This window comes from Sinocyclocheilus grahami, unplaced genomic scaffold (genome assembly GCF_001515645.1).
Source record: "Sinocyclocheilus grahami isolate Dianchi unplaced genomic scaffold, SAMN03320097.WGS_v1.1 scaffold168.1, whole genome shotgun sequence".
Lineage (NCBI taxonomy): Eukaryota > Metazoa > Chordata > Actinopteri > Cypriniformes > Cyprinidae > Sinocyclocheilus > Sinocyclocheilus grahami.
The window spans coordinates 301305-373393 of NW_015505347.1; the positions used below are offsets into that span (position 1 = coordinate 301305).

A 72089-nucleotide genomic window follows, 5' to 3' on the forward strand; every position below is an offset into this window, starting at 1 on the left:
ATGGCACCAGTCAGTGTCGATCAGTTTGAGCCCAACTCTACCATGCGCTTCAGAGAATGAGTAATGTCATGCCATACCAACCAATTAGCATGACTCTTCTTGTTCGGACATCATCTGGAAGTAGTGTTTATGTTGAAATTGTAATCCAAGTACAATATGCAATTCAAGTACATAAATCTTAACTTTAGGCCAGGGTTCCTCAAATCTTGCCCTGGAGGGCCAATGCACTGCAGAGTTTAGCTCCAACCCTGATCAAACTCACCTACCTGTGATTTTCTAATGATCCTGAAGACATTGATTAGCATGCTCAGGTGTGTTTGATTAGGGTTAGAGCTAAACTCTGCAGGAAAGTGGATCACGTGGGCCAGATTTGAGGATCCCTGCTTTAGGCCTAAATATTTGTTTGAGTGCAATTTCAGAGTTTTTAATGCATGCCATCTCCTTCCTCAGCTTAAGCTCTTAAAACTTTTGTATGCAACTGCCTCTTACATTACATGTGGCTGCGATGAGGTAGACTTAACCGTGTGTGTGTGTGTGTGTGTGCAGAAGAGATGGATTGCCTTCTGCCTGCCTCACCTCAGCTCACTTCCTGTGAGTCACTTCCTGTCCCAGGCCCAGAATCCTGCTGTCCTCTGGCTGATGTCATGGCAGTTTTCCACTCCAGCCTATGGAACATAAACATCTGGCCATAAGATCATAAAGCGGAGACGAGTGCCAGCACTCCGCTTCAGCCCACCCCATCAGTGACTGCATCCTAGCACATTATAGTCAAAAACTGATTTATTACCAAGAGTAAAGCTCCTTTCGTGTGCAACATTTAATGCTTTCACTCTTTTCATGCTTTTTCGTTTTAAAAGTCACTCTTAAAAATAAAGGTTCTTTATTGGCATTGCTGATTCCAAAAAGAACTTTTAACATCCAAGGAACCAAAAAAGGTTATTTATACTGAAAAATGGTTCTTCTGATTATTAAAATGTTCTTCACACTAAGAAAAAGTGGTTCTTTTAAGATCTGTTCACTGAAAAGTTCTATGAGGAACCAAAAAGTCAATTTTGGAACCTTTATTTTTAAGGTTCTTTCTAGCACTTGGTTCTTCTCGGCATACCTTCCTGATAAAGACTGTATAATTCATTCCAACGCATGCTGCTAAGGCTCAAAGTCTCCAAGTCGACACCTCTATGTTCACAAGGAGGGCAGGAAATGCCGGAGAACGGTCGTCAGGCAAAGAGAAGGAAAGTATCAGGGGGTCAAAGGTCGGAGGTGAAAGCAAAAGGGCAATGGGCATATTTCATCATTCATTTCCCCCCTAATTCATCCTTTCGGTGCATCGCTTTTTTCGTATCTCCTCTTTCATTCAGTTCCGCCCCATTTGTCCCCGCCAGCCGCCTGTTGACAGCAGCGCAGCACTAATAGTCTGCTGTGGGAAAGTTAGTGCGGGGCATTACGAACACCAGAATCTATTCGACAGAATGGTTGAAAGATCACATATCCGTACAGATGTGTGAGAGAAAGGGACGGGAATGTTTGGCCAAGCGCTGACTCTCTCTTTTTTTCTGTCGCTCTCTGGCTTAAAACACATTCTTAAGCTCTTCTTGAGCCATCTTGTTTTTGGCTGTTTTGAAATCTACATGTTGAAGGCAGGTTTTTAAAGGAAAAAAATGAATTCTGTAAAATGTGCACCACAAGTAGAGCAAGATGGGGAAGATGCCATGTGCATTTACTGTTCAACTGTAACAAATTTAGAGATGATTAGCACAACATGAAAATGCATCAATGGGAACATTTGCTAATTTAGTTGAAATGGGGTAGAAACAAGCTCCCCAGAATAAACATATCCCAACTGTCAACTCATTTTTGCGTAATACATAAAACATATCTAAAAAAAATTTCTACTAAAGCAATTAAGTAAATTTACGCATTTTGACAATTCATTGAATGATTAAATAATGACACAAACTGACAAAAATGTAATAATGAATTGCATTAGATAATTCCATTGAACCAGTATATAGTATATATTGTTTTTATTTCCTTTTTTAATGTTTTGAATTAGATTTTATTTACATTATTTTCCATTTTCATTGTCATTTTAGTTAAAGTTTAGTAGTTTTTGTTGTAAATATTTGATTTAAATACTGAATTTAATTGTATTTTAAATTATTAAACAATTATTAAACAAAAAACTTTCAATTTTCACAAACAAACAATAAATAAATAGTGGAATAGACTTTGGAGAATGGATGGATGGATAAATAAATAAATTCATGAATAAATAAATAAATTGTTACACAAACATATATGTTCAGATAAAATGTCACAAAATGTGATCTTCAGGTAAAAATTCAAGATTAATGACAGCATAATCATTCGATAAATGCTCCGAGATGAGATCTGGCTCGTTTTCAACGTTTAAAAATTAAAAGCGGGGAACATCTTAGCCCATCTTACCCTACCCACCCCTTAAGGGCCTCTTCATAGATGGCATGAGATAAGGATTGGCTAAACAAAAAGCTGAAAATGCCTCCTTTTAGTCATTATTTCTAGGCAGGACACGTCAGTACCCTTTCTAGCCGAGCGTAACAGAACGTACCAGGACATCCCATAACTCTTTCAGTAAAAAAGTTGTGCAACATTCTCCAAGACAATTTTACTAACACTTCCCCAAATATTTAGATCGGAGCAAAAGGGCTGCGCATGGCACAGGAGAGCATTAATCATATAGCTCAACTGAAGCGCTCTGTAAGAGTGCAGAGTATTTGCAGAGTTTGTAAACATCGCCGACCGTCTCTGCAAAAGCCAAAGCGTGTTTGTTGACTGTGATATAAAATAGTGCTGTGGGGTTTTGGGTTTCCAGAGAGGGAGCAGGGCTCGAGTATATTGAGTCCATGTGGAGAAGACGGTTTTAATCGGAGCGTTACCCACATTTCTTCCTGTTTCTAATTTGGAGCTGTGGTGGTTTTTGTCCCCTGGCCAGCAGCCTCTCATCCAGCGAGTGTCCATTTCCTCTGAAGTGAATAGTAGCAGGTGTGTTGGCACGGCTCGAGGAGAACAAACTCCTTCTTTTTCTCCGTCTGCCCTCCATTTGTCTTCCTTTCAAAGTTAGAACATCCTGTAACAACATTGTTTAGTTTAAAACTAAATAGGGAAACAAGCACGCAGATGCAAGATGTCATAAAAGCGTCCCCTGTGTCGCATCTACGCCCATCTCCTCCACCTCTTCCTCGCATGACTTCAGAGTTGGAGAGTTGAACCCACCCACTGTGATGCACCACGAAAAACAAGCGGGAATGTCATCTCCAGGGAAAAGAGGAGACCTGTGATTGCCAGAGAGGGGAAGAGAAAGTCAAAATCTGTTCGAGCTCATTAGGTCCAGTGAAAGCAAACGCATGACCTTGTTCAATCACAGGAGATGTGCTGTCAGGACGCTTGGATCGGCATTAACCTCGGCGACCCCGCCTGTAACTTCCGCCGCTCGTCGTTTTGGGCCTAATGAAGGTTTGCTTTTAAGGGGAATCGTCGCTTCCCTTGATCTCCGCTCGCAGCCGGCGCAGATTAAACAAATCTGATATGGCTGTTGAGGCATGACTTTATCCTGAGGATGTAAACAGAAAGTATGTTAACATGTTACATTTCGACAATCGGAATGAATCCAATCTGTTTTCAGATTCTGAAAGTTCTCTTATATGTTCGTAAATATATTTGAATATTTGTTTGCATGCATTCCAAACAAAACTCACCATGTTCAGAACTGGTGAAAGCCACTGCGATAATGTCACCAAAGTCACATAATTGCTGTTTTTGCCTTGATGACATATTCAAAAAGAAAGCAAACATATGTTTTTTGAGCAAATATTTTGTATATTTTCAGTCTCATCCACTGATCAATTCACAGTGATAGGTGCTTTTGAAGCACTGTTTCATGAAACTAGTCATTTGGCGGTCGCCATGATTTTGACAAGTAAGACATGTTCCTGGATCAACACCTTTTGTTTACGTTACATTACTGTCCAAAATACAGATTTCACCCAATCCCTACCCCTAAACCCAACCTTACCCATAATTTATTCCTAAAATCAGAGGGAAATGATAGCTGATTAACAAGGGTGTAGAAGCACCTAATCCTGATTGTAAGCCTAAAACTGACATTTCCTGAAAAGTTATCTCTCAATTCTGATTGGTTGATTGGAATGATGTTCCTGGATCAACAAGGATGTCAAATCACACTCACCTCATTTGGAGCACATACAAAACTTCCAAGGTCATGTGATTTTAGTAAACGAGGCTTCTTTACATCATACATAGTTCAAAGCATTTTGAAATTTCAATGGTTTGCTGCTAGTGCTAGGATCTCTGTGAACCCATGAACCAGTGGTTTTTCCCTGATATCGGATCACATTTTATAAATTTTTTAGACATTTTTTCAATGATTTTGTATAATGAAGTGGAAGAGTTGTAGTTAATGGTCTGGTATTGGCCTGATTAACCATGTTTTTCATAAAACAAATAAAACAAGCTGTACAATTTAATCCTTGTAGGACATATTATTCAGACACTTCATATTTAATGTTATTAGATGATTAAATGCATTAAATAGATTACACTTTCAAAACATTTGCAATTGGTTTGTAAAGCTGTTTTTATGCATGTTTTCATTGCATTTACACCATTCTGGCCAGCAGGTGTAACCAAAGTGTGGCAATTCGAGAGCTTCAAATCAGTGATTGATTTTGTGAAGAAATTAGTATGACTCAAATTTTTAAAAATCTTGGTTTCTCCCATTACTACCAGTTCATAAGACGCAAGACTTCAATAAACATACGCATGTTTGCATGACATAAAACGTATGCAAACACGCATAGTGGCGCTGCACATGTGAGCACAGTATTTCTGAATCTGATTCAGAAAAATCATGTGTTACATTCCTAATTTTTTTAGGTCGCTTTCAATCTGATTGTAAATCCATTCATATCAGCTCAATCGGATCAACTGAGGTATTTACATGAAGGCTTTTTAGTCCCATTGAGCCATCATTCTGATCATTTGGGTGCATGTAAATGTAGAGAAAGTAATAACTTCTTCCAAGCCTGTATTTATGGTCCGTATGATCCATGATTTCCTATTTGCTCAGGGCTTGAGTAGGACATACACATTGCCTCGATGATGAATCACAAAGGTTAGTATGCCCACCCGTGCAACAGAAACAACAACAACAAAACGGTTGTTTCCTATGAACCGTGACTTACCTCCACACTTGGACCAGAAGTGATTTAATCTCATTGTGATTAGTGGGCTGTGTTATTCAAAAATCTGATAAAGCGTTCATTTTGCATGTGAAAACCGCATCCAGTCGGGCTGTAAACATCAGCCAGAAATCTTTTCATCTCTGAGAGGTTCCAGGTTTTTCCTGAATATGGTAGAGCTTATATCAATAGAGGATACAGTCCCACATTAATCGTCACGCTGTGAGTTTCACAGCTTTGAAATACGAGCCACAACCATGAAGGGAACATTGTTGTGAGCTGTGTTTCAGGTGCATCCTAAGTCGGGCAGCTTAAACGCATTTTCTAGACTTTCGATGAATGTTTTTTATTTCACTTTGGCCTAATTCACTTCCTCCGTATGTGAACTCGCACAACTGTGCCGGAGCGTGTATTGCCTTGAGGTCTCTTTAAATGACTCCCTGCTGTTAAATGAAAAAAAAATCACGCTTAATCACGCCATAAGTCATAATATTGAAATAAAAGTCAAAATTATGAGATAAAAAGTTTTAAAGATTTAAAAGTAAAAATTGACAATTCCATTTAAAGAACTGTAATCAAGTTGAAAAAGAAAACATCTCCAACAATATTTCCCCCTGGACACCCCTTTCTCCTTTCTCCTTTCTCAGTTCAGCCACTCGATTGAAACATATATTATGAAGACAAAGTCTCCAAATAAAACACTGTCAAAATGCTTGCCATCGAATTGACGTGAACTTTACGGTCTGTTCAAATGACTCCCTGCTGTTAGATGTTCGCTACACCCGATCGGACAGGCATGTCCCAACTCGTTGTCGGCTTTGATCTGGGATCAAATCGGAGCGAGTAGCTGTCCGCCTAATTGTATCACATTATCTCGTCATTGTTCTCTGCATCCTTCTGCAAGGAAAGCTCATCATAGGGCCTCTATTAACCTCTGACCCCCATTCCCTGTGTACAGACCCAGTTGCTCCTCACACCCAACCCTGGGCCCATTAACACGTCGATGCGGCCCAGAAAAAAAACTATTTTGACGGGCTGTAATTGCTGCTAAGTGACAGTAGACAAAGGCTGCCTTTGTGCGGATTGAGATTTCCTTCGGATGGGATGCGAGACCCCCGACGGGCCCATCTCCACGCCCACCTTGCGGCGGGACCCGTTTGAAAGTGTGAGATAATGAGGGGTGGTTTTTGTTGGAGTACGGCACCCAATTACATGCTCCAAATCGAGAGTGGCGAGTGCTGATTAGGTGATGCGTTCCCTTTCTCTGAGCCTTCAAAGTGACCTCCCTCAGGCTCGGGGTGCATAATGAGTTTACGTTAGCTACAAAAGGTCAGGGGCCATTAAAGGTCATAACATTTCCTTTAAGGTAGCGCACTGTGCAACAGGTGCTGCCATGAGGTCATTGTGACTCGGGCTGCCAGTGAGGAGAAAACCGCAGGGCCCAGCCCGTTTGCAGACTTCCAGAAACAAGGTTGTGTTTGTTATGATGGCGTGTCGAGCCAAACTGATTTCGTGTTACTTTCCTCCAGGACACTTCTTGAGAAACCGGCGGGAATGGAGCAGATCTGTTCAAACAGATCTAAATATATACGTGTGTATATAATCGCCTGTGTTGGTTTTGTTTTGTGGCTTGGGCTAAATTAAATTCTGAGGTAGAGATCTGTTCCCTGAGGCTCCGAAGGTATGGGATACAGGATATATTCAGTTAAAAAAATATATTTCTAGGCTTATTTTTGTCTCATCTCACAGAATTCATTGTGTTACTTGTGAAAATTGTACTGTACGTGCCAACTGTATTTTCTAATCTGTGCAAATAGGTAAATGATAAACTGAGAAAAAGTGCATGGCCTTAAGATAAAAATCACAAATGATATTTCTCAATTATGGCTCCTAGATGCATTACATGGAGATTAAATCATTTAAAAATATTGCACGTTCTAGAGTTTCAGAAGAGATCTCAATAATGTTTCAAGCTATGCTCAGATTTATCTTAATATGAACTTAATAGTCCAAAGACCAAATGATCAGATCCAATGCTATCTGCATTAATTTTACAACTTATGTTATGGAAGCCCATTTCTGCATATTAAAAAACATCTTGCATCTGCGTGCTTGTTTCCCTATATGTTTTATACTAAACAATGTTCTTACAGAAGTTAAAATTATGACATACTAGTCATTATTAGATAAAGTTATAATCATGACATAAAAAATTATGGTACTCATAATTATGAGATGAAAAGCCAAAAACCTTTTATCTCATTTTTTTTATGTCATAATGTTTATATGTCTTATGTCATAATTAAGTCATAGTCAATATTATGTGTCATAATTATGCGATAAAAAGTTAACATTATGGCAAAGTCATAATTATTATGACATATACTGTAGGTCATAACTGCCATTATGAAAATCCAATCTCATGATTTTGACATTTTATGTTAATGCTATTTTTTAGCATTAACATAAAAGCATATGTTTTATGCTATTATGTCATAATTATGATCATTATTTTCCGTATGTGGCGGAAATATACCTCCATAGTATGTTACTCATTTGTTTCTATTTTTATTTCTTAGGAGAAACATCTTAGACAACTGAGACATAACTGAGAACTCTAAGTTTCCTGAGTAATGAAAAAATCTCACCAATAATTTTCCACTGGGCAGCCCTTACTCCTCAGTTTAGCCACTCATTGGAAATGTACATTATGAGGACGGAGTCTCCCAATAAAGTGCTGTCATGCATGTATTTTTAAGTCTGACGTAAGTCAAAGAGTCGAAGAGGCATGGGAGACTTTTAATACAAGTCTCTCAGTCTGTCATTATGAAACTGGAAACCACCTATCAGAGACCGCTCGTTTCCTTTTGCCAGTCATTTTCAAAACTACACACAGTTATAGCAATGGGTGGCCATGACGGCGTCATCACACTTTCTAGACCTATCAGAGATGGAAATAGTGTGTGTAAAAAGCATTCGTGTAAATAACAAATTCATGCATTTTTTGCAGGCTGGCACAGTGTTTTCTTAAAATAAAGGTATTGTAGATAATGAATTGTGAAGCTTACCTGAATTATGAAAAACATTAGTAATCTTCCTTCACCAGCTGACAGTGATAAATCTGGGGTGTTTGGCATATACATCATTGATCAATTTTTCATCAGGTTAACAATACAGAAATGTGAGGTACTACTTTTAACGCCCACTAAGTGGCAGTCTGAATCAGTGACTCTAATCACTATACATTTACATGTATGTATAGGCAGACACTTTTATCCAAAGCGACTTACAGTGCATTCAAGGCATGCATTTTTTATTTATTTTTTATCAGTGCATGCATTCCTTGGGAATCAAACCCATTACATTGGCGCTGCTAGTGCCATGCTTTACTGTTTGTGCAACAGAAATGCCTGAAAGTTATATAAAAAGTTTCTGCACTATATAAATAATAGAATATAAATGTTTTTGCACTTCTTCAATAATAAACAAAGTGAAGGCAGTGAGTTTGCAGATTAAAAAAAACTGTGCAGATGTGCAACTCAAAAGGGTAACATTCATTAAGAAATGTCTCTATATGTAACATAGGCTTTATTCAAGCTGTGAAAACTAGCCTATTCAAGCTGCCTATACAAAATGTATCTTCTAGTTTATGCTTTTAGGAAGGTTTTGTTTCAGATTGAATCTAATAAAAAAAACATGCAAGTGGTGATCATTTGCATGAAAGAACTGCAAGCAGCTGCTTAAGTCGTAGCTGGACATCGCTGTGTGCGCATTCGTAGAAAACTATGGTTTATGGGGGGGGACAGTATAGTTGCTTAGTTGACTACCACAAAAGAACATCTCAGCCTGCGTTCAAAAACTATTTTTAACAGACTAAAAGTGCAGCCACCTTTATTTTGTGGTCAAAAACTGTCCATTGTCTATTAGTTCAGCAATGCATAAAGCACAGCTCCCAGGAGTCACTTTCAAAGCAAACTGTTCTGTGCAAATTTGTGTGATGAACTTGAATTAGTTGTGAAATCTGCATGGGGAAATCTTTGCTCTCATGCGAAATTCCAGATTCCTATTGAAATAACGGCTTTCCCCTGTGAAAATTCACAGAACAATGTTAAATTAAATGAATGCATCCTTAAATTATTTTTCTGTGCTCTTATTGTATCTTTCTGTCTTTCTACTGAAAAAAATGGTGTTGGATTTACTTTGAAACAATGATCATTTAGAAACTGTTAGTAAATTTCATAAATAATTACAAAGAAATGACAAGTAACACATTGAATTAAATGTGAAACTTACTCCTATAATCGTTTTATTTACAACTTCAAAAATCATATTGACCTTTTTTTTCCCCAGAGGAATCTAAAGAGGAAACATCTGAGACAGTTGAAGCCTCCATTCATTTTGCATAATGGTTCCCAAGGTTGCTCTTTTTTATTTCTTGGATTTCCGTGCCAGTATAACTCAATTTCTCAATCCAAGCCAAATATTTGCAGTGTGGCCAACATTTCCACACTGAGCTGCGTGCAGGTTGGCGGCATGGGCACTTCTGCATTCCTCTGACACACAGAGTTATGGGCCGAAGAGATGACTGACAGCTGAGCTTTGCCATACGTCCTTGCCATGATACCGTGCTGTTGTAACCTTCTTGTAAGACTTTGCTCTTGTCTTTCATGAATGACTTGTGTTTCACTCTCTAAATTTTACAGGAAAATGCTTTTAATGAGATAGTACACTTAAAAATATACATTTTGCCAACTTTACTCACCCTCATGTTGCTGCAAATGCTATATTTTTTCTTTCTTCCAGCAGCTATAAATTTCTGCAAAAAGATGGAAAGATGGATGTTTTTGAACAAATAAGTTGTGGAAATGACTCAATGATTCTTTCATAATAACAGTCACTTTTTAACTAATTGGTTAAGTGAATGACTCAGTGACTCACTCATAAAATAATAAATGAATCAGTGTTGTTCAATGACTCACTCATAAAAACAGTCACTTCTCACCAATTACTGGTATAACAATGAAACCTGGAGAAAGAATAACAAAAGTTTTATTGTGTATATATAAAAGTTTAATATAAGTTTGAATGACTTGCTCATAAAGTAATGAATGAATCAGTGTTGTTGAATGAATCAGTTGAAATGCATTATAATATTTGAAGGTTTGTTTGCCAAGTATTTTAATGCATTATACTTTCTAAAAGTGTAACAATAAAAAATATTATAACTGTAGTTACAATTATTCACAAGATCATACAATGCATTATCATGTATCTTACAAAGCATAATTCATGCATTAAAACTTCTTTCATAATATTTTAAGGCTTTAAGTGTTACCAGTTTTCTAAGAGAATTTTAATGAGAATAATAACAATCCACAAATAAAACTTTAAAGGGGTCCTATTATGCTTTTTCACTTTTTGAATTTTAGTCAGTGTGTAGTGTGTATGTTTGGGCATAAAAAAAGATTAAGAAGAAACTTACAAATCTTAAAGTCCACCCCAAAGGGAGATATTTTGTTTTTAAAAAATCACTTTTCAAGAACTACAACGAACGGCTCGTTTGGACTACAGCGTTTGTTTTCCAGGCTTTGTGATATCACAAAGCGGCCCATTAGAATATCATTAAAATAATTCCCGCCTATGGAAATTCGAATGGTTGGGGCATGGGGAGGAGCGAGGTCGTGGTTAGAACGCTTGGTTGAGTGCATCAGACAAGACGACGACGAAGAAGTGCTGCTGTAGCCTTAAGTTTTCGCAAGTTATTACACATGCACCTGAATAATTATGTATGTAAATATGTATGTTACAATTATGAAAACGTTATAATAAATTGCTGACCGTACAATACTGAAACGTGATTTAGACAAAAAAAAACAACAACAACAATGTTACTACTCTAATATGTCTTGCAATATCTGTGCGTGCAAAGGTTCTGCGCGATCCTTTTGTTCAATATTCTCTGGGTCTAAATCCGGCTCAAATTGATATGGCAATATTGACGCCATCCTTAACTAAACTGGAGCAGACGGAAATTGCTGCTTTGGCAAGGGGCGGGGCAGTACTGAAACACCGTCTAAGCTGTTCGCCAATCACAACGCACTGGGACAAGCTAGCCAATCACATCACATTTCATTTTTCGGAAGGCGGGCCTTCATCAAACCCAGAGCTAATCGAGCTGTTTGTGCCAGGATGGGGAGAAAGGTATTGTAATAATGTAAATTATGTAAAAAAAAGAATGCATTTTTCGAACCAGCAAGCATAAGAGCATGTTCTAGTACACCCCCAAAACAAATTCAAGACATTGTAAAAGAGCATAATAGGACCCCTTTAAATACATAAAAAATATACAACCAGACACATTGTGATAATGAAAAAAGTTGCAAAAGCACATTTCTTTATTCAATACACACACACACACACTCACATATGCATATGTGTGTGTGTGTATAGATAGATACTATAGATACTACAGATTTAGATTTTAGATTGTATCCACAAAGAACTGATTTCTTTCAGAGCTAAAAGTCTTTGTTGGCCTTCACAGGTGCTTGAATAGTTCTTCTTTCCTTGAAGAAAACCTTAAAGCAGATGCCTTCAAATAGTATGATAGGCCAAGAGAAGATGGGCCTCAAAGGCCTGTACATATGACAGTTTTCTGCATATCTAAGATACAGTGTTCTTTAAGTTCCTAATTGTACAACCAAAATAAACCATCTTCGGTCCATAAAATAAGGTGCTTTATAGCAACCCAGCGGTATTTTCCATCATGAAGTAGGTCATGCGACAGGTGAGAGGGACTCTGTTTGTTTGCTGGCGGTCGGTGGCCATCTTTTCCACGTAATTAGATGACTTCTATTCCAGACATACAGCTGGCCTTCACAGAGGCCGCCTGTGTCTCTGTGTTGATGTGGACCTACTGCATCTTCACCGCGACCCAAAACGGGACTCAGAGCTTCCTGTGTTGAGAGACTTGTCTGGTCTCCTGGAGAGAGAGAGAGAACGAGCGAGCAAGAGAGAGAGTGCTGTAAATCTGGAAATGTTGAGGATAGTTTGGGAAACACCTCAGTCGACGCCCTGCAAGTTTGATTCACACAGCTGTGTCATAAATGTGGCATGAAAAGCATCACGCCACTTCATGTCACCTCTCGACATGTGCATGCCATTTCGTAGCAGTAAAAACAGCTCGGCTGAAATCACATCAATGCATATCATCTTCGAAATATTCGTAAACCATGTCTGAGGTTATTTCCTTTACGCATGTGATGTTTATACACCCTGTTTTGTAAAAGCCAATGTGTGTTGCCCAATTATATCTGAGGAAATGAAAAAACACATCTGCAATTCAACAGGTGCCTCTTGGCATCCAGCATGTTCCATGTCTGGAAAACATCTGCATAGGTGGTCTCTTTCTCTCTCTTTCGTTCCCCAAACTCTTGCTTTTTCTTCTTCTCTCTAGGGTCCGAGTGAAGGGAAGGCTGATTGTAAATACGGTGAGGACCTCAGAGCCAGAGACACAGCCGTATATTTTGGGAGAAGAGAGGCTGGCTTTTACCAGAGCATATTTTTAATCGCACAACGCCAGCATGGATAGGCCAGAGTTGCACAGCTGCTCCTCTAATTTGTTTAAGCATGTACAAATAGGCTGTCCCACACAAGCCAAAAAAAAAAAAAAGGGGGAGAGGAGGTTTTGCTCAACATGGCATTTTTGTCTGACCAGAAGAGAAAACAAAATCAACAGCGATACAGACGGACTGGTCATTTTGAGTGATTTTACAGCAGGTTCCCATCGGATTCATCATATAAAAAATCTTATAGCAGCTTATAACTCGATCTAGAACGATCAAGTGGTGCGCTCCAAATTTGTCAGCGTTAAAAAAGAAATACCATTTGGGAGACCTTGCATGTTTTGAAGCATACCAAAAGGATCGTCTCGATTTCAGCAGATCTTTGGAAGGAACGCAGAGGTCCTGTTGAATGATTCAAGTCATGGAAAAGATATTTATAACAAAGCCGTTCTATGTTCTTTATACTGGGAAGGATTAGAGGACAAATCTGATTTGGCCTATGACTATGAAACTTTATGGGTAGCAGCATCTAACCCTGTAACAGGGTTTCTCTCGTTAACTAAACTAAAACCATTCAAACAATTACTTGAAATAAAACACTTTAACTGAAATTAAAAATAAATAGATTTAAAAAAAAAAAATTATTTTATGTCAGCTAATTGCCAAAAAACATTTAAAATCAATTACAATAAAATTTATATTTCTACTTTTTTAAACTGACAAAAAAAAATACACACATACAAGAACCATATAGAACCAGACAATTTACAATAAACCAGAACATTTATTACATTAAATGTATTAATCTAAAAATAATTTAAAAGAAATATAAATCTTATGGGTAAAAGTCTTGGCCCATCATGTTACTCTTAATGCAAATCATCAATACCCATCCTGTTCTGTAATTCCCATTTCAAACAATCTGTCTCAGATTTGCTATTTCTAAGAAGCTTGAAAACCTCCAATTTAAGGTTTAAGGTTCAAAGTATTGGCCTCCACAGCGCCATTCGTAAGCGTTCAGGAGACCCGATGCATCGTGATACCTGCCCACATGACAGTTGATGTCCAAGAATTATTGGTTTTGGAAACTTACACCCAGTGAGCGAGCTCTCATACACATAATTACGCTCGTTTTAAAAGCAGATTATAGGATTGACGCGTAAATACGAGGTTGCCTGTGACGGCTCTCCAATCCAACATCGAGTAAAGTTAGAAACACGCAATGTAAATGAATAAGCGAATGGAAAAGTCAAAGTGGAAACTCTAAACATTTGCTCTTCTGAAGTCGGAAAACAGGTGCAAACAAGCTTCCCTTTAATCTGACCATCTCTCATTCACTCCGTCATCCCAAACAGAGCGTTCTTTTTTTCCAGTTGTGGGTAACAGAGGGGTATCCCTTGTTCGGGACACTTTTGATTTACTGTTGTATAAAACAGAGAGAGGAAACTATGCGTGTTTGCAAAGGGAAAAGGGGGGGGGGCGGATATAAAAGTCATGTCATGTCATGGGAAAAGCTTAACACTCGCTAAACATGAAGTTTCACCCACTGATAACTCTCTAAACGTCCATTGAGAGTTTTGTACACTCTGGAACAATTTGCACTGGAAATCCCCTGTATGGTCTGGACATTCATGAACATATACAGTGGGGCAAAAAAGTATTTAGTCAGCCACCAATTGTGCAAGTTCTCCCACTTAAAAAGATGAGAGAGGCCTGTAATTTTCATCATAGGTATACCTCAACTATGAGAGACGAAAACCTTGTGAAGACTTACAGAAAACGTTTGACCTCTGTCATTGCCAACAAAGGGTATATAACAAAGTATTGAGATGAAATTTTGTTATTGACCAAATACTTATTTTCCACCATAATTTGCAAATAAATTCTTTAAAAATCCTACAATGTGATTTTCTGGATTTTTTTTCTCATTTTGTCTCTCATAGTTGAGGTATACCTAGGAGGAAAATTACAGGCCTCTCTCATCTTTTTAAGTGGGAGAACTTGCACAATTGGTGGCTGACTAAATACTTTTTTTCCCCACTGTACGTGTATATGCTCAAGCGGGGTTTCCCCCGCAAGCCCCGTCAAAAACGACACGCTTCAAACATAAAACTAGGTGCTAATGAACTGGGTCCTGACAAAGTTTACTTTCCTGGGTTGAGTCCCACCGTACAATGCTCCCATTCAGCGGCTCTCAACCGTGGAAAGTGTCTGTAAGGTAATCCCGTAAGAGTTTTGCAAGACCTTTTAGAAATTTTCAATGTCTCTCCTCCTGCAGGCGTGCCAACTATAACACTAATATGCCTCAGCTGATACTAACGAATGGCGCGGACATTTGCACGAAGCAAAATGACATCCTTTCACAAGTCGCTGGCATAAACGTCTAGCCTTTTCTGCCCTATTACTCACCTGGTGCTCTTACAGCCTAAATATCCAAGCTTGCAGCGCTGCCAGGGCTCCTCACCGGGCACAGGGCCTGAAACTGAACCAAGCAGCCTTTTAGTGGACCTAAATGCACTGGGCCTTATTACAGGTGCAACTAAACGTAAATGGCAGGGCTGTTCGGTTAAAAGATGGTGGCTATTTTACATGGGGACTCCAACTTAGTGTTTATTTTCACTGTTTGTGCATGTAATGAGACTATCTGGATGAAGTCTGGTCTGGCTAAGAACTGCGTACTGATGAGACTGTCTAGCTGACGTAAAAAAACAAACCAGTTTTATGTTGCTTTTACATGTTTTTAAGGACTGAGTTGATCTGAAATAGTTGATTCCACAATACTAACATGAAAAACTGAAATATTAAACAAAAAAACCTCAATATTACATTCAAGATGGCAAAAGCGTATAATATCGTATGACTTGGATTGTACAAAAAATGTCCTGCTTTTTATAGGTTTTTTCCTACAATAATCATAGCTGGGTTTGGTGTTGGCCTTTATGGTTAGGTTAACATTTGGACCATAGGTTTTTGTATAAATTAACTTGTACGATTTCGCCATCTCGTACAACATAGTGACATCTTGTGAGACCAATCTGATTTCATGGGGTGTTTAAATGTCAAGCGGCTGACGTTTACTGTGTATTATTCAAACCCACCCGGCACATTGTGTTTTTTGCGGCCAGAGTACATCGTCGCTGACCAAATGGCAGAGTGCGGCATCTCAGGTGCAAAACCAGGGTGGACTGTACCAGCGCCAAGCGTTAAACCTCTCCAAACCCCAAGCCTGACTCATAAAGCCGGCCTAAGCTGCGTGCGAGAGAAAGGTCAAGATCTAGATGCATTCATAAAAAAGGAAAGAATGAAAGAAAGAACGAGGGGGGAAAAGGCAGCAGCAGGGGCTTTCATGAATGGACCATTGTGATGCACGGCAGTCTCGTCAGTGAATGTTTTCAATTCCATTTGATCCTGTAGTAAGGCTGCTAATTGGTGAAGTGTGTTTCACAGGTCAGCGTAAGGTTTCTCTTTCCACAAACGCACACTGCACCCTCTGTGGATGGCAAAAAGAGTGAACAGGGCCTGCAAACAGCCACGGGTGACCATTTGGACGGTCGCAGTAATTTACAGTCTCGCATCGGTCAGAAATAGCTGTAAATCTGGTTGGAGGACGGTGACTTTCGCAATGGAATCATTTGTGGTTTGCACACCACGTGTCATGAATGATGCTTATGGGAAACGACAAGGACTTGACTGTACTCTGCACACATTCCTCCGTCCAGATGATGTCCTTTTTCGTAACTGAGTGTTTCGCAAGCCTCAACCTGCACCGCCATCAAGGTGCATGTGCACTGCTTTGTTTGCCTTGAATAACAAACAATTAGATTGCGATCTGGTCTTTAAGCAAAAACACACTTCCACCAAATATGCGCCTGGCCCACAGTGTTTGCATCACTCACCCTTTCACCTCTATCTCTCCTCTGCTTCCTTAAGAGGGACTGGAGTTGGATTACCACTCTAATAAAAAACAGGTGCTTTCTTAAGCGTCAGTTGCACGCACATGGGGAGTAAATGCAGAGATGCTACAGTCACTAGAGCGTGCATGAAACAGCTGTGAATAAGAATCTGACTCACACACAGGTTTACACTGCTGCCTTGTGGTTACTTCATGAACCAGCACTTCAAAACTGGTTTCTCTGTTTTTCTAGTGGGACCTAGTTCAGGTGACAATCAATCAATCAATAACAATAAATCACAATTACAATAACCAAATCACAGTAACAGGATACAGAATTTCCTAAATTGCAGTTCAAGATAGTCACACAACAGATACATTTCAACTTTTTTGACAAAACATACATATTAAGGTGCGTTCACGCCATATTGGAATTCCCGTAATTATGAGATTCCAACTTCTAAAAAGCGTTCACGTCCTTGTAGAACTCGTAATTACAACTTGTGAACTGGGAGTTTTCTGAGTGCTACGACTTGTACCACCTGATAGTGATAGTGTTGCCATAGAAAAGCATAATTCCGAATCCGAAGACGTCAACAGCTCCGAGTAGAACTAGTAGTGCTGTCATCTCGAAATTACTGTAATTACGATATGGTGTGAAAACAGCATTACATTATTAATTTAGCCTAATTATTCCCTGATATGCACATTTCTTAACTGGTTAGAAATATAAACAAAACAAATCAACAAAGTCATCAAAATAATATGATAAGACACACCAATCTGCAATATCAAGCAGCAAAACGAGCTGTACAGCGAAAAATAGCTGGATGCGGATGAGACTGGAAGCCAGACCCATAATTTACTAATGGCCGAGCCCGTTCTTATGGGGAAAAAGGTGGATACAGGCTAATATTGTTTAAGACTATAATTAGGGAACTGAAAATTATCTTCAACTAGAAAATAAGATTGAATATATTAAATATAATGAAATATATGCAAATAACATAGGTAAATTTGCTGACAGATACTAGAGAATGAACTTTATTAAAAACAGCACATTCGGAAGTTTTAGTCAATTTAAGAGACTTGCAAAAAGCAAAAACAATTTGTCATTTAAGTATTCAAAATGACTCGGCTCCATACACACACACACTAGGGTGACCAGACGTCCCGTGTTTCAGCTTTATTTTTAGTGTCCCGACTTATTTTGAAAAAAAAAATCATATTTTGTCCCGTATTTCAAGATTTCTTTACGACTGGGTGAGCAGGGCGAGTAGTTACCTTTGATTAGGCTGTTCTGTTCTCGCGTGATAGAACACTAAAAAGCTTGTCGTAGAACAACATAACCATCCAATCACAATTCGTTATCGCCTAACTTGCAGTAAGTGAAGCAGTGTTGCCAACTTAGCAATTTTGTTGCTAAATTTAGCAACTTTTCAGACTACCCTAGCAACCTTTTCTTCCAAAAGCACCTAGCAACAAATTTAGCAATTTTAAACATTTATTTGGCAACTTTTAGTAACTTTTGATAAGGACTCAGACAATAAAAAGGCACACATTGTCCATCCAAATTACACAAAAAGAGGAAACCACAGATTTCTAGCAGTACACACATTACGAGAATTGAGTTAGCTGCTATTTGAAATAATAATAATTGAATAATTTGATAATTGAATAATTGTTCATTTATGATACACTTTGTTAGTAGCTTGTACCTGCGATTGTTGATCAGTTAGTACACTGTAAGAAAAATGGAAAATCTTTCAGGACATTATCCATTATCCTCCATCCTTTGTAACCCTGTAACCCGAAAACACAATGCGTAATTTAAAATACAGGTTAAAAAAAACATTACGGAAAATTCTTTCATATTAACAGTAGATTGTGCCTTATTTTTACAGACTTTTCTTAGAGTGTAGCATACTAACTAACTACTAATACACTGCTTAAAGCATAATTGTTGAGAATGTGTAGCGTTTACTAGCTACTAAAAAAACTTAAATTGTAATCATTTAAAAATGTGTAAGTTTTCAATAATTCAATGTATTTAAAAATACAGTTATTTATATTTTAATATTATATCTTGCATATTATTTTAAAAACAAATCTAAATTAACATATCTAAAATATATTTTTTGCTGAGGTTTGATGATGTGACAATTTTGCGTCGTGATTACGCAATGACGTCATTGAGCAATGACATCACAACGTCATTTAGCAACTTTTAGCAACAAATCGACCTTCTTTTAGCAACTTTCTCTGAAAATTAGTTGGCAACACTGAAGTGAAGGCGGGATAGGTGGAATCACACTGAATGACCCACAACAGAAACGTTCTCTCGCCCGCGCGATCCCAGTTCTGCGATCAGTTCTCCTTGTGCCTTAATTGTCTTAATTGTCAAATACACACACACTTCAAATTTAGATATCATGAAATAAAATTTCTCATATCGTGGTAATATTTCACGCTTTGAACCATAAGAAATCTGGTCACCCAACACACACACACACACACACACACACACACAGTCGTACCTGGCAATACTTCCGGTGTAGCTGCACTGGTCTAATGAAATGATAGCCACGTTTCATACAGATGTCTTTTTGCTGTTTATTTGTCTCTCTGTCTCTCTCTCTTGTCAGCAGACACCATGGAAACTACAAGAAATAAAGCATATAATGTTCAAAATATGCATTTAGCCGAGTCCTTTTCAAGTCTCATGTAAATGTCCGCTGATATGCAGTGAACACATGCGACAAATCCGAATCCAATGACATTATTATTTACACATAACATCGTTTAAGTAAACTGATATAAAACAACATTATACACAAAATGCAACAGATTTATCGTCAAAATTCTCGTGTGGGCCCTCTTAGACCATGCAGATAAAGGTACTCTTTTTCAGGCTCTGCATACCATTAATGTTTCTCTGCATCCATGTTAGTTCAACCCATAATGCAATGGTCCCGGCATTCAACTCAACCTGGTCATATGACCTGTTACACGTCAATTAGGGTTGGATACCGTTCACATTTGAACCGGTACGGTACCGGTACCCAACGGTACCTTTTTGGGTACTTTACTCTCTGTGTAATTACAAAAACATTTCAGTGAAAAAATAAGTCCAAAAGTCTCAATTTCAACATTTTGAACAATAGGGCCCTTTTGCTTTTTTTTCTGCCAGAAATTCTTGTGTTATTTTTTCTGAAAATCAAATGAAGGCATTAAACATTTATTTTAAATCAAATGAAAATTAAACCCTTTTATTTTTTGGCAAACAAACTGAGGTTTACTGTTGAAATTAATACATGGAAGAAAAATTGTGTGAATATTCCTTTAAAACATTTTTTAATAGGCTAATAATTGTATTATTATTTTTTCTACAATTAAGTGATTAATCTGGTTGTAATATTTATTTTTATCATTTAATTGTTTTATTTACATTTGATAGAAAATGTAATATTTAAAAATGTACATTATACTTTACAAAAGTAATACAAGAGTAATATATTTCTGTTACATGTTAAACCGTACTTTTATTTTGACAGGTTGCCATGATGTTTCTGTGTATATACAGTATGATGATGCTAGTTTTCTCAAATGAAACGGTTAAATTCTCCTGAAGTGACTCTCACAGCAGCTCTGGAGATTAAAGGGGTCATATGATGTTGCTAAAAATAACATTATTTGGTGTAATGCAATGTGTTTATGTGGTTTAAGGTTAAAAAAATACATTATTTTCCATATAATGTACATTATTGTTTCTCCTCTATGCCCCGCCTTTCTGAAAAGCGTCGTTTTTACAAAGCTCATCGTTCTGAAAAGCGAGGTGTGCTCTGATTGGCCAGCTATCCAGTGTGTTGTGATTGGCTGAATATCTCAAGCGTGTGACAGAAATGTTACACCCCTTACCGTGTCCTGGCGCGATGAGACAAAACCAATAAAACCCATTACAAACGAGGCATTTGTTGCATCCAGTGGGCACTTAATTACTGATTATAATGACTTATACTGTGTTTTTACGCTTTGCGTTGCGTATTGTGCTGCGTAAACATAAAACCATGTCTGCAGTTGTGATCAGAGAAATGACAAACAATAAGCGCTACTCTATATTGCTCAAACTCGCGTTTGAATCATCAGTGGCAAATTCTTTAAATATAAAAAACGTATTTACAGGCTGTGAGCCAGAAGCGCCAGACTGTCCTTGCAAAGTTGGAACTGCCCCACTTTATAGAAACATTATGTCCTCTTTTGGAAGGCCAAACAAAGTAGTTTCGCTTTCACAACGAAACACACAGTGGCTTGAGTGAGCGGCGCCTGGGGTATTCAACGAAGGAGGCTTGCGCAACCACATGGGCTGGACTCCGCTTCGTTCACGGTGAAAGCCGATCCGGCGATCCACAGCGCAAAGTTGAAAGAAAAGCGGAACATGCAGGATTCATATTTAAATCGTCTTTTTTTTTGCATTTTAATATTCACAGACACTAGTTCATATCGCGATTCGAATTAAGTGGCAGTGGCTACTTTTGATTTATTCGTCCAAAATTGACAAATTCCGTGGCATTCCACGCTATAGAGTAAATTACATTTTTATGAATGGACTCCACGATCCCGTCCGTGTTTTCGCAGAAACCATATGGCCCTAGAAATGTAACCACACTTCAGGACATTTCGGCTTGCCCTGTGTGTTGTTTGAATGAGTTGCAGGGGTGACCTCACGTCACAGGGTTTCTCTTTCTCTCTCTGTAGCGTATGTGCCCAGATGCATTCTCAGGTACCAAAATTTGGCACCGATTGATTTAACGTGAATCGGTACTCGGTAGTACCGACACAATTCAGTCGGTACCCTTAAAAGTACAGAGTTCGGTACCCAACCCTAGCTTCAATAGTAACTCTTTCTTAAAGAACCCCTAACTTTAAACATTTTAAGGGAGCACATTCTCTACTTATTACCTTGAATATCACATTCATACATTTTTTAACAATAAATTAACTTAAATTTATATTAATTTTGATCAGAAACATAAATATGCACATCTCTTTGAAAACATGTCTTTGACAGTTACACACCCACCAAATTACTATAATTTATGATGAACTTTATGTAAATGTTTGAATTAATTTAGTAATTTCACAAACCAAATATTAGAATCATACTGTATATATCTGACTCTTGGTTCAAGACTACCAGATGAACTTGTGACACTTCAAGTCTCAAGATTAGACAATACATCAGATTTAATTGTTCTCTACAAATACCACTAATTTATGAATAGGACATTCAAGAATTGATGGATTAGTCAGTTGTTGACCCTTTTTCCCTAACTTCCTATTTCCTATTTGAATTTTGGCCTTTCGCACCAGTCCGTCTTCATCTGCACAAATTGATTCATTGTGGGGAAACTCTTCCTCCTTGACAATGACAATATCTCCAATCTTTACATTTCGTCTTGGAGAGTGCCACCGTTGTCTAAGGGTGATGTTTGCCAGATATTCCTTCCTCCATCTACTCCAAAATTGCTGTGTCAGATAATGTACTCTGCGCCACCTTTTCCTCGCATACAGGTCCTCTGGTGCAAATTTTCCAGGTGGAGGCAGAGGGACAGAGGATTTCATGGTGAGTAAATGGTTTGGAGTAAGTGGCTCTAGCCCCTATCATTGATGTTATCTGTGGTGAGTGGGCGACTATTTATGATTGACATGGCTTCATAGAAGAAAATTCTCAAGGAGGCATCATCCAATCTTCCTGCACTCTGAGAAAGGACCCAACTTAGAACACTTCTAATTGTTCTGATCTGCCTTTCCCAAACCCCTCCCATGTGACTGGCATCAGGTACGTTCAAAATGAAGTCACATTTCTTCTGGGATAGGTAAGCAGTTATTCTCTCCTTGTCCAATTCTTCCAAAGCCTTTATCAGCTCGTTTTTCTCCCCAACAAAATTTGTCCCTTGATCAGATCTGATTTATCTTACAGCTCCCCGAATTGCTATAAAACATTGCAAGGCATTTATGAAGGCATCAGTAGTGAGATCTTCTAGCATCTCTATGTGGATTGCTCTTGAGGAGAAGCAGGTGAATATAAGACCATATCTCTTATGCTCTTGCCGTCCTTGCTTACAGAGAAATGTCCCAAAGCAAATCATCCCACAGTATTAGAATGATGGAGAGGGGTCAACACTCACAGGTGTCTCTGTTGGCCTGCGAGCTCTCCTGCATGTAACACACTGCTTAATGTCGTTTGCCACAACTTTGCTGCCACCGACTACCCAGTAACCATTTGCTCTCAATTCATTAAGAGTCTGTCCTCTGCCTTGGTGCAGAGTCTTTTCATGGCAGTAATCCACGATGAGACAGGTGACCACACCATCTCTTGGAAGGACAGCTGGGTCCCTCGAGTCAAGAGGTAAGGAAGCTTTCTTCAATCGCCCTCCCACCCTGAGAACAGTACCATCTTGCATTACTGGGTCAAGTTGGAACAACGGATGACTATGTGGCAATTTGCCATGTCTCAGTATTTGTATCTCATCTTTGAAGGCATCCCTTTGTGCCAATTTTACAAGCCTGATGCTGGCATTTCTCATGTCTTCGACATTTATGGGTTTAACTGCCTTGTCTCTCACTAATTGCTGGATTCGAGCGACAACTTTCAATGCAGTGTGCCATTTCGAAAACCGATTAAATCTCTCCAAAAAATTGTCATCATGTGCTACCTTTGTTTGTAGCACGTGCGTTGCCCTGATTTCAGGATCGCCAACCAGAAGCTCTGGGGTTGTCTTTGATGTGACAATTTTTCTTTCCCAGAGAAACTTGGGTCCAGTGAGTCAATTCGAACTGATCAACTCTGACACCTTGAGGCCCCTGGAAGCGTGATCTACAGGATTTTGTTCAGTGTCTATATAATGCCACTGTGCAGGGTCAGTCGTTTCTCTGATTCTTTGAACTCGATTCGCTACGAAAACGTGAAACCTACGGGCTTCATTGTTAATGTAGCCTAAGACTACCTTTGAATCGGTCCAAAAATATTCTTGGTCAATTTTGAGCTCCGGCTCCTCCTTTAACATGCTACTGACCACTGAAGAGATCACCGCAGCTGTTAACTCAAGCCTAGGTATAGTTACAATTTTGGTGGGTGCAACCCTTGCCTTGCCAATGACAAAGGAGCAGTGCACTTTGTCTTCACTCAACACTTGAATATATGAGCACTGACCATAGCCATGGCTACTCGCATCTGAAAAGTAATGGAGTTCGATTCTCTGAACAGTCCCTAGATAGTCAGGAGCAAAACATCTTGCAATCTGGAGATGTGCAGATTCTTCGATTCATTTAGCCAGCTAGTCCATTGTGGCATTAACTCTTTGGGGAGTGGGTCATCCCATTCAATGCCCCTTTGGCACATCTCCAGTAGTACTTTCTTTCCTACTAGGAGGAAGGGAGCCATGAAGCCTAATGGATCGAACACAGATGCTACGGTTGAGAGGACCCGTAGGAAAGAACAATCAAAAGTGAGATCGCTTTAACATCTCAAATATTTCTCCTAGACAGAAATGAGGTTAATTTAAGATCGAATTTTGATTTTTGCTTGAGTCTCCTGCTTCTCAAACTTGTCTCCTGAGACAAAAACTCTTAACACTCTCACAATGGTCTCCTTTAAAGCTTTAAAAGAGATCTCAACAACATCACACACTGCTCAAATATTTCTCCTTGTCTAAAGACACTGGATATCTCACATTTGTCTCTTTTAAAGCTTTAGAAGAGATCTCAACAACATCACACAGTGTGCTCAGATATTTCTCCTTAGGTAAAGACTCTGGTGGTCTCACATTTGTCTCCTTTAAAGCTTTAGAAGATATCTCAACAACATAAAACACTGTGCTCAGATTTGTATCATTAGCTAGAGACTCTGGATCTCTCACATTTGTCTCCTAAAATGTTTATATTAGAGATCTCAACAACTGTGCTTAGGTTTTTCTCTTTAGCTAAATAATCTGAGGGTCTCATATTTGTCTCCTGTAATGCTTTAGAAGAGATCTCAACAACTTTACAAAGTGTGCATCAAGTGAAATAATTGAAAGGCACCAAATAAAGGGGGGGAAATCATAAATTCAGAGTTAAAGGCTATATTGAGAGAGAAATTATGCAGAAATAAGGATAATGTCACTTTTTACAAGACAATGTTTATGTACTTAGGCACATAATTTGTTGTTGGAAATAGTAATGTACCGGATGCCTTAATCAAAACTGATCAACAGAAAATGTAACCCTGGAGCTTTCTTTGCTGAAAGGCACATAAATGGTTTATGCCTCAGTCTTGATTATTAATTGACTAATTTGATTATTAATACATATTATATGGTAGACATGTTTGAGCTCATATTGAGGCATTTGACTTTGGTGCACACTTTGTAAAGTTATTGAGATCACTTCTGAAATTTAGAGGAGACAAATGTGAGAGCTCCCGAGTCTTTAGTGTAGGAAAAAAATCTGAGCACAATGTGTGATGTTGTAAAGATCTCTTCTAAACTTTTGAGAAGACACATGTGAGAGTTCCAGAGCCTCTAGCAAAGGAGAAATATCTGAGCACTGTGTGTGATGTTGTTGAGATTTTGTTTGAAACATTGGAGGAGACAAATATGAGACCACCAGAGTCTTTAGACTAGAAGAAATATCTGAGCACATTGTGTGATGTTGTTGAGATCCCTTCTAAAGCTTTAAAGGAGACCATTGTGACAGTGTTAGAGTTTTTGTCGCAGGAGACAAGTTTGAGAAGCAGGAAATTCAAGCAAAAGTTTCCATTCAATCTTAAAGTAACCTAATTTCTGTCTAGGAGAAATATTTGAAATGTTAAAGAGATCTCTTTTTTATTTTATTTTTCTTCATTCTGGTTAACTTCAATGTCATTTATCCACACCATTTCAATCAAAGACAATACATGCATTGTCATATTTGAAGTTGTTTTATGTAGACAGTGTTTTATTGCACAATGATTTAACAGAGGAAACCAAAACCTATATTTACATACATGCAAAAATGGGCTGTACAAGACAAAATTGTTAACCCTTGATATTCAAAAAAAACACTGGTACACTGGTATAGTTTTACATTTGTTTAAAAAAGGTATTGCTCATATTCTAAACATCTTGCACTTGAAAGTCCTTTCTAGTGTGTTTGGAAGATGTGGTGTTTATACAATGCTGGACATTGAAGATAAATGTAAACATTTAAACTAGTAACCCTTGATATTCTGAAATGTTTAATGCTATTTAAATGATAGTTTTAGTATTTACAATATTAGTAAAAATGTAACGTTTTTCCTAAAATAAAACTGAAGACATCTTAAGACAAAGCTGATATCGCAATGAGACATATAAGAGAATCACTCCTGAGCATAGAGTAACCTCTGTCAGAGCCATAGCCTTGTGGGCAGCACATCAGCGTGAAAGCACAATTGCACTTCAGACAATATGGGTTCAAATCCCAGCTAAAGGTACTTTCCTGCTCCTGTTCAATTCTCACATGTCTAATTGTTTCCAGTTTCTACTCCTACTGTCCTGACCATTAAAGCTGAAAAACCCCATTGCAATAGCAACCTCTGAGCAGTAATGGAGTATGTAATGGAGTCTTGCAATAGATTACAGCAAGACAATAAAGAGATCTCCCATGTTTCTCTCCCGTTGTCATTTTGGATTCCTTTCTTTCAGAACGTTCTCATTTCTCAGTTGTGTCTACTTTTATTTCTCCTAAGGATTTTTAGAAGAGACATCTGAGACACTGTTGAGACTAAAATGAGAAATACATGAGAATCACCACTACGTCTCCCGAGGTTAGAATGAGCACCACTGAGCAATAAAATATTCCTATGATGGAGTCTTGATAGAGATTGCAGCGAGACAATAAAGATTCTATGTTTCTTCCACCACATTCTCAATTTTGACTCTATTTTTTCTCAAATATTTATCATGTCTCAAACATGTTTGTAATGGAGTCTTGCAATAGATTACAGCAAGACAATAAAGAGATCTCCCATGTTTCTCACACGTTTCTCTCCCATTGTCATTTTGGATTCCTTTTTTTCTGAACTTTCTCATGTCTCAGTTGTGCCTATTTTTATTTCTGCTGGACATCTAAGTCTCCTGAGCTTAGGAAAAGCAACCACTGAGCAAAAATTGTTCCTATGGGGATTCCTTGCCACGTTGCTGGTTTCTCATCCAGGGCTACTTTAAAGAAAAAGGTGTCACTATTTACACTCCATTTAACTCCCAACACCGTCTGGACTGGGAGTTCATCAGAACCAAGCTCCACATCCTGAACACCACTGGCTCGCTCACTGACAGGGATAGACTCCATGACCTTTCTGTCATTTGAGATGAACTTGTGTAGATGCAATTTCCCTTTTGTACACACATTTCGGGCTTCTTGTACTAGTTTGATAGCTGCGTCCACATTTTCCATACTAATGAGCCCATCATCAACGTAGAAATTACTTTTGATTAAACTGGCTGCTGCAGGATACTCTCTTTCGTTTTGACATGCAAGATACGTCATTCCATAATTTGCACAGCCAGGAGAGGATGCTGCTCTGAAAAGATGAACTTTCATGCAATACTCCTTTGGCTCTGAGTTTGTATCTCCATTTTCCCACTACAGGAACCGTAAGTAATCTCTGTCTTCCTGGCTTACATGGAACCTGTGGAACATCCTTTCTACATCACAGATAACTGTGATTGGATATTTTCGAAACCTGCAGAGTACCCCTGTTAGCCCGTTAGTGAGATCGGGTCCAGTTAACAAGTGATCATTTAATGCGGTGCCATCATATTTGGCAGAGCAATCAAATACAACTCTAATCTTCTCTGGCTTTCTAGGGTGATACACCCCCTGGTGAGGAATATACCAGACATTTCCTGCTTTGGGTTGGTGTTCAGCTCTCTCCGCATCACCATCCTTGAAGACGCCTTCCATACATTTAACATAATCATCTTTGAATTTTGGGTATTTCTCAAATTTCAACCGCACCAGAGCCAGCTGCTTATTTTCAGGTAACTGTGGGCGTGTCTTAAAGGGGAGGGGCATCTCGAGGTGTCCCTCTGAGATCTGGTGAATTTTCTCATTCAGAAGTTGCGTGAACTGTATATCATCTTGTGATATGCTCCTTTCCCTTGGACTTGTATCTCTAAAGTCTGATTCAAGGGCTCTGATGACAGAGGTAGGTGTCAGTATTGGGATTTCCTTAACAGATACACGATGGCACAGGCCTGTAACTTCAGTTGACTTTGCAATCCGAGGTGAACAGCCAACTATGCTCCAACCCAAGTCTGTCCTGACGGCATACGGTTCGTCATCACCTCCTGTGATGACTTGGCATGGTGCTAAAGTTCTTGAGCAATCGTAACCTATCAGGAGTCCGACTTTACAATCCAGCAGCATTGGAATTTCCTGAACAATTTAATTCAGATGATTCCACCTTCTAGTGGTTTCAGGAGTAGGAATGTGGGAACGTTCAAGTGGAATGAAGCCTCTGGTATAGGCATGTGGCAAGCTGATTAAGCCATGAGAGGTAAACCCCCTAACTCTGAGCCCACTAACTCTTTCACTTTGAACAACTGAATCCTTTCCCATCATTGTGGTAAGCTTTAACTTGACTTGGTCTGAAATTGCCCCCATCCTCTCACATACTTCTTGATCCACGAAGGTGTTGCTGCTCTGTGTATCCAGAAGGGCATAAACTAAGGTCTCTCTTTCAGGGGTGGAAGTTGAAGAAATCCATATAGGCACTATCCGACCATCGCCACTGTCTACGCAACAGGAATGTGAAGATGTGTTTTGTTCTGCTTGCATAGCATGAGAAAACGTGACTGCTGCAGAAGAAGGGCGGCCTTCATGAAGTGGCGTTGGATGATGTTTCTTGAATATACTAAAACGTTACAGGGTTGCATGTTATTTCTGCTTCTTGTGCCACGAAATCAGCAAACTCCTTGAAAGTAGGGTATTCCTCTAATTGTCTCAGCTGCATTGTTACACGCCGATTCCAACGAGATGTCAGCCAATCAGGGAGTTTTTGTAGCATTTTCTGATTCTCCTCACAGTCGTTTAACACCTGAAGCCCTTTGATGTGTGGCATAGCATTGCTGCAGGCTGTCAGAAAATCACTGAATTGACTCAGTTTAACTGACTCTCTCGAGCCTATGTTTGGCCAGTTATTCAGTTTTTCTCTGAACGCACTCTGGATTACAAATGGATGGCCATACCGAGTATTCAGTGCTTCCCATGCTTGATCATAGGCTTCATCTTCCTTTCTGTAGAAGCTTCCTTCCAATACAGACTGTGCCTCACCGCTGACATATTTTTGTAGGTAGAACAACTTATCAGTTGGATTTGTGCGTCGCCGCTCTATTAATGCCTTGAAACTTGTTCTCCACTCTAAGAACTTAAGTGGGTCCCCTGTGAAAACTGAGGGCTCAGATGCAGGAAGTCTGCTGAGAAATGCTGAATGCTGTATCGATTTTGATTGTTTTCGTGCAACAAGGAGAATTTTTTGATAAATGCTGACAGCAATTATTGCGGGAAGGCCAAAAGCAAGAAATGAGGAAATGGTGCTGGCTGCTGCGGTTTGAAAGATGATACAGGCTCCTTTACAGTTTACCTTATCGAAATAAAACTCCTCATCACCCAAAATGTTGAGTTGTAGAAACACCATAGAAAATCCAACAAAGGCAGCCAGATCCCAGCTTAGGGAAATCATAATGAGGAAAATGGGAGGTGCGGATGACATACGGCATAATAGCGATCGATTGAGATGAAAGATATGTGCAAAAGGGATGTGATGCATAACATAATATCAACACTGCTGTGTATTTTACAGAACACATCTCCCAAGTACCAGCAAGTCTCAATCAGTCAGCATGCTGGGAGGCATCACAAAACCTCAGATGAGCAGATCGGCCAGGACCAGAGACAGGATGAGGTAGTTTGTTGGCGTGTGTGGCTGCTTGAAATGAATGATGGCGACGATGACCAGCAGGTTTCCACATACTGTGATAAGCGCAATGGCACTGAAGATCAAATATAGCAAAATCTGAATCTCTGACGGGTAGACAAATCTCTCACACGAGTTGTTGGACGACTCAAAACAGAGAACAGGCCCACGGTCAATCCTAGTCTGAGTTGAATTGTTTAGGTCCATGACCAGCTGGACATGGTCTGTTCAAAACGAACAAACACACATTTATTTATAAGCAAATAATTCACTGCTTTTCTTATTATCTTAACAGCAATCTAATAGTTAGATTTCATAGCCATAACTACACAGAAACATTATCAGCCCTGTAGCTTGAACATAAATCATACCATTAAACATTCATGAAAGACCTTACCTGTCTACAAAAGAGCAAACGTGCAGAAAGCACTTATGTCCTCACCCCTCCTGCATTGCATCACTACTGTCACTACACCCATCATCTATCAACAACAGCAATCTTTTCCTATGAAATTTCCCTCTATTTTGATCCTGAGTTACATAAATCAATGAATGCAGTCAGTTATACAATTTTTCTTTATCTTGTGCTTTTATGTTCCTTGATATTTGATAGTTATTAAAATTAGCAGAGATAAAATAATATAAAAATATTTATGAATATAAATATTTCATTAGAATATGCTTAAAATCCTAATCAAATGACTTTTTGATTCCTCCAGACAAACATCATACCTGTGTAATTTCTGACTCTAGAGAAATCCTGTTGTGGAAATAACTGGTTCTTAGATTTATGTCTCCTTCATCTAAATACATTTGCGAGCTGAGGGACTTATTAAATCTGATAAACATGTTTGCAAAATGTCCTGCTGTTTATCGGCACATTCACACCTGTCCTCATTAAACTCCAAAAGAATCACACTTCACTCTGATTGGTCCCTACAGGAGTGAAAACATTCACCTCAGAGCGTCTGAGTTGCCTCATTCTGATTGTGCTAATTAGATAATACGGAATAATAAGTTTGAGTTAAGTGAAGTTTAAAAAAAACATTAAAGACAAAATAAATTAAAATATGAAAAAAACTAAATACAAACTAAAAATATAAGCCTTTAAAATGTTTATATGGTGTAAATGTTGTGTTTTTGTATTAAAAATGTGGGTTGAAGATTTTTGGGTTGAATTTGAGATCTGTGGGTTGAATTGGACATACTGTTCAGGGCAATATTTATTTAGGCCTAGCATATATTCTAAAGCATTTATGTTTATTGATACTTTTCAGTTTTGAATGAACTGTAATGGACATTGCTCTCACTTCATCCACTATCTTGGATGGATTTAAAATTTTACAGAGATTATCGCAATGCGTTATGGGACTGTAAATCATCTTAATAAATCTTGCATTTGTATTTTTAAGGTCTTCATTAAGTGCTTCAGCAACTGCAAACTGTTTATTTATTAATCAAGCAAATAAAATATCATATCAAATATAAAACAAAAGCCTAAAATACACTAGTCACAAATGCTTTGGTGAATAGCTTTGCTGTAAGATAAAAATACACTATACAATTCAAATCAGTAAGATTTTAATAACAAATATTTTTATTCAGCAGTGTCAGAAAAGACATTTCTAATGTTACAAAAAAAACTATGTAAAAATGTATTACTGTTTCCTCAAAAATATTAGGCAGCACAAGTGTTTTCAACATTAATAATAATAATAAATGTTTCTTGAGCACCAAATCAGCATATTAGAATGATTTCTGAAGGATCATGTGACACTGATACTAGAAATTCAGTTTTCCATTACAGGAATAAATTACATCTATACATACATTACAATATATTCAAGTAGAAAACAGATTTTAAATTGTAATAATATTTAACAGTTTTACTCTTTTTACTGTATTTTTCATCAAATAAATGCAGCCTTGGTGAGCATAAGATACTTCTTCAGAATGTAACGAATCAGCTCATGAAAGGAAATATGAATAATTAACCATAACTAGTTATAATTAACTATTCATATTTTAGATCCGCTGTAGATATTTAGCTGACCTCTCAGGGTCAACTGTCTTGTCAATTCTAAGAACGTTAATTTCCTGGTTAAGGGAAATAACTTTCTTACTGTACAATTCTACAAAAGCTTGTAGCGTAAATCTGCATGATTAGTGACTCCGGTTATGAGCAAACAATGAACACGTCAAGTGTGATACAAGTAAGATTTTATTAACTACATAAACACTTAAACTAGTCTAACATACTACATAAACACATAAACTGGTCTAACATACACATACACACACACACACACACACACACAATACAAAACAGCAATAATATACACAATGGCCTGAAGAATCTGTGTGTTCATTCAAAGAAAGGTTTTCCTATGAATTAATTAGAGCACAGTCCATTTCTATTCTGCCTTTGTCCTGGGACATGCAGGGATTTTCCCTGCTTTACATTCTTTTGGCCAATAAACCCAGTGATATCAGCGTTGGTTGCCATGCAACAAAGGGGCCGGTTCAGCTTCCTGGGGTGTTACGCATTCCGGGGGGGAAGGGTTCATGGGTCCTCATATGGCTTTTTAACTGAGGGGGGTTACAGAGTATTTGTTAAATATAAAAACAAAATATATATTGTGTGTTTGATTGGTCCAGACGCTACAAGAAGCTAATGTGGAAGGATTGGAGGAATATATTGAATCAATATACTGTAAGGCAGGGGTCTCAAACTGCCGGCCCATGGGCCATTTACGGCACAGACAGAACCGACAGTGCTCAGCTAGCAATTTCCATCAGGGGTATTAACGACCAGTTTGAAGTGACGGAAGAGTTGGTGAGTTTGTGTCCAATGCACGGCCGTACCACAGCCAAAGATATATTTCAGGAGCTGTGTGACGCAATTGAGCGCGCTGGTTTGCCGTGGAACAGGCTGGTCGGCCTTACCACTGATGGCGCCCCGTCTATGACTGGGGAAAAAAATGGACTGGTAGCACTAGTACAAAGAAAGTTAGAAGACTAAAATGCAGATCCAGCAGTTGTTCTGCACTGCATTATTCACCAACAGGCACTGTGCAGCAAATACTTGAAATATGAACATGTCATGTCTGTTGTCCTGAAATGTATCAATTACATCAGGTCGAGGAGTTTACAGCACCGCCAGTTTCGGGCCTTTTTAGAAGAAATTGAGTCAACATATGGTGATGTACTTTATTTTACTGAGGTGCGCTGGCTCAGCAGGGGGAATGTCCTGAAGAGATTCTTTGAGTTAAGAGCAGAGGTGAAGAGATTCATGGAAGATGGCAGAATGGATGTTCCTGAATTTGATGATCCTAAATGGGTCATGGATCTTGCACTCTTAGTTGACTTAACACAGGAGCTGAATGTTCTTAACCTGAAGCTCCAGGGCCCAGGTCAGCTCATCACAGCAGCCTATGAAAGTATGAAAGCCTTCTCCACAAAACTAAGATTGTGGAAAACTCAGCTTTCTGCAAAAAAACATCAGTCATTTCCCAACATGCAGATCTTTTGTGGAGGAGGGCACAGCATTCAATGGTGATGAATATGCCTCTGCTATTGAAAACCTACTGCAGGAATTTGATCAGCGTTTTGCTGACTTCAAGGCACATCGTGACACTTTCCAGCTGTTTGCAGACCCCTTCTCGGCTGATGTGGAGAGTGTCCCAAGTTTGTTACAAATGGAACTTATTGACTTGCAGTGCAACAGTGAGCTAAAAACTAAATTCAGAGAGGCTCAGGGACAAGCAGACAAGACTGGACAGTTTTTGAGATAATTACATCCATGCTTCCCAGAGCTGTCCAAAGTGTTCACTCGAGTAATGTGCCTTTTTGGAAGCACATATCTGTGATCAGCGTTTTGCTGACTTCAAGGCACATTGTGACACTTTCCAGCTGTTTGCAGACCCCTTCTTGGCTGATGTGGAGAGTGTCCCAAGTTTGTTGCAAATGGAACTTATTGACTTGCAGTGCAACAGTGAGCTAAAAACTAAATTCAGAGAGGCTCAGGGACAAGCAGACAAGACTGGACAGTTTTTGAGATAATTACATCCATGCTTCCCAGAGCTGTCCAAAGTGTTCACTCGAGTAATGTGCCTTTTTGGAAGCACATATCTGTGTGAGAAACTTTTCTCAACTATGAACTTCAATAAATGCAAGTACAGGTCCAGGCTTAGTGATGCCCATCTTGAAGCAGTACTCAGAGTTTCAACTGTGACCTCCATCAGGGCAAACGTGGCTTAGTTGTGTGAGCAGAAGTGCTGCCAGGTGTCTGGCAAGAAATAGAATAGTGTACAAATGTATTCAGGGTTTGCATTTGTTCAGTGCAATGTTGTTAGTTGAGTGCAAGGTTTTAAGTTATTTAAGTTAAAATAAAGTAAGGGGAAAATATTTGCACTACCTGTTAAAAACTAATATATACTGTTATAACAATGATAGAGACACTGCTGTTTACATTTTTTGTTAAGTTTGACAAAAATATTTTAGCAATGGAATTTGAAGTAAATTAGAAATAATGTTAAGTAAATTTTCAGAAATGTTCCGCTTTATTGTTGTGCTTGAATGTTAAAATGGCCCTCCTATGAGGTGTCAATCACAGCAATGGCCCCCAGCCAATTTGAGTTTGAGACCCCTGCTGTAAGGGAAACTGCACTTTGCTTTTCAATGCAGTGTGGGGAGCAATAGACACATGAATAGCTTTTCTTCTGCCTTGTTCTGTCATGATTGGACTGTATGCAAGAATTTTTGTGACTGTAAAACAGCACGCTAGAAAACTCTGCAAGGCAAACCAGCATGAAAATTAGAATATGTTTAAAAGCTCTCGATGATCGGAGTGCAAAGCAGCAAAAACTCTCAGTGTGGTCGTGGGTGCTTTTATTATTTGCTGGTTGCCATTTTTTATTAACTCTTTGATCGACCCTTACATCAACTTTTCCACCCCACTTGTTCTCTTTGAAGTGTTTGTCTGGTTAGGCTATTGTTATGACCCCGTCTTTTCCTTCTTTACCTGATGGTGGCAGGATAACATCAGAATGTGATGTCACTGTTAATTGGATAACTCATGGGTGGAGAGTATAAATGTTTGGCTGAACTGTCCAACAGTACTTCCTCTGGGAGAACCCAGTTCTTCTGAGGAATCACTTGCTCCCAACTTGTTTTCTTGTTGGTTACTATTTATCAACATTTCTTGCCCATTGGACTGATATTCTCTTTTATTTAAATCCCTAGACACTGTGTTTGTAATAGATAATTTTCTACCGAATAAATAATCTTGCAAGTCAAACAACTCGTTTCGTATGTGTGGAACTCTTTATGTGACGGTTGGGAACGAGCTGGCTGTGACATACATTGGGTGGCTCGTCCGCGATCCTTTCGAGTAGGAAATGTTGGTGAGTAGCTATGTGATTATTTTTGTGAATGGTCACCTTTTTGAATGAGAACTCCGGCTAGGAAGAGTGTGTCCAGCTGGGTTGTGTATACAATCCTTCCGACGGAACACTGGTTGTTGTTTTGTTTATTATTTTGTCTTTTTTTATTTTTGAGGGTTATTTTGGGTGGAGATTTAAATCTCTGTCGGGGGTACGCTTTCGGACTTTCAGTTTGACTGATCGTCACTGAGTTTAGCGTTTAATGTCGCCCCGAGCCCGGTACATCCTCGAAGACTAGATAGGAATTAGTTAGTGTTTTCTTTCAGATAGGAGCTGGAGTGTCTCAGTTCACGGAGGTGAACCTATTCAGCAAAATGTGTGAATAGATACGATTTCTTCGCTTGTCCCTCTGAACATTTACTTGAGAGGTGTTCAAAGGAGCAATTATTACAAATTGCTGAATGCTTTAGTATCGATCTTACTACTCAAGATAAGAAACTGAAGGAAACGCTCGTGACAACTCTGAAAGGATCACTCGTAGATAGAGTTTTAGAGGTAAGAACTGAGTCTATTGCTCCAAGTGAATCTTCAATGTTTTCTCCTTGTGATGTTGATGTTGAAAGTGAACTGAAATTTCAAAATATGTCACTGCAAGAGAAACAGCTGTATTTAGATGCGGCGAAAATCCGTGCTGAGCGTGAGGATCGCGCTATGAGAGAAAGAGAGGTAGAAAGAGAATTTGCAGCAAGGAAATTAGAGCAACAATTATCTGTACGAAAATTTGAACTTGAGTTGGAGAGAGAACGGGAAGATAGAGCGTTTCAGTTAAAGAAGTTGGAGTTGGAAGCAAAAAAAGCGGAAACTCCACGAGTTGATATGCCTTTTGTTGAATCGCATCAGTTGGCAGGTTATGAACCTGTGTTTGATGTTCACAAGAATGTGAGATTAGTTCCACCATTTTCTGAAAAGGAAATAGAGAAATATTTCTATCACTTTGAACGTGTTGCTTTATCTTTGAAATGGCCGAAAAGGTTTTGGACTTTATTGTTACAATGCGTTTTCACAGGTAAAGCCCAGGAAGTTTATTCTGCTCTCACCCTGGAACAGAGTGGCGAGTATGATATTGTGAAATCTGCTGTGTTACATGCATATGAACTCATGTCTGAAGCGTATCGCCAAAAATTTAGGAGTTTTAATAAAAATAATGAATGCACTTATGTTGAATTTGCAAGGGAAAAGGAGAATCTATTTGATCGATGGTGTACTTCAATGAAAATCACCACTAAAGAGCAGCTAAGAGAATTGGTGCTTTTGGAGGAGTTTAAGCACTGTGTTCCTCATGCTGTGACTACATATCTCACGGAACACAAGGTGAGTAAACTCTCGGAAGCTGCTGTTATGGCTGATGAATTTGTGTTAACCCATCGTGGATCATTCAGTTCAGTCAGCCTTAAGAAATGACATGAGTAAGTCCAAGTTTTGCTCTCCAGTCAAGACAAAGCCTGTTCTGATGGGGCAAAATATTAAAGTGGCAGGAGTTGAGAAGTCTAAGGCTGCATTTGCAAAAGATATGGTATGCTTTTATTGTAAAAAAACTGGCCATAAGATCTCTGATTGCCTTGCTCTTAAGAGGAAAGAAAGACTTACAAAACCTGTTGCTTTAGTTGCTATATCCCCACTCACAAATAACCCTCTCGATGAAAGCGATAACCCTTTGTCTCATTCCTGTGGTTAACCTGTGATGCAGAGTGTTACTCGCTCTGTTGATTATGCACCTTTTATCACTGAAGGAACTGTGTCTTTATCTGGCGCGAAGGAAATTGTGTCAGTGCGTATTCTCAGAGATACGGGAGCTGTGCAGTCGTTTCTTATGGAAGGAATTTTGCCTTTAACTTCTGAAACGGCTACTGGAACCCATGTATTGGTGCAGGGTTTTGAGATGGGGTTTGTTGAAGTGCCCTTACATCAAATCCATCTTTCCTCTGCCATAGTATCTGGCGACGTTGTAGTTGGTGTCCGTTCTGCACTTCCAGTTCCTGGGATTATGTTTATTCTGGGAAATGATTTAGCAGGGGGAAATGTTTGGGGAGAGAGTAATGTGGCAGCTCCACCCATAGTAGTATCTGTACCCAGAAAATCTGATGCTGAAGACCATAAAGAATTCTCTGATTTGTTCCCAGCTTGTGCAGTCTCGATCGATGGCTAAAAATCAGGATGACGAGGTTTCCCTCAATTACACTTTCTTTCCTGCTGTTGATGCCCATGAATTAAAATCTGAAGTCTCTAAAAGTCCAGAACAGAAGGACTTAAAGGTCTACTCTTTGCCAACTTTTGATCAGGAAGAATTTACCAAACTGAAAAATTAATCTGTTGATACATCTGAGGTTATGTCCACTCCTGAGAACATTAGTACTGATATTTCTAATCTTTTACAGATCTCGAGAGAGGAGCTAATTTGAGCACAACAGACCAACGACACATTTAAGTCCTTATTTTTTGCAGCAGGGTCTAACAGGGGTTCTGATGATCTTTCTTCCTTTGTATTTTCTTGAAGATGGTCTTCTTTGTAGGAAGGGGATTATGTATAAGGATAATGTGGAACCAAAAACTCAGATTGTAGTTCCTCTGCCGTTTAGAGTTCCTGTGCTGAAATTGGTTCACCAAGGACTTGCTGGTCATACCGGAGTCCGCAAAACATATGATTGTATTATGCGACAGTTTTATTGGCCTAGAGTAAAAAGAGATGTGGCCAAATACATACGATCCTGTCATACGTGTCAGATTACCGGTAAACCCAATCAGAAAATACCAGCTGCTCCATTACAGCCTATTCCTGTGGTTTCCGGCCCTTTTGAACATTTGATTATTGACTGTGTTGGTCCTCTGCCACGGTCTAGGGCTGGTCACCAGTATCTTTTTATCATTATGTGCCAGACTACCCGTTATCCTGCAGCTTACTCATTGAGGTCTATCACCACTAAGTCTATTTTGAAAGCCCTCACTAATTTCATGTCTGTCTTTGGTATCCCCAAGATTATTCAATCAGATCAGGGTTCAAATTTTATGTCAACACAGTTTTCAAAAGCCTTGCGTCAACTTGGAGTCACCCACAATGTTTCTAGTGCTTACCATCCACAGAGTCAGGGGGCTCTTGAAAGGTTTCATCAAACCTTGAAGTCTATCTTAAGGTCATACTGTGTGGAACTTGATGCGGATTGGGAAGAGGGTCTGCCATGGATGTTACTAGCTATACGTGAAGTAAGCTAAGAAAGTATGGGCTTTAGTCCAAATGACTTAGTGTTTGGTCATTCAGTACGAGGACCTACTGCTGTTTTAGCTGGTGAATGGTGTACTACTAAGCCTCCAAAAAGTATTGCGGACTATGTTGGTGGGTTTCGCCGCAGGCTTTATGAGGCACGGGCTATAGCTAAAAAGAAGTTGGGTAAGTCGCAAACAAAAATGCAACGACTTTTTGACAGGAAGGCTAAGTTTAGGAGTTTTCCTCTTCCTACTAACCTGTTTCAAGCCAAATTTACTGGACCTTATAGTATAGCTAAGCATCTTTCAGATAATAATTATCTGTTGAATACTCCTGATCGTCAGAGGAAAGTTCAGGTTTGTCACATTAACTTGTTAAAATTCTATGTTGCTCCGGGAAGTTCTGCTTCTGTTGGTATCGTGACACCATGTGATCCTTGTAATCTAGAACAACAGTCAGTGGTTCCTTTTCCTCCTTTTTTGCAGTATAAGTGGTGATGCTTCCAGGAATTTTGACGAGGATGGGAATCTTCTTTCTCAGGAAAAAGTAGATGGACGACTTAACAACTCTAAAATTCTTGCTGATTTGCCCTGTCGTTTGTCTTATTTGGAAGAGAAAGAAAGAAATGACATTATTGAGTTGGTAATGTCCTTTCCTTCACTCTTTCTTGATGTTCCTGGTCGTACCTCTGTCATTGAACATGACATTGATGTAGGAACTTCCTCTCCCATTAAGCAAAGCGCTTATAGGGTCAATCCAGTAAAACAAGAATTATTACAGCGAGAGGTGAACTATTTACTTAGTCACAAATTGGCTGAATCTAGTTTTAGTTCATGGAGCTCCCCCTGTGTTTTGGTGAACAAACCAGATGGATCATATCGATTTTGCACCGATTATCAAAAACTTAATTCTTTAACCAAACCAGACTGTTTCCCTTTACCTCGTATTGATGACTGTGTCGATCATGTTGGCTTTGCCCAATATGTGAGTAAGTTTGACCTTCTGAAGGAGTATTGGCAGGTGCCTTTAACTGCTTGAGCAAAGGAGTTATCTGCATTCGTTACCCCTGATGCCTTCCTGCAGTATACGGTAATGCCTTTTGGGGTCCGAAATTCCCCTGCTACTTTCCAACGTTTGGTGAATCGTATATTGTATGGAATGTCTGGATGTAAGGCATATCTTGATGATGTCGTCTTGTACAGTTCCTCCTGGTCTGAACATCTTAACCAAATAAAATACTTATTTTTATGTCTAGCGGAGGCTAATTTTACCATCAACCTGGCTAAGTCTGAGTTTGGAAAAGCGACTGTTACATACTTGGGTAAAATCATTGGAAACGGTCATGTATTGGTGCTAAAGTAGAAGCCATATGTAGTTTTCCTATTCCTACCAACCGACGTGAGTTACGTAGATTTCACGGAATGGTAGGTTATTATCTGAGTTTTTGCCAGAATTTTGCCAGCGTGGTTTCTCCTTTGACTGATTTATTAAACCCGAAGGTTGTTTTTCAGTGGTCTGAGACATGTCCGCAAGCTTCCGAAAATTGTAAAGCTTTATTGGCAAATGCCCCCATTTTGAACGCTCCAAATTTCGAGAAGTCTTTTAATCTTGAAATTGATGCTAGCGCTTGCAGAGCAGGCGCTGTTCTCGTGCAAGAAGATTCAAACGGAGTTGAACATCCTGTTAGTTATTTTTCAAAGAAGCTCAACCATCATCAACAGGTTTACTCCACTATTGAAAAGGAAGCCCTTGTACTAGCAATACAACATTTTGAGGTATATCTTCCTCTGGGAGAACCCAGTTCTTCCGAGGAGTCACTTGCTTTGAAAACAACTTGTTGGTTACTATTTATCAACATTTCTTGCCCATTGGACTGATATTCTCTTTTATTTAAATCCCTAGACACTGTGTTTGTAATAGATAATTTTCTACCGAATAAATAATCTTGCAAGTCAAACAACTCGTGTCGTTTGTGTGGACCTCTTTATGTGACGGTCGGGAACAAGCTGGCCGTGACACTATATTAACTCAACCATAAACCCCATCATATATGGCTTTTTCTGGTATATATCATTTTTCTTATTATAACAAGTAACAAATTCATAACAAGCTCATCTGATATCAATGTTTTCACTGTTTGATTTAATTTCAGTCTCTGTGCATCATATTGGACCACAGTTTATATTTTTATACTTACTGAAATCATTTACAACAAAATTCGCAAATCGCATAAACAAGGAATAGTGTAAATTGCATTTGTTTTATCTGGGCAAAAATAAAGGAATTCTGGGACACTATACCTTATGCATAACATTTAACACATATTGCCTCCCCAATTATGAAAAAATGGGTTGAATTATGATTTGATGGTCCAAACGTTTCAAAAATGCAGATTTTAAGTCACATATAAAAGTGGAATGCTTGTGTGAAGCTTAAGGCACACTTATTCAGTAGTTTATAGATTCAGTATGATTTAACCTAATTTTTATAAAAGCCTTTATGAGCAAGGAATCCCTTAGCATTCTTAATAGGGCTGGGTTGAACTAGATTTCTCCATTTTAATAAATTTTTATGAACGATAATGATTTTTAAATCCTGAGAATCGGTCTTAGTTTGCTGTTTTCAGTTGATGCATGAACAAAGCTGTATTAAACATTAGCTAATTGTAGCGTGCAGCCCATCCAATAAATCACAGTAACTTCTGATATGAATCAACAACTGCATCCCAAAAGACGCACTATACACTGTGCACTTATACACTAGGTACTTATGCACTCTACTCAACCATGAAGTGTATGAATTTTATAAGGTTATTTTGTCATAAATAATTAGAGTCTGGTAGCCCCTCCCCCTTTACGATATAACATTCCACACTTCAAATGTTACACACTTTGTTTTGTTTTTTTGTTATTTAAAGGGGACATAACACACACAGTTTCACCCAATCTCATACTAATCTCGAGTACCTATAGAGTAGTATTGCATCCTTAATATCTCCAAAAAGTCTTTAGTTTGATCATTCATAAAAGAAATATACAGCTTTACGATTCTCTGCAAAAACAGCTGAGCTCCTGGAAGCAAGCCGTGTGCGGAGCTAAAGTCACAAGCCCTTGAGCGCCGATTCCCAACAAATCAGAAATTTGATTTTGTTTCACTGTGTGCAAATCCAGCATTGAACTGGGCCTTGTTTATAAAACACTAGTCACCGAAATGACGGGAACTAACAAACACTTGCGAAACTCTGTTGCTTCCCCAGAAAAACAAACTGCATCCACTGTTCACGTAACACTGGGTTCTGTGGGAAGCTGAACAAGGTTATCTTTCCCTCACATCCAAAAGCACACTGAGAAAGTCCTGTGCAGTGCTGCCGAATGAAGCAAGATGACGGGAATGTTTGCACTCTCGCTCTGGCCAATGTGTGTGCGGGCGCGCTCTTCCGGGGGAAGTGCCCATACAGGGAATTCCGCCCTTCATGACGTCATGAAGAGACATGATTGAAAAAATCTTTCCAAAACTTGTAAGAACCTGGAAGGAGTGTATTTGGCACAGAAATACTCCGTCACATGTCAAAATGTATTTATTTTTTTACTTTGGCCATGTTTAGCATGAGAATCCAACTCGTTAACAGTGTAAATAACTTGGAACGTAAGAAACAGCATTAGACCCCCACCCCCCGTAAGTGCATAATCCAGGTATTTAAAATGCACTATTTCTTTTTGGAATTTTCAGTGTGAACACACTGCACGCACTATTTATACTACAAAACGTCATAGAATAGTGCATAAGTACGCAATTTGGGATGCACCTAAAGTCTTAGCTTTCAGATTCTATTTTATTATGAAATGTAAATAAATACTATTTTGGTGTTCTTTAATGTGGTGTAACAAAGCAGTATCCACCTCAAATCAAGCAAGTGCTAGTGTGGGGCTCACGTGAACCGATCATCCCTTCCTCTTTGCGACTAGTAATAGCACGAAAATAAACATAAATGAACATCAGAAGGTATGTTGAAAGATGGAGTATAACTGTCACGGGTTGCCAGGGGAAAGGAGCTCGAAGGAGTACAAAGGACGCAGATAGTCAAACGAACAGAGTCTTTAATTCATCTTCATGGGAACATAGGAGAAAACAACCTCTTTACACGACGGGGACAGGACAAAGAAAATGACTAAAGGCAGGGCTATAAATATTAAACCAAACGATGGACTAATAAGATGATTAACGAACACAGGTGGAAACTAATGAACTAATCAAGCAACACAGGAAAACTAGGTCAAGGCAGGGAGAACAGAAACACAGAACATAAACGTGACATATTGCCCCCCCCCCCGCCAGAAAATTTTTATGAACGATAATGATTTTTAAATCCTGAGAATCGGTCTTAGTTTGCTGTTTTCAGTTGATGCATGAACAAAGCTGTATTAAACATTAGCTAATTGTAGCGTGCAGCCCATCCAATAAATCACAGTAACTTCTGATATGAATCAACAACTGCATCCCAAAAGACGCACTATACACTGTGCACTTATACACTAGGTACTTATGCACTCTACTCAACCATGAAGTGTATGAATTTTATAAGGTTATTTTGTCATAAATAATTAGAGTCTGGTAGCCCCTCCCCCTTTACGATATAACATTCCACACTTCAAATGTTACACACTTTGTTTTGTTTTTTTGTTATTTAAAGGGGACATAACACACACAGTTTCACCCAATCTCATACTAATCTCGAGTACCTATAGAGTAGTATTGCATCCTTAATATCTCCAAAAAGTCTTTAGTTTGATCATTCATAAAAGAAATATACAGCTTTACGATTCTCTGCAAAAACAGCTGAGCTCCTGGAAGCAAGCCGTGTGCGGAGCTAAAGTCACAAGCCCTTGAGCGCCGATTCCCAACAAATCAGAAATTTGATTTTGTTTCACTGTGTGCAAATCCAGCATTGAACTGGGCCTTGTTTATAAAACACTAGTCACCGAAATGACGGGAACTAACAAACACTTGCGAAACTCTGTTGCTTCCCCAGAAAAACAAACTGCATCCACTGTTCACGTAACACTGGGTTCTGTGGGAAGCTGAACAAGGTTATCTTTCCCTCACATCCAAAAGCACACTGAGAAAGTCCTGTGCAGTGCTGCCGAATGAAGCAAGATGACGGGAATGTTTGCACTCTCGCTCTGGTCAATGTGTGTGCGGGCGCGCTCTTCCGGGGGAAGTGCCCATACAGGGAATTCCGCCCTTCATGACGTCATGAAGAGACATGATTGAAAAAATCTTTCCAAAACTTGTAAGAACCTGGAAGGAGTGTATTTGGCACAGAAATACTCCGTCACATGTCAAAATGTATTTATTTTTTTACTTTGGCCATGTTTAGCATGAGAATCCAACTCGTTAACAGTGTAAATAACTTGGAACGTAAGAAACAGCATTAGACCCCCACCCCCCGTAAGTGCATAATCCAGGTATTTAAAATGCACTATTTCTTTTTGGAATTTTCAGTGTGAACACACTACACACACTATTTATACTACAAAACGTCATAGAATAGTGCATAAGTACGCAATTTGGGATGCACCTAAAGTCTTAGCTTTCAGATTCTATTTTATTATGAAATGTAAATAAATACTATTTTGGTGTTCTTTAATGTGGTGTAACAAAGCAGTATCCACCTCAAATCAAGCAAGTGCTAGTGTGGGGCTCACGTGAACCGATCATCCCTTCCTCTTTGCGACTAGTAATAGCACGAAAATAAACATAAATGAACATCAGAAGGTATGTTGAAAGATGGAGTATAACTGTCACGGGTTGCCAGGGGAAAGGAGCTCGAAGGAGTACAAAGGACGCAGATAGTCAAACGAACAGAGTCTTTAATTCATCTTCATGGGAACATAGGAGAAAACAACCTCTTTACACGACGGGGACAGGACAAAGAAAATGACTAAAGGCAGGGCTATAAATATTAAACCAAACGATGGACTAATAAGATGATTAACGAACACAGGTGGAAACTAATGAACTAATCAAGCAACACAGGAAAACTAGGTCAAGGCAGGGAGAACAGAAACACAGAACATAAACGTGACATATTGCCCCCCCCCCCGCCAGAAGGCGGGTCCCGTGCCATAACAGTTCCAATGGGCTGGAGGGGCGGGCGCCTGGAGGCTGGTGCAGGGCAGGAAAAGGGCGGAGACAAGGAAGGCCTCCAGGGTGGATTAGGGAGTTCAGGGCGTCATGGCGGAGCAGGCAGACTAGGAAGCCATGGCGGAGCAGGCAGACTTGGAGGCCATGGCGGAGCAGGCTGACTAAGGAGCCATGGCGGAGCAGGCAGACTAAGAGGCCATGGCGGAGCAGGGGACTCGGGAGGCCATGGCGGATCAGGGGACTCGGGAGGTGGAGGAGCGGGCACTTGAGGGCACTCCAGAGGGTCGGGCGCTGGAGGGCGCTCTGGAGGAGCGGGTGCGGCTAGCACAGGGGGCTCAGGAGACGAAGGAGGGCTGGATGGGACCAGCGGAGGCGAAGGAGACAAAGGAGGGCTGGACAGACCAGCGGAGGCGAAGGAGACTCAGGAGATGAAGGAGAGTTTTCTGGAGCAGACTCAGGCGAGAGGATAGGAGCCAAGAACTCTGGGGGTAGCGCCATATCCAGGAGCGCTGAGAGGCACGCTGGAGTGGACTCTAGAGGGAGTGCTGATGCCTCTTTTTCTGAGTTGAGGACTGGAATGGATCTTGGACGGGCTCGGGAAAGCAAGGGTGAAACGGAGGGAGCGGGCTCATTGGAGCGGTATGTGGAGGGTGCTGGTTTATGGTGAACTGGAGTGCCAACATCCCTCCAGATAGGGACTTAACAGTTATCATTATTTACTTCAACAAAGAAATTAGAGCAATTTAAATCGAGAACAAAATTAATAGAGTCTGCTACGGGTCTATAACAATCGTCTGGAGACAAGAATCAGAATAAATTATCATCGTCCAGTCCCATCCGGAAGCACACATTAAGCATATGATCACTCCAGCTCACCAGATGGAAGACATTCAGGAATTCCTCCACATATCGCTCCAAAGGTCTTCCATCCTGCTGGATGTTTAGAAGAACCTCATCCTTTTCATTGGTCCTGTCTTCTCGAAGGAGTACAAAGGTGGCAGATAGACAAACGAACAGGGTCTTTAATTAATCTTCATGGGAACGTAGAAGAAAACAATCTCTTTACACAATGGAGACTGAGGAAAGGCAGGGCTATAAATACTAAACCAAATGATGTACTAATAAGATGATTAACGAACACAGGTGGAAACTAATGAACTAATCAAGCAACACAGGAAAACTAGGTCAAGGCAGGGAGAACAGAAACACAGAACATAAACGTGACAATAACTTACCGAAATGTACCGTGTCTCATGCACAATCAGTATTTTATCTGCGGAATGACATCAGTAAAGTTTGTAAACAACGTCATGTAACATTACCTCAAGAAAGTCATTCAATGTCCCTCAACTTGATAGTTTGCTAGAAAAATTAACTCTAGAGAGTGTTTTGATAATAATATGCTCTATATTACATATTCATTACTATTTAAACTGTTCTTAAATATTTAATATATCTAATTCTTTAAATAAATGTGTCATGAAAACAAGCTCTTAAGAAAGCCACCATTTAAATTTTGTTTAAAAAACTAATCTGTCACAGTACTGTGTTGATGAACAAAGAAGGAGGTTAACAATCTTTAATAAATCCACAGGTAGTATATCCACACCAGAGGTTGCGTTAGACTTTAACATTGTCCGTCATTTTGATGGACAGGGTCATATAAATTCCATCATAATCTATTATAACCCGTCATTTTAATTTTTATATTTTAATTATAACACATTTAATTGCTTGTATTTTTGTTCACATTGTCATTCTTAATAATGAACCTACAGGACAAGCATATAGGCTTATGCATTTATTTATTTATGAAGAGAACAGATGAGCAGAGACTGCATCACTTTTCATGTTTAACACCACAATCCGCACTGACAGCGGAGACCACTAAAAACAACAAAATATGCTAGGGCTGGGTAAAACAAAATTGATTTCTCGATTTTTATCGATTCTCATTTTTATGAACCAATATCGAAACTTAAATCCCAATCGATTCTGTTTTCAGTTGATGAATGAACCATACATACCTGTATGTTGCTCCTCCCATCCACTAAATCGCAATAGGCTAAGCTTTGTGCGTTGATACTTTTGATATGAAACAGTCTCAGATTTCAAATTCTGAGAAATTTCAAAGATCTGAGGGATGACGTGATGATAAGGGGGAAAAGGGTGGCTGGATGGGCACATCTCAAAAAATTTGAATATCATGAAAAAGGTCAATATTTTTTGTCACTCATTTCAGAAAGTGAAACCCATATATTATATAGATTCATTACACATAGAGTGAGATATTTCAAGCCTTTATTTCTTGAAATTTTGATGATTATGGCTTACAGATAATGAAAACCCAAAATTCAGTGTCTCAGAAAATTAGAATATTGTGAAAAAGTTCAATATTGGAAAGTCACACCCTAATCAGCTAAATTCTCAGAAAATTAGAATATTACATAAGATTAATAAAAAAGGATATTTTAAACAGAAATGTCAGGCTTCTGAAAAGTATGTTCATTTCTGTGCACTCAATACTTGGGTTGGGCCTCCTTTTGCATGAATTACTGCATCAATGCGGCGTGGCATGGAGGCAATCAGCCTGTGGTACTGCTCAGGTAGTGTAGCCTACTGACCCAGACTGAGAGACCATTTAAAGGTCCTGAGCAGGTGTTTTGCAGGTGTTTTGAGGTAATTAGCTGATTAGGGTGTGACACCATGACTTTTTAGTCAATATTGAACTTTTTCACAATATTCAAATTTTCTGAGACACTGAATTTTGGGTTTTCATTATCTGTAAGCCATAATCATCAATTTCAAGAAATAAAGGCTTGAAATATTTCACTCTATGTGTAATGAATCTATATAATATATGGATATCAGGACAGGAAGAGAGTCCTGTTTATGAAGGAAGACAGGGTATCTCAATATCAAAGTCAATTAAGTCCTCAGAGTCCTGGCTCAACTCACCCTCAGTGGTGTTGCAGTTGGCGGGGCTTTCCTCCGCACCCCCATTCTCCACAGTTTCATCCATCGTTGTGTGCGCCATTGCCGGCTCTCGCACCTGGTCAGACGGTCAGTTAGGCTCCGGCTCCGGAGCAATCCACAGCACTGTTTCTCTTTCTGGCAATGGCTCGTCGGTCACGGCGGGCTTTGGCTCTCCGTCTGCGGTGGGCTCTGGCTGATGCTCCGCACAGCGGGATGATGGTAGGCTGGGCTCTGGGTCAGGAGTTGGGCTGGCGAGTTCCTCATCAGCATAGAATGCAGTCAGCGGAGAATTGTTACTCATCAGCAACCACTCTACAAAGGTGGCAAGGCTCTCTCAAGGACCATCCCTGGACAACTGCGCTCATGTGGCAGTGTTTAAGCCAACACGGTAGAACATGGTGAGGCAGCTGTCTGGGTAGTGTGTTAAGTTGGCAAGGTTCACAAAGTCTCTCATGTGGTCCTTGAGAGAGCGATACCCCTGTCACGGTACTGTGTTGATGAACACAAAGAAGAAGGTTAACAATCTTTAAAAAATCCACAGGTAGTATATCTACACACAAAAGGAAGGCTTGAAACACATGTAGACGTTGACAAGACTGGACAAAAACAAACTGAACAGATTATAAGTAGATAGACCAATGAGGGATTAATGAGTAAATTAACTACACACAGGTGAACTGACTAACATAATCAAGGGGAAACAGAAACTAGGTCAAGGAACACGAGGAGAGAAAACACAACAACAAAGTCCATAAATGTGATCTAAGGCTCTGTGTATTAAATGCCACTCCATCTGAAGGCATGTGATGGAGATTTACTACTAATTACAGAACCGGCTTTAGATTAGATTAGATTAGATTAGATTCAACTTTATTGTCACTGTGCAGAGTACAAGTACAGAGCCAATGAAATGCAGTTAGCATCTAACCAGAAGTGCAAATAACAGAGTATATAAATAAATATAGATTGTGTATATACATTAAGCTTTATGACATATAGTGCAAGTTATGAGGTAGGAGGGCAGAGACCAGCTCAATGCAAATGACAGTCCATACAACATAGGGTGCAAGGAAAGTATAAACAGAAGGTGTATTATACAGTGAGTATAAACAGAAGGTGCATTATACAGTGAGGTACATAAATAGCGAGTGAAGACTCCTATAACGTCTCCCCGATGGGAGAGGAATGAACAGTCTGTGATTGGGGTGAGAGGAGTCTTTGATGATGCTTCTCACTCTCCTTAGACAGCGTTTGTGGTAAACGTCTTTGATGGATGGTAGCCCAACACCAGTGGTGTATTGGGCAGTTTTCACCACCCACTGGAGGGCTTTCTGGTCCGAAACAGTGCAGTTGCCATACCACACTGTGATGCAGTTTGTAAGAATGCTTTCAATAGTGCAACGGTAAAAGTTCAGCAGGATGTTGGGGGACAGGTGAGCTTCCCTTAGTTTCCTAAGGAAGTAAAGGCGCTGATGTACCTTTTTGATCAGTGTGGAGGTATTGAGGGTCCAGGAAAGATCCTCAGAGAGATGGACACCAAGGAACTTGAAGCTCGCCACTTGAAGCTCGTGGTCCTTCTTAGTTCGCCGGTGGTCAACAATCAGCTCTTTGGTCTTCTGGGTGTTGAGTGCAAGGTTATTGTTGGCACACCATGTTGCTAGATGCTAAACCTCGTCCCTATAGGCCGTCTCATCATTGCCGCTGATCAGGCCTACCACCGTGGTGTCATCTGCCAACTTGATTATGGAGTTAGAGCCATGCACAGGTATGCAGTCGTGGGTGAAAAGGGAGTAGAGGATTGGGCTCAGCACACAGCCCTGTGGTACCCCAGTGTTTAAAGTGAGGATGGAGGTGGTGTGGTTACTGATCCTAACAGACTGTGGTCTGTTGGTGAGAAAGTCCAGGGTCCAGTTACAGAGGGAGGGGCTGATGCCAAGATCACAGAGCTTGGAGATCAGCTTGGATGGGATCACAGTATTGAAGGCGGAACTGAAATCAATTAATAGCATCCTGACATATGTGTTGGTTCTGTCCAGGTGCGTCAAGGCAAAGTGGAGAGCTGAGGCGATGGCGTCATCCGTTGACCTGTTGGATTTGTAGGTGAACTGGTATGGGTCCAGTGTTGGGGGCAAGCATTTTTTCAGGTGGGAGAGGAACAGTCTCTCAAAACACTTTGCAATAATGGGAGTAAGAGCAACTGGGCGGAAGTCATTGAGGGCCACTGCACCAGCATGTTTTGGTACGGGTACAATGGTAGTTGTTTTAAAGCAGTTGGGAACAATGGCTTGGGCCAAAGAGAGGTTGAAAATGTTGGTGAAGACCTCTGTCCACATGCGCAGAGGGTCGTTGTTTTTAAATCTGTCCTCAATGCGCAGTTTGTAGTTGTATTTAGCAGATTGAATTCCTCTCTTCAGATTGGACCTGGATAAGCTGTAGGCTTCACAGTCACCAGATTTGAAAGCAGCGTCACGTGCCTTCAGTAGGAGCCGGATTTCCTTGTTCATCCAGGGTTTCTGATTGGGGTACATTTTAATTACTTTATGGGTGTTACCTTGCCAACACATTCGTTGATATGATGCAGAACAGAGCTGGTGTAGGTATTAACATCTGTGTGGAAGTCCAGTGTGGCCAGAGAAGCAAATAAATTCCAGTCTGTGTTCTGGAACTCTTGCTGTAGTGAAGAGTCTGCTTCTTCCAGCCAAACTTTAACAGCCCACCCCTCTAGCTCAATCACGCTATTTGGAATGGTGCTACTGAGCCAAGTTTCTGTGAAAACCATAACGTTGCAGTCTATAAACATTCGCTGAGTGATCCGAAGTCGTAGCTCATCAATCTTGCTTGCCAGAGATCGTACGTTAGCGAGGAAGATGCTTGGTATCGCTGGACGACGCGGGTTGAGCTTTAGCTTAGCCCGCAGGCCGCTCTGCTTACCCCGTATTTGTTTACGTTCGCAGCGCCGACGACGGGCACTTCCTGTCGGATTGGCTGATTCACTCGAGCCCGGAGACCGGAGTAATTCGGGAGGTAGTAGATGAAGATCTAGTGTTGTATCCACATCTGTGTTTGTGAAGCACAGTTTGATATCCAATAGTGTGTGACGGTTGTAAGAGGTTAATGCGTAGCTATGTTGAACAACTGCGCTGAAAATAACTAGTAAAATAAGAAGTAATTTGCAAAAACTGGAGAGACGCTGAAACTCGCGCTGTTCAAGCGCCACCATCTTGGTTCATTACTTACGAGATGCGCATGACAATCGCATGACAATCGCATTTGTTTTATCGTGCAGCCCTAAAAAATGAATAATTTTGACGGCATTGATGAACCTGTGATGGTTTCTGCGGTGGGGAAGAAACGTAAGCTATTAATAAGATTAGCATTGACCAAGTTCAGAGGCTGTCATATATGGATCAACTTACTTTGTTGTGTATTTTCAACAGTTTCAATATGAAAAATAACTTTTATATTGATTCAATGGATTTATTGCATTTTGGGGAAAAAATTATCAGTTTTTATAAATCTTTGAAAATCAAAATCTGGATTTGAATTTTTAATGTTATTATAACCTAAAGTAGTGTCACGTGTTTGTTTCTGTTTAGTTCCTGTCTGCCCTTATTTGGTTCAGCTCCTGTTCTCATTTAGTTAATCATCGTTTATTCATATCACCTGTTGCATTCATCTCGTTTGCTCCTTAGTTTGCCTGTCCTTATAAGCCCTCAGTTTCTGTCTATTCTTTGTGCTGGATTAATGTTATTTTCAACGGTCCAAGTGTGTTGATGTTTATTAAAGACTCCTTCTTCGTGCACCTTTTCTACAACCATGACCGCGTGACATAAAGATGCTTTGTGAAAATTTGAAACAGAAAATAGTGCTTTTCATCTTGCCACTTTCTTGGTAAAGAAAACACATTTTTACTCAAATTAATCAAAATGGATTTATAGCATTTTGGACCCTAACTCTTCAAGTGTTTCTAAACAAATCAGTTATATTATATTAACACGTTTACTGTATAGATTATTAGTTAGAGATTTTGAGAAACACTGTGCTGTACCTGATGTATATCCAAGTGGATCAAAATTGAATCGAATCGAGATCAGAATTGAATCACATCACAACCTTGTAATCAAATTGTCACTTTGTGTCAGTAGTCAGCCCTATAGGACTAATTCTTATTTATATCAATGACAGCAATTCAGATCATGGGTGTTCACTTCCAGGGATTTTTTTTATTAAATTATTAATTTTTCATCTTTGTCATTAGATAAATGGCATTGCTTTCATTTATATGGTCTTATGGTCTTTTTTATTTAAACCGTACTTTTATAAGCTAAATAATTAATGAGTAATGGACAAACCATGTAACTTATGACTGCATGACTGCATAATTTTGAATGAGCGCTTGATTGTCATTTGCTGCCCTTTGATGATGTGGGAGGGTCAGAAAAGAGGATGGAGAATTTTTAAAGGCCTGTCTAGACTAAATAAAACCGCATTTTATAGGTTCTAGTTTTCTGAAACTGAGAGGATGGATTTATCACAAGAATACGATCTCACTCAGTTTTGTTTTCCTGCAGTGAACAACTCTTGTCTTAGAGGGACACATCATGTTTCCACTCAGACTGTGGTGTATCTCCTATTGGTGTCTGCGATGACTGTGACCATTCTAGGAAATTCGGTGGTCATCATCTCCATTGCACACTTCAAACAGCTCCAGACTCCCACTAACATCCTGGTGATGTCTCTGGCTCTAGCAGATCTGCTGCTTGGACTGGTGGTCATGCCTTTCAGTATGATCCGTTCTGTGGATGGCTGCTGGTACTATGGAGATGCCTTCTGTTTGCTGCACTCAAGTTTTGACCTGTTTCTCACATCAGTGTCTATTTTTCATCTCATTTTTATTGCTATTGATCGACATCAGGCAGTTTGTTATCCACTTCAGTATCCTGCAAGAATAACCATACCTGTTGCATGGGTCATGGTGATGATAAGTTGGGCTCTGATTGCCATCTATTCATATAGTCTGCTGTACTCAGAGGCTAATGTGGAAGGACTGGAGGAATATATTGAATCAATATACTGTATAGGACATTGCAGTCTGCTTTTCAGTTGGATCAACTTACTTTGTTGTGTATTTTCAACAGTTTCAATATGAAAAATAACTTTTATATTGATTCAATGGATTTATTGCATTTTGGGGAAAAAATTATCAGTTTTTATAAATCTTTGAAAATCAAAATCTGGATTTGAATTTTTAATGTTATTATAACCTAAAGTAGTGTCACGTGTTTGTTTCTGTTTAGTTCCTGTCTGCCCTTATTTGGTTCAGCTCCTGTTCTCATTTAGTTAATCATCGTTTATTCAGATCACCTGTTGCATTCATCTCGTTTGCTCCTTAGTTTGCCTGTCCTTATAAGCCCTCAGTTTCTGTCTATTCTTTGTGCTGGATTAATGTTATTTTCAACGGTCCAAGTGTGTTGATGTTTATTAAAGACTCCTTCTTCGTGCACCTTTTCTACAACCATGACCGCGTGACATAAAGATGCTTTGTGAAAATTTGAAACAGAAAATAGTGCTTTTCATCTTGCCACTTTCTTGGTAAAGAAAACACATTTTTACTCAAATTAATCAAAATGGATTTATAGCATTTTGGACCCTAACTCTTCAAGTGTTTCTAAACAAATCAGTTATATTATATTAACACGTTTACTGTATAGATTATTAGTTAGAGATTTTGAGAAACACTGTGCTGTACCTGATGTATATCCAAGTGGATCAAAATTGAATCGAATCGAGATCAGAATTGAATCACATCACAACCTTGTAATCAAATTGTCACTTTGTGTCAGTAGTCAGCCCTATAGGACTAATTCTTATTTATATCAATGACAGCAATTCAGATCATGGGTGTTCACTTCCAGGGATTTTTTTTATTAAATTATTAATTTTTCATCTTTGTCATTAGATAAATGGCATTGCTTTCATTTATATGGTCTTTTACACAATTTTATTTAAACCGTACTTTTATAAGCTAAATAATTAATGAGTAATGGACAAACCATGTAACTTATGACTGCATATTTTCTTAATTTTGAATGAGCGCTTGATTGTCATTTGCTGCCCTTTGATGATGTGGGAGGGTCAGAAAAGAGGATGGAGAATTTTTAAAGGCCTGTCTAGACTAAATAAAACCGCATTTTATAGGTTCTAGTTTTCTGAAACTGAGAGGATGGATTTATCACAAGAATACGATCTCACTCAGTTTTGTTTTCCTGCAGTGAACAACTCTTGTCTTAGAGGGACACATCATGTTTCCACTCAGACTGTGGTGTATCTCCTATTGGTGTCTGCGATGACTGTGACCATTCTAGGAAATTCGGTGGTCATCATCTCCATTGCACACTTCAAACAGCTCCAGACTCCCACTAACATCCTGGTGATGTCTCTGGCTCTAGCGGACCTGCTGCTTGGACTGGTGGTCATGCCTTTCAGTATGATCCGTTCTGTGGATGGCTGCTGGTACTATGGAGATGCCTTCTGTTTGCTGCACTCAAGTTTTGACCTGTTTCTCACATCAGTGTCTATTTTTCATCTCATTTTTATTGCTATTGATCGACATCAGGCTGTTTGTTATCCGCTTCAGTATCCTACAAGAATAACCATACCTGTCGCATGGGTCATGGTGATGATAAGTTGGAGCATAGCTGCATTATATTCTTATGGCTTAGTGTATTCAAAAGCTAATGTAGAAGGACTGGAAGAATACAGTGATTCAATATACTGTATGGGAAGTTGTACTTTGCTTTTCAATGCATTGTGGTCAGTTTTAGACACATTACTAACTTTTTTCTTGCCTTGTTCTGTCATGATTGGACTGTATGCAAGAATATTTGTAGTTGCAAAAAAGCACATTAGAACAATTGGTGAGGCAAACCAGCATGAAAATGAGAATATGTTTAAAACCTCTCGACGGTCTGAACGCAAAGCAGCAAAAACTCTCGGTGTGGTAGTGGGTGCTTTTATTATTTGCTGGTTGCCATTTTTTATTAACTCTTTGATGGATCCTTATATCAACTTTTCCACTCCTTTTGTTCTCTTTGACACATTCGGCTGGTTAGGCTACATTAACTCAACCATAAACCCCATAATATATGGCCTTTTCTACCCATGGTTTAGAAAATCTCTTTCTCTCATTATAACAATGAGAATATTTGAACCAAACTCATCTGATATAAGTGTATTCACTGTTTGATTCCATTTTCATATGTGCAGCACACTGATAGTTTGTAACCTTTGTAAATCACATAAATTAAAAAAAGTGTAAAATCAGATGCTTAATCTGTGCAAAATTAAATGGTGATCTAAAATCAGATCTCTGGCACACTTCTGATGTTAAATACACATTGCATGCAAATGATGGAAAAACTTAAAATCTGATTTGATGATTCAAACATTTTTCAAATGTATATTTTATTCAGTTTTTAGTGTACAAAAGCGGTATGCTGAAGCTTTCATATAGGTTTTTATACATTATTTCTTTCCAGCCAAAGAAGATCTTTAAAAGCCATCCAGGAGAAAGTCATCCCTTTGTGTTTTTGTTCCTCTCAGTGGTATTTGCTTTGAAATACATGATCTTCTTGCTGCCATCTTTGCTCATGTGTTCAGTTCCAGATTTTTTTTATTAGATTATAAGGCTGAAGATGTAAATTGTAGTTTACACATACACGGTTACCTTGATAAAGTGGAAAAAATGAAATGTGTATATTGTTTTTTGTTGTTGTTGTTTTAAAGGGGAGGTTTATGAATTGGGCCCAATACATCTTTAATGTTCAGGGCAAAAATAAGACTGAAGGTTAATTTTTCAACCAATTTTTTTTGGACAAACCAGTACACTCTCAGAAAAACGTACAAGCTGTCACTGGGCAGTACCCTAAACTACAAAAGCCCAAAGGTACATATTTATATCTGATTTACCCGTAAATGGTACATTAGTGTCTTTAAAGCACATGTGTCAAACTCCAGTCCTGGAGGCAATGGCGGAGTCAGTGGCCAGGGAGGGGCCAGCAACCAGTCTGGGGTGGCACAGAAATCTTAATTATTTCAATATAAAAATGTGACTATAAAGTATTGGACTGTTTTAGTGCCTAAGACACAACTGAATACAATTAATTTCTACTAAATTGTAATTGAGATATTTGTGAATTTGATCAAGTAATGCTGAATGAATATAACAATGTGTGTATTACTCCCCTCCTCCAGGTATTTTAATAAAGGGGCTCACTATAGCTTTATTGCTCAGTCAGCTTGGTTCTGGTTCTCAAAACCCTCAAAAGCTTGTTCTCCATCATTGCATACTCACTGATGAGACATGCAGATAGTGATAAGAATTGGTTAATAAAAAAAAGTAAAAGAAAAAGAAAAAAAGGCCGGAAGTCAACAGCACATAAATGCCAGAATGTAAAATTAGTTATTTTATGCATTTAAATGGTTTCATTTTCATTTGTAAAAAAAAAAAAAAAATTCTATTTAGAGCACTGTGTTCATATTAACTTGTGCATTAAATTACAAAAAAACAAAAAACCATCAGCTTGCGCCTTATAATTGTGATCTCGAATTGCACAATATGAGAGACGTTCTTTATGTGATGCTATACATACATTAATCCACTAATCGCCTTTTTGGTAATTTCATGGCTTAACTGACAACAGAACTACATTGTATGTTCATAGTTTCTTGTTAGCTTTATTTATGATGAACCAATATAGAGCGTGCGCCTTATATTCGCGTACAGTTGAAGAGTGTGCGCCGTGAGCACGGTAAAACAGCTGTCAGGACAGGAAAGTTTGTTTTACTGACATATAGCTTAACAACATCTTACCAGAACGCAGTTCACTGTTGTTCTACTGAAGCTCATTTGGCACATGTTCCTTAAAGGTGTCATATGATGCTGCTAAAAAGAACATTATTTGATGTATTTGGTGTAATGAAATGTGTTTATGTGGTTTAAGGTTCAAAAAACACATTATTTTCCACATACTGTACATTATTGTTTCTCCTCTATGCCCCGCCTTTCTGAAACGTGTCGATTTTTACAAAGCTCATCTGTCTGAAAAGCGATGTGTGCTCTGATTGGCCAGCTATCCAGTGCGTTGTGATTGGCCGAATACCTCAAGCGTGTGACGGAAATGTTATGCCCCTCACATACTGTTGATGCCCTGTCCGGCCGCAGCGACGAGACAAAAACATGAAAACCCATTATAAACGAGGCATTCATTGCATCCAGTGGGGACATAATTATGGGTTATAATGACTTATACTGTCTTTTTACGCATTGCGTTGCATCGCGCCGCGTAAACATAAAACCATGTGACCCTTAACTTTTATAAAGAATATCTCTTTGGATTTGAGACTTTAGTCTTTGCAACTTTACAGATTTTCTTTATGCACCAAGAGCTTGTAACACTCCAAAGAGAAAGGAAAAATTGAAATCGCATCATTTGAACCCTTTAATTTCTGCGCTCGTTTGACTTGCGCCTGGTGCCGAGGCGAAGTTGAAGTACGCGTTTGAAAAGTCTCCCGTTTGATGTGGTCAGAAAGAGATACAGTGGTTCCGCGCCTTAAAGGCACAATATATAATTTTTGCCGCTAGAGGGCGCGTATTCAAAATAAACAAATAGACAAAGGCGAAATTTGATGACGCCATGACTGAGTGTGGAATCATGGGAGTTGTCGTCTTCATCCCCACAGCCGATGCAATCCGACGGGACTCGGGCAGAAATCATGTTCATGGATGAGCTAATGATTTATTAACTTAGTAGAATGAAGCAGGGTGAGGCTGAAAGCCGTCGAAGCGAAACGCGGCCGCTGAACGAGCGTGACACACGACTCGAAAGCAGCGGAGCTTTTATTATGCCACAGTCAACTGCTTCCGCTCCGTCCGGACGTGTGTATGTGCGGGGGGGGGGGGGCAGCGCTGTTTTATCATACTAGATACATTTGAAAGTTCTGTTATTATGCTACTCTGCGCGGTCGTCACCGGTCTATAAAAACGCACAACATATTAAAGCGTCTTCGTTGTTTCCATGTTTTCTTACATTTTGTGCCTTTAATAAATGCATTTCTTGTCAAGAAAAAAAGGGACAAAAACTGCTTTGAGTGGGGTGGCCAAGCTTAGGTCAGGATGGCCACCCCCTGGCTCCGCCCCTGCCTGGAGGCCATTGTCCTACAGAGTATAGCTCTAACCAGCTCCAAAACACCTGGAAGTTTCTAGTAATCGCGAGAACCTTGGCTGTATACAAAATCACATAATCTCTTGAGTAGGTACTTTTTTGAATATGTAAATACTTCACAACTGCAAAAAAGAATACATTCTATATAGTATGAATGTGTGTAGTATGAATGTGACACTTCTTTTGTCACATACTGTTTTTCACTTATATAGTTGGGAAGTATGCGGTTTTGGATACAGCCCTTGATTAGCTGGTTCAGGTGTGTTTGATTAGGGTTGGCAAAACTCTGCTGGACAGTGGCCCTCCAGGAACTGAATTTGACACCCTCGTCTTAAAGGTACATACTAATACATACAAAAATGTACCATTAGTTCCATTTAAAAGGTATTTTAAAGTTCTGTTCACTTCTTTATCCTACAAGAATAACCATACCTGTCGCATGGGTCATGGTGATGATAAGTTGGAGCATGGCTGCATTGTATTCTTATGGTTTAGTGTATTCAAAAGCTAATCTAGAAGGACTGGAAGAATACAGTGATTCAATATACTGTATGGGAAGTTGTACTTTGCTTTTCAATGCATTGTGGTCAGTTTTAGACACATTACTTAACCTTTTTCTTGCCTTGTTCTGTCATGATTGGACTGTATGCAAGAATATTTGTAGTTGCAAAAAACACATTAGAACAATCGGTGAGGCAAACCAGAATGAAAATGTGAGCACATTTAAAAGCTCTCGATGGTCTGAATGCAAAGCAGCAAAAACTCTCGGTGTGGTCGTGGGTGCTTTTATTATTTGCTGGCTGCCATTTTTTATTAACTCTATGGATCCCTACATCAACCTTTCCACTCCTTTTGTTCTCTTTGAAGCATTTGTCTGGTTAGGCTACATTAACTCAACCATAAACCCCATCATATATGGCCTTTTCTACCCATGGTTTAGGAAAAACCTTTCTGTCATTATAACAATGAAAATATTTGAACCGAACTCTTCTGACATCAGTGTGTTCACTGTTTGAATTTAGTTCTTTTTCATGTGATTTTGATCTGATGCAACCACTTCACTTCATCATTTTCCACTTAGCACATGCTTTCTTACTGAAATGATGCTCTGACCACAGTTCATTGAAAAGCTGAACACAAATGATGAACCATGTATTTTTCATGTATTTTTGTTTCATATATTAGTTTTTTCCTATATATTAACTTCCCATAAATCTATAAACTGGCAAAGATGTGTCAGTCAGTCCAACTAGTGGCCTATATCACAACTCAGGGTTACAAATCAAGTTTTTGACAACACCACACAAAAGCAGTTAATCTTAGTGGGTTAGATCTATGTATTATGCACAAGGGAATTAAACAGGTCTAGTGTTTGCTAAAGGAAATGGAACAGAATACATATTTACAGAAGCAAATTTAGAAATACTTTTTTTTTTGAGAATGAAATCAAACCATTGCAAAAATTCTGTTGTGATTATGTTCTTTGTTTTTTTCCCTCAGCGAACATAATTGAATTTAAATCATTGTATTCTGTGATTAAAATGGGGAAAAAGTCAACAAAATGTTTTCCCTGAGTTCCTTTTGTGCATTTAGGAAATCATTTTCAAAATTGCAGTTATGTAACCATATTGCATGATAGGAAAATCCAAAATGAATCTTACATTATTTTAATTCCTATATAACAATATCACTTTTTTGATAAACATGACACAATATAAGGTTAGGATTACATGAAAATAGACGTTACACTTCATGAACAACACAGATGTATGAAGGGAATTAAATAATTATATAAAAATAAAGTGCATGTTGTTGTTGTAAGGGCTTGTTCAGGTGCTTTTAGGCAATGCAGCAGCTTGCTGGTGGTCTCTCCTTGATCTCCTATTTTAATAGCATACACTCTCAGAAAAAAGCTCCCACTGGGGTGGTACCTTTTCAAAAGGTATACCTAAAGGGTCCATATTGGTACCTTAAAGGTACATATTAGTACTGAAAGTGTACATATTAGTACCTAAAAGGTACAAAAGTGTACCTTTTGAAAAACCTTTATTTCTGAGAGTGTACGTTATTGTGACATGGCATTGGCAATAACGAAAGTTGGATAAAATTTCATCACAACTTAAAAGCTGTTTCCCAATTCAGAGGCTCCCTCCTTCAAAGGTTGCATTCATAGACTGAATGTGCCACAGTGGCATAACTAAGGGCAATTTGAAAGGCTCCTTCAAATGCAGCCTTGAAATGCATCCTTCGTTTCTCGGAACACAAAGTATATAACAGATGGATCCTTCACAGTCCAAACTAGCCCAAGATTCCCTGTTCAGCCGACAAATTGCAGGCAGAGCATTTGAGAAACCTGTTTAGATCAGGGGTTTTCAAATTCAAAGTGTTGGGCATGAGAGCACTTCTGGGAGGCGCACAGTAGGATTTGTCGATATGATGATGAAGTTTCAATTTAAAGATTTTTGTATGTAAATGTAACAGCATATGCCTGCTTATCAATGCGTTAGAGAGAGGATGAAATATGAGGAAATTAGAAACTACTCTGTGTTTATGTATTTGTACAAACACAATCAGTAAAAAGTTAGGAGAAGATCGAATGTGTATAAATATATTGGAACTGTGCCTGCTGAGTTAGGTCTTAAAGTGACAGCAGCCTATATACCTGCTGCTCTCTGTGTCATTTAAAGTATATCAAACAAAAGAAAAGAGAAAATCACTCACTCCTCTTTACAGATTAACATTTGTAGCCTATTCAATGCAATCAGTGTTGCCTAATTTTTTTATTTTAATATTTGATGTCTTGATTTGACTTCTGTAGCATTTCTTGAATACTAGACCTACCTGAAAAAACTTACATCACTATTTAACTTGTCTCTGTTGTATTGTGTTTATTTGTCCTATTGCTCATAATTTCTTTATTTTATTACTGATTGTATACTTGAGTAAAGTAGGATGGGGGATAACATGCTCATTAACAAAATGTAATTCTTGTAAACATCCGTAAATATTGTTTATGACTGTAGCTTATAAACATGGGCCTTGAGCTTTAAAGCAGTGAAGACTTTCTCTATGGAATTTCTTGAATATCACTGCCTTCCCCACTGGAATTATGTCAATGTATTCTTGTTCTTGGACATATCTGCAATCTCTGTGCTGATGGTGTGACGTGACATGTGGCCAAGTATGGTGACCCATACTCGGGATTAGTGCTCTGCATTTATCCCATCCAAAGTGCACACACACAGCAGTGAACACACACCCATAGCAGTGGGCAGCCATTTTTGCTGCGGCGCCCGGGGAGCAGTTGGGGGTTCAGTGCCTTGCTCAAGGGCACCTCAGTCATGGTATTGAAGGTGGAAGAACCCGGTACGAGACTCGAACCCGCAACCTTTGGGTTATGAGTCCCACTCTCTAACCATTAGGCCACGACATTCCCCAAAAATCTGTGGAAATCTATACTGTCATCATCTCTATAATGATTTTCAAGCAGCTTCACACACCGACCAACTTCCTCATCCTTTCACTGGCCCTTTCTGACTCCTTGGTGGGAATCTGTGTGATGCCGGTTGAAACCATTAGAAGCATTAACTCCTGTTTTTATATGGGAAAGTTGCACTGTCGTATCTTTCATGAGATTGTCTGTTCTTGGGTCTGTGTCACTCATTAATGCTTGTAGCTATTGATCGTTATTTTGCTGTTTGTGAGCCACTCATGTATATGACAAAAATGACAATTAGAAAAACACTGATGTGCATAAGTTTAGGATGGTCTGTGTCCATAATCTAGTACAGATGGGAAATTCAAACCTGACAGGAACTATTGGGATCTTTCTAAGGGAATGTGCAGTGGCTGTCAGCAATGTCTGGCTGGGGTCCAGCCGACTTGATAGTTAGCTTCATTCCTCTATGTATAATAATGTTAATTTTGTAGAATTCTCACTTCTAAAGCTAAAGCCATTTCCAACACTTCAAAGAAAAAGGCATCTCAGAAAAATCCCAAATCATTCCGGTGGTGAAAGCAACAAAAACTTTGAGCATAATCGTCTTTGTGTATTTCATTTGCTGGGTTCCCTGGTATATGAGTATGCTTAATATGAAACAATTTCAGAAGTCATCTGTGATCCTCTCTGCTTTACTCTGTTTGTTTTACACGAATGCATGCATCAAACCCTTTATTTATGCAATATCTTACCCCTGGTTCAAAAGGTCAGTGAAACTTGTGGTTAGCCTAAAAATACTGCAGACAGCCACTAACCAGATGAACTTATTTCCTGAAGACTGTTAATATGAAAATGCCTGTATTTGTTGCAAACATTATATTTGCATTGGTGATCTTTGGTGGCCTTTTGATCTTTACATCCTTGAGTAGGGTGACCATACGTGCCATTTTCCCAGGACGGATCCTGGCCAGGATTTCTATATTGCCTAAAATATCTAGGTTTTGGCTTTGTTTGCGTGTGCAGACCGATCGGTGTATGACATCGAAATACCTCGAGAGCATTTTGAAAGCATAAGGAACCGTCTGTATGGTATTTTGATGTCATACACCGATCAGTCTGCACACGCAAACAAAGCCAAAACCTAGATATTTTAGGCAATATAGAAATCCTGGCCAGGACGCGTCCTGGGAAAATGGCGCGTATGGTCACCCTATCCTTGAGTCTCTTCAATTAGTATGACAATACACAATAAAGACATTAAAATTAGGAGATTGAAACGTTATTATTAAAACGTGAAGAGAACTGTAAATGTTTTTGTGAACTTTAGCATAATGCTGAATAATTAACCCATGTGTGAATCACAGGCTACTTGATATCTACTTTATTTCTAACTAGTTTGCAGTGAAATGAACTCAAGAACAAGTTATGGTTTCTTTTTTAGCTGAGGTAAGTCTTATATTTTGAGACAGCCATCAGATATTTGTGAATGAATACACCTAGTATACAAATGCTCTTGTTTCTGAACTAACGCGGAAGATTGAAGCGAAATCACGTGACCCAGGCGTCTAGAAATCAGCTGGGGACTCGGAGATTCACTCAGGAAATCCAGGTAAACTATACATATCGAAGTAAAAGACGTGTCATTGTACGTACACTGACTTAATTAAGAAGGACTTTAGAGGAAAAGTCAGTGATAAAGTGAACCAGAAGCGTCGCTGATTCTGAGCTTGTCTTTGACAGCGCGTGATCTAAACATTTATTTGAAACACTCCCACACTTTCATATTCCTGACCATTCTTGGTGAATGTTTGGTGTGTGTCAGTGAAGTAAAAATAAAAACTGTCTGATTTCATAAATGAATGTGTTTGTGAGTTCGGGCGCTGTGGTTTCCGCATTTTTTCGTTTTGCAGGTGCAGTAAAGGTCGGTAAACCAGTAGTCAGATGAACAAGGTCTACTAGTTAGCCTGCTAACATATGAGCAACACTAAGTTAACTGTTTTCGTATCATTACTGAGCTATTAAGAGATGTTTAAAGCGAGGCACGTAGTCACACTCTATGGGGAAAGTTGTCACAATGGGAACGGCACGGTATAGATGTATAGCATTTACCATTATGCTGTTCTGGACTGTAAATAGTATACAACACAATAAATAATAAAAAAAATCTGTTTTAATCTACCTTTATTATATAGTTAACTCTTGTCTGAATGTATGGGATATAGCACCTTAAAATGATATGTGAAAGCTAATGCACAAACATATTTTAAGTGTTACAGTATTTGAATATTAAGTATTTATTTTTAAAAGGATATATGAATGCTTTGTATCATATATAAAAGAGCTCCGTGTATATTCATATACATGTTTACCCTATAATTCTGACAGTAAATTTGATTTAACATGTAATCTTTCTAGGTTTGGTGACTCATTCTGTGAATATGTCCATCATGTCTGGATCAGGCGGAGTTGACCCAAATATGCTGGCACAGACTATAAGTTCAAATATCCAGAGAATAACATTGCTAAGTGAGTAGTTTTACTACATCCATCTTTATTAACGGGATGTGAAGACTGTTGACCATAAATATTGAACAGGCATATGTTTTATATATCTATAATCAGTGTTGGGGAAAGTTACTTTTAAAAGTAATGCATTACCAATACTGAATATGTGTTTTTTTTGTGTGTGTGTGAGTGAGATGAATTAATGCATATTCATATTTATTTTAGAACTACAGTAACATCTTCTGATTTCTCTCAACATGGGGACAGGAGAGCTGTCAGTCAATAAATTGGGAAAAAAAGTAACTTGCGTTACTTATTTGAAAAAGTAACTCAGATATTCTCTTGTAAATTAAAAAGTGATGCGTTACTTTACTAGTTACTTGAAAAAAGTAATCTGATTACATAACTCGCATTACTTGTAATGGGTTACCCCCAACACTGTCTATAATATATTATAAAACCATCCATTTTGGCCTAAAACTAACTGGAAGGTCGCTCAGTCCTTGGACCAAATGTTGTCTATATTTCTGTTACTCATTGTTTTATGAGAAAAAAACACATCTACAAACCACAACATGCAAAAGTGTGAAGGTGAATTTATTATAGAATTTATTATGGAAATGAATGGAAACCATAATACGCACTTTTACATAAACCAGTAGCACAGGATGTGTGTGATTGTCTATATATTGTCTTTGTTTTTACCAGATAATGAAATCCAGCAGATGATGAGACATTTTGGAACAGCACAAGACACAACTGACCTGCGACAGACATTGTGAGTCGAATACAAGCAGCTAGTTCTGTTCCCTTTAATTGACCACACATAAAAATAAGTGAACAGTTATATATGTCAATCCAATTATATTTGTTTGTATTCGTTAAAACATACAGACAAGAGAAACAGCAGAAGGTCAATCAGCTTGCTAAAGTGACAGACAAATGCATGAAAGATTTCAGTGCTTTACCTGTGACCACAGAACAGGTACAGCTTCCTCGCTGTCCCACAGTGAAGATATTTTGAAGAATATTTGGATTATCTACTATCCTTTTAACAGTCCTGCTCAGATATGCCGTTCCCCTTTTCTCACACAGCGGCAAAGAAAAATCCAGCGAGAACGTCTCATCACTGAATTCTCCAACGCACTAGCTGTTTTCCAGAAAGCTCAGAGAGAGGCAGCAAAAAAGGAGAAGGAGTTTGTGGCGCGTGTCCGAGCGAGCTCGAGAGTTTCAGTAAGTTTCATCTGTTACACTTGTGCTGAAAGAATTACATAAATGAATTGATATTATTCACCCAACTGAAGGCTGAATCCTATCATTTATAGAGACACTAATATCAAATGTTAAAGTGCCAGTTTCTATACAGTAGTCCATTTTTTTGTTAGTTATACAGCATTATTTTGAATTCAATTTTATTTTTATATTTTCTACATTTTATAGTTTTTAATTTAATTTTAGTTAAAGTTTTTAATTCTGTTGTGCTTGCCATTTTTATTCGTTTTTTTAAATATATCTATGTAGATATTATTCATTTTTATTTATTAGTATTAGTTTTCGTTTATTTAGGTTGAGTTAGTTTAGTACTTCAAGTTAAACTACATGAAAGGAGAAATGTTGTCATGGCAACTAGCTGAAATAAAATAAGTGTAAGGATTTTTTCATTACTTTTTAGTATTTTTAGTACTCGATTTCAGTTTATTTGTATGGTTTTAGTTTTAGTTAGCCGTAATATCCCTGGTTATACACACTACTTAAAAGCCACATATGACTCCAGATAGGATGCATTGAATGTTTGTTTAAAAAGCATGATTGAGAATCACTGTTTTATTGCAGTACCATTTTATACTGCAGATTATATTATGCTTAAAGTATAATGGTGTTTTTTGTGAGTAATAAAAGAGAGTAGTGGCATATTGGCACTTTATTATGGTTTTCTATATGTTTTCCTCACAATCTTCTATCTGTTCATAGGTTGGTGATACAGATGATGGGTTTGGAGGATTTTCATCACCCTTTCAAAGGTTTCAAAAGTGTTTTTCCACCACCTCCGCTGGTCACATTTATACATTAAAAAATAAAAATAAATTAAAATGAATACATGTTTTCAGTGAGGTTCATACTCAAACTCAGAGCTATGATGAAGCCATCGCAGAGGAAGATCTGCAGCTCATTCAGGAGAGAGAATCAGCAATCAGACAGCTGGAGGTGAGACGCATTTAAGCACAGAGACAACAAAAACTAATTTACAAGTGACAAGAATTGTGCTAGTGTAATGCTTTTTGAATGGTTGTTTTTGCTGTGCAAAAACATTTAGGGATGTGTAAAACATATTCTCTTGTTTTTCAGTCGGACATCACAGACATTAATGAAATCTTCAGAGATCTGGGCATGATGGTGCATGAACAGGGAGACATGATTGGTAAGATCAGAAAGATATAACTAGGTTTTTACACTTTCTTAATATGAGGGCCAGAATGTGCTCATGTGTCACTTCATTGTTGAAAAGTAAACACATGGAGGCTGTACTGTGACTCCACTCTTAAAAATAAAGGTGCTTCACGATGCCATAGAAGAACCTTTTTGTCTAAATGGTTCCATAAAGAACCTTTAACATCTGAAGAACCTTTCTGTTTTACAAAAGGTTCTTTGTGGCGAAAGAAGGTTCTTCAGATTACAAAAGAAAGGTGAGAAAGAGTTGGTTCTTTAAAGAACCTTTGACTGTATGGTTCTTTGTGGAACCAAAAATTAAGCGCTAACATTAGTTCTGGCAGGTCACGTGAGTCAAGCTTGCATCAGCTGATTCTCAGCTGGTCACATCTACCTATAGGAATATGACACATATCGCGGCATTCCTATATAAGCTCTATTCAGTAGCTTTTCAGCTTGCTCCAGAGCAAATTACCCTCCTCCATACCCAGCTCCTCCTTTCACCACGGTCAGGACTTGGCTTTCTGATATTCCTTGCTAATCAGACTCCTTTATCTTGAATAAAGTGTTACACTTAAATATCATTAAGTACATTAATGATATCTGCCTTGTTCTGTTCTGTTAACCCTGGGGGGGTTATTATTGCTGCTCTCCCTGCTCATTCATGACAGGCTGCATGGATGGGCAGGGAGGTTTTTGCCCAGAACAGAACCATACCGCCAAACCAAACTTTATGCTAAGTATCTATCATTTTGACGATAGTGGTCCTGACAGAAATGGTTCTTCTATGGCATCGCTTGAAGAACCTTTTGAAGCACCTTTATTTTTAAGAGTGTAATGAGCCAAAATCTTGTGAACAGAAAACAAATCTCTGCTTCTGTCAGGGTTAGTGCTATTTGCCTGTCTCTATATGAACCGGTTGCTGCCTAGAATTTTAGGAAATTGTCATTTAGCAACAATATTTTTCTTTATTGTACTTTTTTCCTCTAAAAATTTTTTTAAATAAAGTTATATAAAATAAATAAATAAATCCATCTGTGTGGTTTTGTTTAGACTTGGTTCTGAGGGAGTGTCTGTATAGTGATGAAACTCTCAGACAGGAAAGTGCAATTAAAGGTGTTAAAATGGAGAAGCAGATGCAGATAACGAAGACCTACGAGGCTTCACACAAACCAGCTCAGTGGGACTGTTTGTTCAAGCACTAAACTTTTAATGATAAGATGTGAGCTATTACACTTGTGTTGTTTACATATGTGATATTTCATCAAAATTACAAGAGTTTGCATCATTGCTTGTGCTGTCCACCAAATCTTTGGCATGCATACCTGAATGAATGATGAAATAGTGCTCAATAGTGATTTTAAATGAACTTCTGAGGAAATTAATTACTATCCAAGGGGACAATGCATTATCCATGTTTTAAACAATGAATAATAACTCTTAATGATCGAGTCAGAATATTTGGTTAGTTGTCAGTGCAAAACTGTAGAAAAGAAATTAATTCAGTGTTTAATTGTGAAAGTTTTTCCTGTTTATCTCCATCCCATTTTGCAGACAGTATAGAGGCTAATGTATCAAACGCAGATATCAATGTGCAGTCGGCCACACAACAGCTGGGCAGAGCAGCAAGTCACCAGGTACAGCTTATTTTTTACTAATGACCCATCATTCACTCAGCTTTACATCATTTCAAACCCATGTTATCTTATTCCTTCTATCGAACACAAAACAAGAAATTTAGCCTAAGGAAAGTAGATGGAGACGGACAGTGTAAAGCTCCAAAAGAATGAAAAAGCACTGTAAACGTAGCCCATATGACTTGTGCACTATATTCCAAGTCCTTTTAAGTCATATGCTAGCTTTGTATGAGAAATAGATGCAAATTTAAGTTGTAATTTGCCTGTAAGCTTCCCTTGCACTGGCATGTTTGAGTTGGTGTATGGCCTACTTTTATGATGGTTTATTATATTATATTACAGCTCAAGTAAATTTGCATTCATTTTTAATCACATTATTTTTTAACATTATATTGCTATTAAATTCAATATTTTTAAATTAAATATATAATAATTAATTAAATATACTATTTATTAACATGCTAAATTGACAACCCTTATTATTATTATTATACTAGTGACTAATTTCTTCTTTTCACTGTAGACGTCATTCCGCAAGAAGATTTTCATCCTGATCGCTGTTCTGATTGTGCTGGCTGTCATTATTGGTTTGATTATCTGGGCTTCTGTCAAAAAATAAGCTGACCATCTGATGTCCCACAGCATTTGCACTGGCATGTTTATAATGAGTTATGGAGGTTTGTCACTAAGTGAATCTGTCTTGAGTTGCTTTCTAAATACTGTTAAGATATTGCCACTAACAGAATATATAACATAAGTTAAGCTCTATGGACGGCATGTTTGGTGTGTGGTTCATTACCATAGAAACTTATTTTAACTACATTTGTTAAAAATGCATTGGGTTAAACATTCCACAGAGACTGTACATAGAGCTTAACTTGTGTTTAAAATTGTTTTAACATTGTTACTGTTAATAGATAATCATTCCAGCTTCATGTATCTTTCACCCATCTGGTTTGTTATAGAAGCTGCCATTCCTGATAGCAAAAGATGCTAAATATGAGATTTCAGTTGTTGAAAATGGCACAGATGAATGTGTTTATCTTTGACAGTTAGTATGAAGCTGCTGCTATAAAGGTGGATAAGTCCACTTCACTTTTAAACTGCTCTCAAGCACTGTATTTGAACAAATAAATAAATGAGAACACACTACCAGTCAAAACATTAGTCCAGTCATAATAAATCTAATATAGTCCAAATAAATAATGAGTAAGTGTGACAAAAAATTTGACTGGTAGTGTATTTTCAGGTTCATTCATTTTTTAAATAAGTGGGACAATGTGTGAATCTCAAGCGCAAATTTCATGGACTATAAAAATGTTTGTGCATTTTATTATATGACCCTACAGGAAAATGTAAAGCTACTGCTGATTGATGCACTTTGTGTTCCCCGATTCCTTTTAATCTTGTTAGTTATTATTAGCCATGTATCCAGTCTCATTGTGCCAAAATCATCTTTGTAAAATTATCCTGAAATAGATGCTACAGTTTCAACAAACAAGCAATGTCACTAAATGTTTGTCTATGTGAATGATATTGCTGTATATAAATGTTATATGACCTGAAATGAGTACGGTTAATCATTAAAGGGAACTAAATCAGGTTTACCCAGTTGACAGAAAATAACCACTAGATGGAGACAATGTCAAATGTGGAGCTGCATTTTAAGATCAGTTCAAATGGCAGTCAGTTTACCTTTGACCTGCTCACACACAGGGCTGAAAATGAGTAACACAGAGATGGTCCTCACTACAGAACACAAGATCCAAGAGGCTTGGTTGGATCCAGATCCCACTCCTCCCACCTACATATGCCTAAGCCTACCCATCTCCACCCCCTGATCTCTAAACCCACCCATCTCCACCCCTAAACCTACCAATCTCCACCCCCGATCCCTGAACCCACCCATCTCCACCCCCTCATCCCTTAACCCCCCCATCTCCCCCCCGGATCTCCACCCCCTGATCCCTAAACCCACCCATCTCCACCCCTAAACCTACCAATCTCCACCCCCGATCCCTAAACCCACCCATCTCCACCCCTAAACCTACCAATCTCCACCCCCTAAATGTGGATCCAACCACGCCCCCTGGATCTTGTGTTCTGCACAGTGAGGGGCTACTGGTAACACATGCAAAATGCTTGCTAAAGGGCTGCCTAATTAATTTATTGTGTAGGCAATAATTTCTTCTTTTTGTCATTTTTTTTTTCCCCCCCCCCATGATTTAGTGCCGTTTTAAATTGAAATTTTGTAAATAATGTTGAATCACCATTTTCCCAAAAACTGAAATGCTGCTGTGGAGATAAATGAACACAAATACAGTTGTATGTGTGGTTAATCCAGAGGTGTTTGTTTGTTATTTTGAATTTAGAGTGACAGAAACTTAATTTGGTGTCCAATCTGAGTAAAGATTAATGTTCAAAAAGAGGCAATATATGTTGTCTTTAAAATTAACACCAACTTGTTTGCAATAATTGATTCTGGTCAGTCAGACTCAGTGACTGTTTAATTTGCTATATAGCTGTGCCATTTTAATGTCTTTTATATCACTCTTCTTCTCAAACTGCTTTAGATAAAAGTGCCAGATTTAGTAACCCAAATTTGACAAATATCCAATGACAATTGTGCATTGAGTTTGAAATTTAGTATATTATGATGAAATAATAAAAAAATTTATTGTGATTATGTGAAGATGTAATTAACAAGAACTCCCAGCAGAAGCTCATAATTAAACATTTATTGTCGATGGGGAGGAGACATTTACATATAAAAAAAAACAGCAATATTTTTTGGCAAAGTTGGTGTCATTCTGCTCACTGGGAACAATGCAAACACTTTACACTGAGGACCGAATGAGACTGGACTCACTCTGCTGGAAATACAAATATTAGATTCAAATTGGTCGTTGCTTTGTTCTATACAATACTAGAAGGAAGACTTGATGTCTCTCCAGAGTACTTCACACATTATGAATCCAACAGCAGTGAACCAAACTGATGTCTGTCAGGAATATTGGTGTCCAGGTAGATCGGTTTCTTTATCTGTCTGTGATTCTGTATGTGGCCGCAGCAGCTGTGTCTCTGCTGACCGTGTGTGGAAACCTGCTGGTCATCTTCTCTGTTAGTCACTTCAAGCAGCTCCACACACCTGCTAACATCCTCATCCTCTCTTTGGCTGTGTCCGATCTCCTGGTTGGAGTTTTTGTGATGCCTCTTTATTTGTCTTGGCTCATTGAATCATGTTGGACTTCTGGACCAGTGATGTGTTCGGTTTTCAATTTTGTGACTTTTCAGGCGACAATCGTGTCTGTTCACACTGTGGCTCTGATAGCAGTTGATCGATTTTTTGGCTTTACACTCTCCTTTTCTTTACTCAGAGAAAAAGCTCACCCACTGTGATCTGCATAGCGACTTTATTTAACTGGTTGTTTTCACTCATTTATAACTTCATTCTTCTCTTTATTAATGGAGAGAAAGCTCTTGATAAGGTACACTGTAAAAAATAATTCCATAATTTACGGTAAAAAAAACGGCAGCTGTGGTTGCTGGAATTTTACTGTAAAAATACGGTAGCAACATTTTAGGTTTTAAAACCTAAAACACCATGGTGGAGCCGGAGGGACGAGGGAGCCTGGTGGAGCTGATGGAACGACGGTTGACGGTGAAGGTGAGGGAGCTAGGAGCCAAGGTGGAGCCGCTCGGTCTACGGGCCGAGGCGGAGTCCGGGCCTCGGAGGCTGGAGGCAGAGATGAGGAATACTCCAACCCCGGTAACGCTGGAGGATGGTAGTCCTGCGGGGCTCGCACCGCAATGATGGTGGGCTGCAGGCAAGCAGAGGGGCTGCCAGCTGACAGCGGTGGAGGAGGCTGGAGCGGGTGGGAGGGCGGGCATTTTCGAGGAGCGGGCACTGGATGGTGGGCTGGGCTCTGGGTCCAGAGTGGATCCGGCGAGATCCTCCACAGGGCAGGTGGTGAGTGGCGACCCGTTTCTCGCCAGAGCCCACTCCACGAAGGTGGCGAATTCCTCCCGAGGACCATCTTCGGACGACAGCGCTCTGCACTCTGCGTTCAGGCTTGCGTCATAGAAAGAGCAGAGCATGTCGTCCGGGTAGCTGGTGATGTTAGCGACCAACAGGAACCGTTTGGTATGGTCCTCGAGAGCTTTGTCTCCCTGCTCCAGCAGGAGGAGGAGGAATTCGGAACCGACAAACACTGACTGAAAGGACTAGGGCTTTTAAACATAGGATAATTGGGGAAAGAACTATACACACCTGGAATTAAATTAACACAATCAACGGGAGACAGAAACTGGGTCACAGGGAGCAAAAACACACAAAGACAGGTCCATAACCCTGACAACAAGCAGCTTTTAAATAATAACATATATAAGGTGCACAGTGTCATTCACACAAACACCATC

General features: G+C 38.9%; 3 protein-coding genes, 1 long non-coding RNA gene and 2 pseudogenes across 4 annotated transcripts; 5 read left to right on the plus strand and 1 right to left on the minus strand.

The window, feature by feature from the left end:
* Window positions 1-12107: 12107 nt before the first annotated feature.
* LOC107593298 (uncharacterized) lies at window positions 12108-19691 on the minus strand. Its single transcript, XR_001610067.1, has 3 exons — window positions 19620-19691; window positions 19235-19357; window positions 12108-12222 (listed from the first exon to the last, which is right to left on the minus strand). It is a non-coding gene; the product is annotated as an uncharacterized lncRNA (long non-coding RNA).
* A 32270-nt stretch (window positions 19692-51961) lies between these two features.
* Window positions 51962-52973, plus strand: LOC107593281 (trace amine-associated receptor 13c-like). Its single transcript, XM_016282936.1, has 2 exons — window positions 51962-52541; window positions 52927-52973. The coding sequence occupies exons 1-2, from the start codon at window positions 51962-51964 to the stop codon at window positions 52971-52973; spliced, it is 627 nt and encodes a 208-aa protein (XP_016138422.1).
* A 689-nt stretch (window positions 52974-53662) lies between these two features.
* LOC107593251 (trace amine-associated receptor 13c) lies at window positions 53663-54685 on the plus strand. Its single transcript, XM_016282884.1, has one exon. The coding sequence runs from the start codon at window positions 53663-53665 to the stop codon at window positions 54683-54685; it is 1023 nt and encodes a 340-aa protein (XP_016138370.1).
* A 2928-nt stretch (window positions 54686-57613) lies between these two features.
* Window positions 57614-58678, plus strand: LOC107593282 (trace amine-associated receptor 13c-like; annotated as a pseudogene).
* Window positions 58679-60731: 2053 nt separating this feature from the next.
* On the plus strand, window positions 60732-61946 carry LOC107593283 (trace amine-associated receptor 6-like; annotated as a pseudogene).
* A 680-nt stretch (window positions 61947-62626) lies between these two features.
* Window positions 62627-69556, plus strand: LOC107593253 (syntaxin-7). The gene is made up of 10 exons (XM_016282886.1): window positions 62627-62710; window positions 63517-63627; window positions 64315-64384; window positions 64501-64591; window positions 64702-64839; window positions 65578-65627; window positions 65715-65811; window positions 65953-66025; window positions 67588-67670; window positions 68194-69556. Exons 2-10 carry the CDS (start codon window positions 63540-63542, stop codon window positions 68287-68289), a joined length of 786 nt encoding a protein of 261 aa, XP_016138372.1. The 5' UTR covers window positions 62627-62710; window positions 63517-63539; the 3' UTR covers window positions 68290-69556.
* Window positions 69557-72089: the final 2533 nt, after the last annotated feature.

What these genes read in the sequence shown, in the direction of transcription:
- LOC107593251 (XM_016282884.1), top strand. Translation starts at nt 53,663, where the DNA reads ATGGATTTATCACAAGAATACGATCTCACTCAGTTTTGTTTTCCTGCA.
- LOC107593253 (XM_016282886.1), top strand. Translation starts at nt 63,540, where the DNA reads ATGTCCATCATGTCTGGATCAGGCGGAGTTGACCCAAATATGCTGGCA. An exon ending in CCAGAGAATAACATTGCTAA is followed by an intron (nt 63,628 to 64,314) that starts GTGAGTAGTTTT and finishes TGTTTTTACCAG; the next exon opens with ATAATGAAATCCAGCAGATG. An exon ending in CAGCAATCAGACAGCTGGAG is followed by an intron (nt 65,812 to 65,952) that starts GTGAGACGCATT and finishes CTTGTTTTTCAG; the next exon opens with TCGGACATCACAGACATTAA.
- LOC107593281 (XM_016282936.1), top strand. Translation starts at nt 51,962, where the DNA reads ATGGATTTATCACAAGAATACGATCTCACTCAGTTTTGTTTTCCTGCA. An exon ending in ACATTGCAGTCTGCTTTTCA is followed by an intron (nt 52,542 to 52,926) that starts GTTGGATCAACT and finishes TGTTTATTAAAG; the next exon opens with ACTCCTTCTTCGTGCACCTT.